Genomic DNA, 71,654 nt, shown 5'->3' on the forward strand with positions numbered 1-71,654 from the left:
CAGTAGTTTCCATGCAGTGTGAAAAGTAATATAATCTAATGTCATGTCAAATTACATACAACTTGTCCTTCAATATTTGTTTTACCAATAATAGACCATAGTCAACAAAGAAATAGCAGTCATTTATTAACTTTTTTTTTTGAAAAAACGTGATATAGTGAGGGAGCAATATTTCAACCGTGACATAGCAAGGGATTGCATTACTTATTTTTTTTTTTAATTATGTACTGGTTGGCGACTAGTACAGGGAGTACTCTGCCTCTCACCCGAAGTCAGCTGGGATAGGCTCCAGCACCCCCTGCAACCCAAATGAGGATAAGCGGCATAGAAAATGAATGGATGGAATTTTTTTTATTTTATATAATATATATCATATATTATATATATTAGTCTATATGTGCCCTGTGATTGCCTGGCGACCAGTCCAGGGTGTACCCCGCCTCTCGCCCAAAGACAGCTGGGATAGGCTCCAGCACCCCGCGACCCTCGTGAGGAAAAAGCGATACAAAATGAATGAATTAATGAATATTATATATATTAATTTCATTATTTTTTTTTTTACAATATTAGCTTTTAAATTATTAAATAAATATGGGTTTTGAGAGGGAATTTTACTTGTATTTATCAGGGATTTCAGCATCTTGATGAGCATGGTAGCAGTTTTAATTACTTTTTGGATTATCTAATTGTTATGTCCATTGAAGTGTCCATGTCATGAATGCATTAACATTTTACCTGCAGAAATCATCATAAGGGTATAATAAAGCAACCTAAACTTACCTGATTGAATTTGCATGACAACTAATGCGTCTGGTTCTACACTGCTGCAAACTAACACAATCAGTATGTAAAAATGTGGTCATTTACAGTAGATAAGTCCTGTGTGTGTAACAGATTAGCAGCGTGCCGTCGCCCATGAAGGCAGCATTGACATGAACGTCTCAGAGTTGTCAGAGGGCAATAAAGTAATTGAAGTGCCCTGCAGGCACATCTGCTTTTCATTGCCATGGCTCCCCTAATTTGTCTGGCCTCTCATGTCGCTGTATATCATGCCGCTCCCCTGCTGTGCACGCGCTCTCTTAACAACACGCTTTGGACGTATACCCCCCCGAAAAAACAAGAGCTCAAGTCGTAAAAACAGCAAATCTGACAGACATGTATGTGAAGCCTTAGTGCAACATTTTCCTTTTCGCTGGTTCGCTGTAGCGCGCTAACAGGCTAAATAGCAACAGATGTCGTATATATGGCAGATGATTGACCTTGAAATCCTGGCGCCATCTGTCATTGATCTCTGTGGGATAGAGTGGCATCACAGGAGAATATTAGGACACAGGAGCTGAGGGAGGGGCGGGGGGTCCTAACATCAGAGGGAACATTTCCATCAAACATTTCTCGTGGTAATATATGAATATTTGTACTCCCACAAAGCCCAGAGGTTGCTAATCCTGAGAACCCCCGAGGGAGTCTCCATTGGCTTGTACCTGGGGGGGTCATATGAACAAGTAGGGAGACAGATCATCTGTTTTTAGAGAATAATTATTATATATATATTATAATAATAATTGACACTGTACTGTATTGGGCACTGTATCGTGCCCTTGAGGAGGTTTTTCCTTTTTAACGTCATGAAAAACCAAGTGAAGGAGATGATCCTAGGAATACATTGCATAGTGACCATCCATCCATCCTCTACGCCACTTGTATGGCGTATGCTGGAGCCTATCCCAGTTGACTTCGGGCAAGAAACTGGGTACACACTGGCCTGGGTATTACATAATAGGGAACCTTTATATGAATATTATCATTATTTAAGTGTGCAGGTGTACTGCTGTGATTATTTAGCTTGTTAAAGTGCATCAGATGTAATCAGCTTTGTGGAAACAAGAACTCTTCCATTTAAAGATCCCACTGAGCATGCTGATATGATCTGGCAGGGCCTCAACTACTTGTGGGAGGAAGTGTGTGGACGTGGGAGACAAGTTGCGGTTTTGTTTCTCCATCATGGCGAAGGAAGCGCTGACTACTTCTCGCTTTAACAAGTGACTGGGTCCAAAAGGGAGCCTAAAAGAGGTGGGACTAAAGGCCTGCGAGCTCCTTACAAAGAGGCTTTTAGTCGGGAAAAGAATGAAGGCCGTTGGGACGACCCCCTCTGCTTGGTTTCTTATGCTCCCTTTTGGACGCCTTTCCATGCTCTAATGAGGACAATAGAACTTGTCAGGAGCGACAAAGACCACTTCTAACTTATATCCCATGTGCTCCACTAGCCAACAACACCTGCAATGGAAAAAGATCCAAATGCGTCTTACGAAGTGTTGTGAGATCATGCCGGTAGTGCTCATTTTTGTTCAGAGGCTGCGTGTTACCGAGGTGTCCGAGCAGCAGCTGCCCGCCGCTCCAAATGGGCCGATCCTCGTCTTGGGACAACATCCCGGCACCAGACGGCGTTCGCTGATGAAAGCCACCATTTGAATCACAACAAGTATTCAGGAATGGCCAACTGCTCAAGGTCATCGAGGAACAATGGAGGCCAATTCCAGCAGGCCGGACGCAGCTCAACTGGTCCTAGAATACAAAAATTTCTCATGTCAACTATTGCATGCAAACATCTTGCATTGCTACACCAGTTTTCAGTATACTGTACAAAAGCACGCATACAGAACATCACCTTTAGGAAATATACTCATCACTACAGCCTATAATAGGAATGTAATTCATCCGTTCCAGTGTCAAACTGCCACCATCAATAATGTGGGTACTTATGGGTACTTTAGATTATTGCTAATGAAGGCTCAGCAATCCTATTCTGGTCCAGCACAAAATTGAACACTTTAATCCCTGCAATTGCCTAAAGTCTGACATGAAAATTGGGTTATGTGATCAAGATCCCTCCAACCGCTTTCATTGAATTTGGCGGAAAACATCCATCTATTTTCCATGCCGCTTATCCTCACAGGTATGCTGGAGCCTATCCCAGCTGTCTTTGGGCGAGAGGCGGGGTACACCCTGGACTGGTCTCCGGCCAATCACAGGGCACATATAGACAAACAACCATTCACACTCACATTCATACCTATGGACAATTTGGAGTCGCTAATTAACCTAGCATGTTTTTGGAGGAAACTGGGGTACCTGGAGAAAACCCACACACGGGGAAAAACATGCAAACTCCATACGATGGTGCCTAAGCAGAAAATCGAACCCGTCTTCCTGATCTCCTGACTGTGTGGCCTACTGGTGGAAAACAAATTTTGCAAAATACGTATAATAATCACTAAAAACATAATGACACACACTAACTCTTAGAGTGCTATCTTGGTTTGTTTGCTAATGTTTCTTTCTATTTAATTGTTCCCCTTAGCCTAGTTTGGAACAGCCTCCCTTCAGGCCATCCCACAGGTTTTTTATTGGATTTAGGTCTGGGTTCTGGCTGGGTAAATCCAAAATTAATTAATTAATTTTGGGGAATCATTACGTGCATTAGCATTATAAAAGATAAATGAATCACCAAGACTAAGGAACAACGTAAAACACATTCCCAAAAAACTTTTGTGAATTTAGTAGAAAAAAAAACTTTTAAGTAACGTTTGAAGGTATTAATAATTAATTGTTTCTATCATTTTCATCCTATTATCTTGTTTGGTTCTCTGAGACGCTTAGGTGTTTGACTCCAATGTCAATAAAACATTTTATCTTATCTTTCAGTTGTAAAATGAAGCATTCTCCAGCTAGTGTTAATGGCATCCTGCATGCCGCCACCTCTGGTGGGGGCGTGGCCTTTAAGAAACCCAGCCTATAGGGCGTGGCCAGCGTCAAAGCTTATATATTCTCTTTTGTGACGTAGCAGCCATTCGCTGGTTGGCAATGTGCAGAAACAGTTGGGGTAGCTTATTCTGTTAGTCAAGAGCACAAAAAAGTTACCGTATGGACTTTAAGTTGCAAATACGTTAATATTTTTTTTGTTATAAATAACAGTTGAATCATGTTTAAAAACAACGGGAAGAAGACAGCCATCTGCGTGACCACCACTGCGGGGCTCTGTTTGCTGATGCTGCTGGTCGCCGTGCGGCATCACGGGACTTCTGTGGAAAGCACCGCGGAGAAAACGCGCTCCCTCTCTGGGACCGAAGAAGAGGGCGAAGGGAGCCCCACCCCCGGACGGGCTGAGCAGAAGGGATTCTCGGCGTACTTCAGCAAGCTGAACCGGGGTCGCAGGGAGGCGGAGAAGCCTGCAGCCGGTTCCCCCGGCTCAGCCGGCGGGGATGCGGCTTCACCTCCCCCGGCTGAGGACATCAGCCCAAGTGACCTGTTCATCGCGGTGAAGACCACCAAGAAGTTCCACCAGGCCAGACTGAACCTTCTTCTGGACACCTGGATCTCCAGAAGCATGCAACAGGTACGCTTGCGCAGTAACGTTAGTGTAGCATTTCTCAGACATCTTCGGATGAATGCTTGCTGTTGGGTGTTGATGCCCCCCCTTTGCGCGCTGTCACTTTGCATTCTCCTCTGAGTGATGTGACTGAGAAGCACTTTCACCCAAGGGGGGGCTCCCTCTCTGCAGTCCACTCTATTATGCCTCCTCTTTTTTGGGGGGGATGTCTTTTTTACAAGCCCCCCCAGTGCAATGGACGCTTCTGCAAGCCAGCAGCACAACTCCTGTCCCCCCTTTCTTTCTTCCTTTCCAACCCATGGAGGAGGAACAAAGGCAGTAGTTTTTGGGGTGGGGGGAGTGAAGAAAAGCTTTCCCAGCACCCCGGATCCCCTTTTTCTCCATGGGAACACTAGAGCCGAGTCTGGGTCAAGCATACGGAGGTGATGGGGGGCTTCTTTCGGGAAGGGGATGGGACAAAAAGGGGTGCAACTATAGGCCAAGTGGCTGGACAAAGACCCTCAGTCAATGTGCTTTTCATCCTGGAGACGGGGGCTGTCACTGCATGCAAAAGTGTTGAAATAGAAGAAAAAATATAAACTAGTGATGCAAAATTCCGAGGCACGATAAATGTGTAAAGATTGCAAGAGCATCTCTTGTGCACAGCGCCCCCGTCTGGCCACCCGGCAGGTTTTCTCTTGGATTCAGGTCTGGGCTCTGGTTCCAGAAGATAGTTTCTTGTCTTTCGGGACTGCATTTCAGCGTCTGTGCATATGTGCTGTAACGGGGCAGGCTAATTGCTGGTCATGACTGTAAGTCAACCTCTAACTACAGTAGTGACAAGGAAGGCAGCTGGTGAGTGGCTAGCGGCGACAATAAGGGAAAAGACAGCGCCATCGGGCAGGCCACAATGAAAGAGGGAGTTTCCTGTGGAGGGGGGGGGGGGGGGCGAGTAGTCCGGGGGCAGCGCCAGGTGGTCAGGAGACACAAAGGACGACGGCCATATGATGCTCCTGGTTCCCACCGTGTACATATGGCAGCCCATAGCTTGCTTCATTAATTCTCACGCTCAGCTGATGAACATCTGCTCCAATCATGTGTGGCAACGTTTTGCATCTGATTTTGCCATCCGAGTCTGATGTCTTGACCCTTTACATGGATGTAGATGATCTTTTGAGGCACTTTTTGGACAGGGCAACATTACAGGCAATAAGCCCAAATGGGCTTTTGTTTATACATATTGATTATATTACAGGTCTGCTCTCATCACCGAGAAACAAACCTACTTTTTAATGCTGAAATATATATATATATTTGTATTTTGATTTAACATACATGTAAAGAACCTTTTAAAATTTTCATTTACATTTTTATTCAAATATATCAAATTAATAATTATAATATTAATTTTTTTTCCTTACTTGTTGTGTAGTTACACATAATGTATTTATTTACATATATTTAGTCAATATGCCTCTCGCCCAAAGTCAGCTGGGATAGGCTCCAGCATACCCACGACCCTCGTGAGGAAAAGCGGTAGAAAATGAATGAATGAATATTAAAAATGTTTCCTTACTTGTGTAGTTACACATTTCTAAATGTATTTATTTACATATATTTAGTCAATATGCCTCTTGCCCAAAGTCAGCTGGGATAGGCTCCAGCATAGCCATGACCCTAGTGAGGACAAGTGGCATAGAAAATGAATGGATAGTCAATTATGATTTTTTTTTTGGGCAATGGGAAATCGTACTATGGTGTTCCCAAAAATGGCTCCCTATCTGATAAAGCATTATACTTAAAAAAACAACAATGGCTGACTAAATAGAAAAAAAAACACTTTTGTGAGTTACTACAATGCTTGAGGCTTAAAGGGTGGAGGTGGTGAATAGAGGGAAGGGTGCCCGCTGGTGGCCTTCCTTCCTGTGGCGCTGGAGGCAGCCAACCAGGCACCATGCACGTTCAGCTCAGACAAGCCCATGCCCGCCCCCCCACCCTTCCTTATCTCTGCTTCACAGATACTTTTATTTGCATGCAGTGAAAGTTGCAGTTTCGAAACAAAGGCAAGGGGCGGCGGTAGTTGTGTGGGGTTTCGGGGGGGTGGGGGGGGTTGCTCTATGGAGTTAACTCCTGCAGCTGTATGCAAATGCAGGCAAATATATTTAGAATTTACCCAGTGGAGGATTTTCCCCGGGATGAAAACTCACAGCATTGTTCTATTCAGCACAGAAAGGGGAAGGTGGGAGGGTGGATTGGGGGCAGGGTGGACACAGTTTTTGATTTACTAATCAAGTCAGATTCCGACCCCTGCTTCTGGGCCTCGCCACCTGGCATTAACTGGTGCACACAGCGCAGAAACAGCGGCCAGTAGAACGTCCGCCACTGCCCCTAAGCAAATAAAGTCTCATGGCGCGCCACTCGAGAAGTTTACCGCACAAAGCCGTTCAGGGAGAGTTCAGAGAACTGATGAATCCCAAAAGGCGTTAGGAGGCGGCGTGTAGAGACACGTGGCGTCACACAAAGGTAGCGTGCCGCCCGGCAGGTGCTGCCTCACCTGAAATGTAAACAGACTGTTGGGTCGAGCACCTGTCGTAAGTGTGGCGCCGCACGCACAAAAGTTGTTATTTTTTTTACAAGCTCGAAGCGCCTCAAGCCACATACTAACACGCATTATGAGCAGGGAGTGGGGGTGATGAGTGGGATGCATGAATGGGGTCTGCGTGAGGGTGGGTGGACAGTCTGCCTCACCCCCGCCCTTTTGTTCTGTGGTCCGGGATGCTTCGGGGGCAGCTGTGTGGTTGCCATGGAGAGAGTCGAGACGCGGCACAAAGGGCCTTTATGGGAGTGGGAGGCTGTTTAACTGGGCTGCATAAAAGACACGCTGAATGATGCTAATCGGGGGCAGTTGTCGTAAAGTGAAGGAAGCAGGATCCTTCATGTGTGGGGTTTATCTTTGGAGCATTAGCATCAACTAGACTAGCCAGAGCTAAAGACAAATTCTGAGCTTGCTGAAGAAAGTTAAGCTAGTATCTAGCTGCCTGTCTTGTTAACAATCTGTGTTAATTTATGTAACTTATTTAAAAATAAGCATGTATTTATCTACAGTATAGAATCAACAGCAGTAGCGCCCTTTGGCAACTAATAAGTCAGATTATTAGGTCAGAAATTCCTCTATCTAGATATTGTATCTACCTTGTCTGCAAATGAATAAACTATACCTATTTAACTATACCTATTTTCTTGAAAACTTACATATATCTATTGAATTATTAGCATTAACACAAGCTAGCAAGTTGGGTATAGAGCTTTGCATCTTGTTAGGGAAATTAATAATTATCAATAGTAGTTAAATAAGCACATTTTCTTTAAAAAAAAGCATCTATCAAGCCATCGATGTAATAGTTAGCATTAGCACCAGCTAGCATGCTAGTAAGACAGATGGCGGTAAAGTCTGCTATCCAGCTATGTAGTATATGTATCTTTTTAGCAAAATGTAAAATTAAGTTAGCTAACTAAATAAACTAAATAGTAATTTAGTTAGCTGGTTATATATATATATAAAAACCCTATCAACCTAAGAATGAGCATTAGCACCAGCTAGCGAGCTAGCAAATAAGTTAGCGATAGATTCAGCTACCCAGCTACATGTCTTGTAAGTGAAATTAAGTGAATAAATATCCCTAGCTAGTTAAATAGATACATTTTCTTAAAAAAATAGTATCCAACTAATAATTAGCATTAGCACCAGCTGTATCACTCGGTAGCTAATTTGTATATATTTCCCCACACAAATAAGTTGCTAATGCTAGCAGATTTATCTTCCTTGTTAACTTTATATATTGTTTAACTAAACCTAGCTTAGGTAGGATGTACTGCACATCTATTTCCCCGCAAACTATTACTAAAACAGAATAAATAATTATCATTATAAATTCAGATTTTTTTGTATTAGATGAGTGCAGATGAGTGCATGTGTACCTAATATTGTGTCCAGTGTGTGTATAAGGCCCCACATGATGAACACACCGCTTAATCGATCATTTCGCTATTTGTCTACAGACGTACATCTTCACAGACGGCGAGGATGAGGAGCTCAAACGGAAAATTGGTGAGTGTCACAACAAGGAGGGTATTTTTCACCCCCACAGAGGCACACTGTGTTGACTTTTAAGCGCATCACGCCTTAAAAGGCCGTTAAACAATTTGGTCTCTGTGAAGAAGCTGTTATAAATACACATGGGCCGCAATGATGTAAGCGTCCACGTGTCATAACTCCCGTTCTTCTATGTGTGTGGCCGCAGGGAGTCACGCCATCAACACCAATTGCTCCGCCGCTCACAGCAGACAGGCCCTGTCCTGCAAGATGGCCGTCGAGTATGACAAATTCATAGAGTCTGGCAAGAAGTAAGTGTCATGTACGGACAGTTACATCCAATATGTCCTTACGGTGAAGGTAATAGCAGAAAGACGAGATGAGGAGTAGCCCTTGCTAACCTTTTTTGGCAAAATATCCCTTCAAAGACAAAAATTGCAAAGCCGGGATGTCGCAAAAAACACCTGTTTGCATTTTCTTTGTGTGAATCAGACAAAATGTCCTTACAAAATGTCCAAAATTGTTTTTTTCAGGTGGTTCTGTCACGTGGACGACGACAACTACGTGAATGTGCGCGCTCTGCTGAAGCAGCTGTCCCAGTACCAGCACACCCAGGATGTGTACATCGGCAAACCCAGTCTGGACCGACCCATTGAGGCCACAGAGAGGCTGGGGGACAACAAGATGGTGCATAGACCATTATTTTTCCATTATTTTTTTATTTATTATTAATTTTTTTATTGGTTTTAGCACTTTCAAATGCTCACTGGAGTATGTGTTCTTTTTTTTCAATAGAAACCAGTCAACTTCTGGTTTGCTACGGGAGGAGCGGGCTTCTGTGTGAGCCGTGGTCTGGCACTGAAGATGAGCCCGTGGGCCAGGTAAGACACATCAGCACCAATACTCCCACCATGAGGAAGTATCTCATGACCGCTTACCTTCTATGGCTTTTGTGTCTCTCCAGCGGCGGCCACTTCATGAACACGGCAGAGAAGATCCGCCTTCCGGACGACTGCACCATCGGTTACATCATCGAGTCGGTCCTGGCCGTCCCACTGATCCGAAGCAGCCTCTTCCACTCCCACTTGGAAAACCTGCAACAGGTGTCCCGTTCTGACATCCACAAGCAGGTAAGGAGCAGCATCATCACATCCAGACCGTCACTCACCTTCTAGTACAAAGATCTTCAACGTTACTACTTCTTCTTCTTCTTCTTCACCATTGCCAGATCACTCTGAGCTACGGGATGTTTGAAAACAAGAGTAACATCATTAACCTGAAAGGAGCTTTTTCCATGGAGGAGGATCCATCGAGGTGAGATGCCACAACAGAAACAAAAACAAGAAGTTTAAAAAAAAATATCCAAATATGCCTGGATTTTAATATAAAAATTTAATATTTCGGATGTTCAATTTTATAATTCTCAAGTATTTAAAAATGTATTTATTATTATAAATAATAGTCTTGAACCAGTCATGATGTGCTATATATATCACTATATGGACAGTTACTATGGTACACATAATGTCATTGTATGGTCATACCACCTCGTACTTCGATATGGGACAAAAAAAAACAAAAAACATTTAAACTGTATCATGGAAAGCAGGAAGTGAACAAATGTAACAGTTACTGATTGTAAAAGTACCATATGGAGGGGTAGGATTTAATAAATTTGCTTCTTCCTACTCCTTTTGGACATGTGGAACTGTGAACTGTTTATAAATTATGTGATGCATTCAATTCTAATCTGATGCATGTTCAAATGAAATAAAACCATTACCATTATTAGTATTTATTTAAATATATTATGCAAATTCATGAAATGTGTATGTACTGTATGTAATGGTGAAGTCGTCGCTACACCTATCTAACCACGTTTCCTTTCCCTCCTTCTTACAGGTTCAAGTCTGTGCACTGCCTCCTGTACCCAGACACCCCATGGTGTCCCCCCCAGGTTGCCTTTTAGGGCGACCGCTCCTTTCCTCATCCTCGTCCTCACCGTGCCTCGGTATCTGAAAGGCACGCGAGGACCAGTGTCTTTTTCTCTGTGTCAAGACCGCGCGTCGCTGTCGTTGGGTTCTTACCAGCGAGCGGTACGAGGTCTTTATGTTAATTGGGCTGCTGTGCGGCCCCATACTTATGGGACTACCACCATTTCCTATCCAGAGCTTGGATAGGAAGTAGCTTTATGCGTTTTTTTTTTTTTTTAAAGCTTTGCAGGCAATCCGTGGTGCTTGTAAATGAATCTGCAATTCTCATAGAATGTATTTCATATTTTTCAAGCCCTTTTTTGCCAGCTTTACTTGACGTATTTTGCTTCTTTTTTTGTCTTTGGAAATTTTCGAGCATTTCGATGGCGACGCAGATGACTCCGGACAAACGCTCTCATGTGAAGATTTTGTTGTGCAGTGTTATTTGTCAACAAGGCGACCTCATCTGAAGTTAATCAGGACTAAGCACTTTTTTAAAAAAATACACAAATTACATAAAATATGTCCTGGAATGGCTTCAGATTAGTGTCAAAACTAACAAAAATTTTAGCTAACAACCCCACAAAGAAACTCTTTCTGTTCATTTGTATGCATTTCCATAGAATGACGCTCCTTTGTTGCATTTGCTGCAATCAGGAGGGACATGATGAGGAGGAAAGTTTTTGATTTGGGGTTACAATCAGCTTTCTTTTTGTTTCTTTGAACATATTTTTATTATTATTTTGAATGATTGTAAAATTGCACAGCTGAATTTCAAATGAGCTGATGTGCGCTCTTGGAAAGAGACTCACCTCCCAGGCAGGCAGACTCATTTGACTTGTGTGAGGTGACGTCTCTAAACCTGAACCGCATCAGCGTCTCTGCATGGAGTCGACCCACATTGGGTTAAAACTGTACATGAGCATGACGACAGTATTGTGTACTGTGACCTTGTTAGCTGCCATTGTGTACAGAATGTTCCTGAATGTAATATGTGCTTCTTTTGTTATACTGCCTTTTTTTTTGTTTGGTTTTTTTTTTTTTACGAATTATTCTCCAGCATCTGGAGCGTTCAAGCAGTTCATTCCCAATAATGACGTCTCAGGGATTATGAGCTGATCCTGATATTTAACTAACTCTGCAGGGACCCGCGCGAGGGGGCCCATAAACTCAGAATAAAAGTGTATAACCACTGAGAAACTACTTCTTGATTGTTGTGTTGTCTTTCGATTTCACAATTAATGGCATTTGACATGCTAAACAGTAGAAAAATATTTGTAATCTTATCTAAATGTATTATGAAATCACAGCAATATTTTTGGTGGATCGCCACAAATAAATTTGGACCGCCACAAATGAATTTGGCAGTACAATGAAATATATACATATGTATTATTCATTCATTTTCTACCGCTTATCCTCAAGAGGGTCACAGGGGTGCTGGAGCCTATCCCAGCTGACATGCTGGACTGGTGGCCAGCCAATCACAGGGCACATATAGACAAACAACCATTCACACTCACATTCATACCTATGGACAATTTGGAGTTGCCAATTAGTATATATATTATATAAACTGTACATTTCAGTTTAATTACATTAATTAGATTACTATAGTCACATAATTGTTTTGTACAGAATAAAAAATATTCATAAAAATACTTTCATTTACGGCACTTATTAAACACATTTTATCATTTCCGTGCATGTCTTCAATGTTCCCGCCGACTCTCCCTGCTCTCTCTCTGCAGAATGGGGCGGCAGAGCTTTCCGCCATTCATAGCTAAGGAAACAATGTAGTAAGCGTGATGGCCTATAAATTCTGCCGAGCAACAAGACCAGGAAATAATCTGTAGATGTAAGCTGATGCTTCGGCTTGACATCTGCCTGTGAAGTTTATTCCTAAGAAATATGGGACTCTAAGTCCTTTAAAGAAAGTTTTCCTGGATTGTGTTTGGTGCCTTAGCATTTCTTTGTTGCATAAAACCACCGCTGACTGTATGAACCCAAGGCGGAATGCCAATGCAAGGTCTCAAATGTGGGAGGTCTTCCTCGTGCGGCGAGCATGGGAACGTGCATAATTGCAACAGCAAACATTGGTCTAGCAGCAAAGACGAGTAATTACATTTAATAATTGCCTGCTGTGAAGTCAAAGTGGCACACAGATGTGACAGCGTGCTGTGTGGGAAGGATGCGGAGGAAGTATTATACAAATATCCTTCTAGTTCATGAACTGGAGAAGGAGGTACAAAGGGGGGATAGCTTAAAAATGATGTTACACTTCTATATATATTTGGTAGGGATGTCCCATATTGGCTAATTTTGGTAATGGTAATGGTTTTATTTAATTTGAACATGCATCAGATTACAATTGAATGCATCACATAATCAGTTCACAGTTCCACATGTCCAAAAGGAGTAGGAAGAAGCAAAGCTTATTACATCCTACCCCTCCATCTGGTACTTTTACAATCAGTAACTGTTACGTTTGTTCACTTCCTGCCTTCCATAAAACAGTTTAAGGTTTTTTTTTTAAATATATTTTTTTTGTCACGTACCGAAAGGTAATGCGGAGGTAGGATTCCTTATTCATAAATCAAATATTTCCATAGTTACTGCATAAAAAAGCTGTTCATGACCTTCTAAATAGGGATTTAAACATTATTAGAGCCCCCCAGACCTAAAATAATACCCCTATAGTCACCTTTACACTCATATTACCCAATATAGTACACAAAATAAGTGAAAATAAGGCATATAAAACATAATATAGACACACGATCTGCTTATTATAAGCAACGTTTTTGTAAAATAATGTACCTACATTACAAATTTCCCCACTGAGGGACGAATAAAGGCATATCTTACCTCATACCAAAGTACAGGGTGATATGACCATACAATGACATAATGGGTAGTGGCTTTTTTTTTGCCACTATTGAGAATAAAAACAAGAAGGGTTAGATGATTTGCACATTTAACGCTTTCCGATCTATGAGGGTACACATGTCTGGCGTTCCCACGAGTGATGGAGTCAAGCGAGGACGATTTAGTCCCTGAATAAAAAGGCCATCCACTCACCCATCGCCATGACACCAGAAGATGATGGATGTCTGACACAAAGCGCTTTATCTCCATTCCACATCCCTGCAAGGCAAAGAGCATCACAGTGATTTATGGTGAGAATCTTTGTCTCCCACGCTTTGACTTTGTTTTTATTGACCTTGCAACAATAATGTGAGCTGGAAACCACATAGTACAAATATACAACATAAGGTGGCCAGAAATATTTCAATATTGAACAAAGCAAAATTAGTTCTCAATTAGAAATCACTCCACACTCGATATCTACGATATCTTACTTATTGTGTGGAAATATGGGGTAATAATTATAAAAGCAATCTTCACTCGCTGAATGTACTGCAAAAAAGGGCAGTAAGGATCATTCATAATGCCACCTACAGAGAACATACTAACTCCTTATTTCTAAAAATACTTAAACTTGCTGATATAGTTCATCTTCAAACAGCTAAAATAATGCATAAGGCTAAAAATAACCAATTACCTAAAAATGTAATCCAATACTTCTCTACAAGAGAGGAGAAATATGATCTCAGGGAAGAAGTACATTTGAAACACTTATATGCTAGGACTATGTTAAAAAGCCATAGCATTTCAGTATGCGGAATCAAACTATGGAATGGATTGAGTAAGACCCTCAAACAATGTACAACGATGAGCCAATTCAAGAAACAATACAAGCAGTTGATGTTTGCTAAATACAAGGATGAAGAGTCTTGAACCAGTCATGATGTGCTATACATATCACTATATTGACACTTACTATGGTTATTGTATGGTCATATCACCTCGTACGAGGTGAAATAAAAAAAAAAAGCTTAAACTATATTAGGAAAGCAGGAAGTGAACAAATGTAACAGTTACTGATTGTAAAAGTACCAGATGTAGGGGTAGGATTTAATAAGCTTTGCTTCTTCCTACTCCTTTTGGACACGTGGAACTGTGAACTGATTATGTGATGCATTCAATTGTAATCTGATGCATGTTCAAATGAAATTAAACCATTACCATTACAATCACCAAATAAAAACCTCTCAAGCTCATGACTATCATGCCGGGAATGTTGTTGGCACTTCACACTGCAGAAGTCTCTCTAAGCCTGAATGTGCATACCATTCAAAACAATTATCACTTCCTAGATATCTGGCTTTTTCTACAAGGTATGATGTTTGTGTGCAGCGGTTCAAGAGGAGAATAAAGCGGCATGAGTGTGTTAAGTGATTGATTGCTAGACAAACACACAGGTGTGCATACTATCACCTCCCGCTACTGAACCCCCACAAGGAACCTGTGAAGTTTGACAACTCTGTAAAGTCTCGTTCACGAGTGAATCAAAGCTAAAGTTAACAGCAGGTATAATGGTCCGCGGGAGAGGGGGGGCGTGTGTATGTGTGTGATCTGGCGGGTGAAGTGTACATGGCAGCCAGTGAGGGACATTCCTCAGATTTCAGGGGATTACTCAGACGGCGTCCACTGGCGCATTGTCTTCATGACTTCCCTCCGCCACGTCCAATTAAGCGTCAGCATTGTGTGCAGGATCAGACGTGAGACAGCAACTGGCAGAGAGGTCTTGATCCTTCTCAAGTCCTCGCACAACAAGGGACTCCAGCCTAATCCCGCTATCACGTGTCACCACTGGGACTTGAACTTTGTAGTGGGCAACACGAGACCTGCAGAGTGTCTTCAATTTCCCCTTAACGTTACTATTAAAATTTTTATTTTGAAACTTTTGTTTCTAACTTGAGCAATAATAACATTTCATGATACTGGACTCCCAAAATGGACACTTTTCACACTGTTGTTTTTTTATAGAAGCTACAACCCCCCCCCCCCCCCCCCCCAAAAAAACCCTAAAAACACTCTACTTTATGTATCATTTTCATTACATAACTTTGTTATCATTATTTATTTTTTTATATTTTAGTAGACTAATTTTAATTCACTGAATGCTGTATAGTATTTTTTTCTTATTACTATTTATAAAATGCACAGTCTATACATTGTTAAATGCAAAGATAATAATTAGAGCCTTTTTTTGTTTTGGAATATATTTATTTGGAATTCTCCAAAACATAAAAAATGCCAAATTATTCATTATTATTCATCATTCATGACTCATTAGCATTATAGATGCTTCCAATTTTTAATTAGAAGTTATTATTTTTATTTATATGTTTAAAATGTAAAATGCTAATTTTCCCCCTTTTGCACAAAAGTGTTCTCAACATTTCTAAAGAAAATCATACAAAAATGCTGCTAATGATAATAATATTAAATGCATTACAGCTATTTTAAATCCCCAAATTAACAATTTTTGTACTATAAAGCTACAAAAATCCAAAAAACAGCCAATAAAAATTCCTCAATTCTACACTAAATTACATTTAATAACTTTGTTACCCCCAGCTCCCTAATTTTGCCAACTCTGAGGCTGTGGTGTATAGTGTGTGTTAGGAAATAAAAGGCAGTAAAGGGCAAATAGCTTTAGAAAGCCAAGAAGCATCCTAGTGGGCAGCGGTATGCTTTCCCCCTGTTTGTGTGCTTCCCCCACAAACTCATCAATCCATCACTTGGATGCATGCTCCCTCTGACTGGTATGGCTAAAGTGTATAAAGGACTAGATGAAGTGTTAATAACGTGACGCCACCACAACCACTGACAAACTACACCCCCCCCCTTTCTAAAAAGCCATCCAGGATGCAGCTGCCTCCCTTTGAGCAGACGACAATAGAATAGCATCACTATGACACACACAAGGCAGCCGGGGCTTCAATGCTGTTTGCTTGCTTGTTTGTCATCAATCACAACTCCTGTTTGCTTTCTCACACAAGACAGTTAGAGGTCAACAAGCTAATTTATTTGACTATTGTCTCCCACTTCACAGACAGCGACCATTGATACACATCATTTTTGGGGCACTCCAAAAAAAACAAAAAAAACAATGTAAACAATGTAGTAACTTTTTGCTGTTGCAATCCACTTGCATTGGGGCTGAGTGGGGCAACGACCCACCACAAACAGAAGATAGCACTGTGGGGAAATATTAATACTCACGTTAGAATGTCCATTACTGCCACCTGCAGGATTGGCAGTGGAACAGCAACACCTGGGGAGCCATGATCTTCTGTAAAGTTAGATTATAATCCCATCAAATTTTGATGAAAATAAAACAGCAGATTAGTCCTTTTTGTGTGCATTTATCACAAATTAGGGACATGACCAACCGGATGGAGGTGTTGTTAGCGCCACCTAAAGGACTGCAGTGGAACACCATTGTTCGTCTGTGGGATATCTGTAAAAAATACATAACATGTTCCTCCATAACATACATTTGTTGGTGAAACTACATTTGTTGGTGCGGTTGTACATGGAAAACAAGGCAGAACAAAGACAATTTTGGCGCAAATAAAGCAGATAAAGCTGCAATTTTTGCAGTACCACCACCTGCAGGACTGGAGTGGAACAGCATAGCCTTGTGCTGTTACATTTTTTTTTTTTAACATTTTTACATTTTTTAATGGTGATGCACCAAAGAAAATTGGAACTCATGACCAGAGAAGACGTTTTGGAAAGAGGGGGGATGCTACCAAGTAAAAAAGAAGGCTATGTTGAATAGTAATAGAAGCGTCCTTGTTAGTTTCTCAATGCTTTTCATGCTGCAGCTGCCCAGTGTGGCGTCACAAGCACAGCAGCTGGCGCTCAGCCCGGACAGACCCAGGAAGTGTCCGCCAACAGAGGAGAGGTCCTGGGGAGGTGCTGGTGTCTGCAACACCCCCACCTCCAAAACCATTGAGCTCTTGTGCAGCTAAGCTTTAGTGACGCATTCCTTCAGTCCCCAGCAACAAGGAAGCTAATTCAATTTCCTCGACAGCGAGCGACCGTGTGAAATTTCATTTGCATCTGCGCTTGCTCCCTGCAGACGACGGCTAAAAACCTCCCTCCCGCCATTGAACACCCCGTGAGGCCGCCATGCTTTGTTGGTTTACAGCCTCGTTGAGCAAGTCAGGACAATCACCAGCAGGGGAGATGATGTCATCGCGAGTTCCTCTTTGTTGTATGACGTCATATCCAACATGTGGCGCGTGTATTATAAATCAGTCGCAGCATGGAAAATCTGTTTGCTAGCTTCTAAATTAGGCTAGTAACGTTAGAACCCTCGCGAGAAAATCGGTTTACTTGCTTCTAAATTACTGTTTAAACATTAGAACCCTCTAGATATGAAATAAAAATCCCTTACTGTGTATTATTACCCAATATAGTAGATATAATAACAGAAAAAAGACATATAACACATAAATATGACGTAATATACTCACACGTTAGCATTTTGAGACTTCCTTGTTTTTACTTCCTGTTCTGTGGAGAACTTCCGGCAATGGCTAGCTTCTAAATTAGGCTAGTAGCGTTGGAACCCTCGTGAGAAAACCTGTTTACTAGCTTCTAAATTAGTATTTTAACATTAGAGCCCTCTACATATGAAATAAAACCCCTTGCTGTGTATTATTACCCAATATAGTAGACATAATGACAGAAAAAATACATATAACACATAAATATGACGTAAAATACTCACACGTTAGCACTTTGAGACCTCCTTGTCTTTACTTCCTGTTCTGTGAAGAACTTCCGGCAATGGCTATCGTCTTATCACTCTAACATTACTGCCCCCTAGTGACCAGTTTACAACACGACATGCAATGTCAATTGGCCTCCCGAATGCCTTGGCAATTGTATGCTTGAAAATTATTAAATTAAGGCAAAACTACGAACAAATTGCTCACATTTTTAGATTAATAAGTCGTATTCAACCACAAAACAGCATGATTTTTAATAGTTTTGAAAAACCATGAGTGAAGCTGCCAAAAATTCAAAGTGCCAAATATTTCTCTGTTTAATGAAAAACACCAGTGGTACTTGTAACAGTCAAAGCATCCTATTCGATGTAGACTTCTTGGAATAGCATTTGACCAGTTTCACTCAACTTTCGCCAAGATGCAAATATCCATTGCCAGAGGCAGCGTGAAGTCAAATTTGGTGCCATTTAATTAAAGAGAAAGCTGCAAATGTGAGAAGTTTCAAGTCAGTCAAATTTAACATTGGACGTTTTACAGTGAATAACACTCATATTTGGTGAAATTCTATGGACATTTTCTGTGATGTGTATTACGTGGACCTTATTACGTGAGCATAGTTTTTAATCAATTAGACAATAAATACAAATTGGACAATATTGGCCATATTTTCATGGTGTTTTGTAGCGTATATGTGAGGGATTTCAAGTTAATTTGACTTTGAGGCTTTATGCTGGATGTTATTTGAAACCAGTTAGATTCCCTCCCCCTCCAACACAAGTGGAACAGCAGCAGCAGCTGGTTGGCAGCATGCAGGAAAGCTGACAGAACCAGGCGGTGGTTCTGGCGCTGACTTTGACCTCGACGCCAGCCAGAGGTTAGACAAGCAACACCTGCCTTGTCCTTCACGCACACATTCAAAGCTGCAAAGAGACGAGTAGTGATCGATACTGGAATATCATCTCACTATTATCCAGGGTTTTAACAAAATAAATATTAACTTTGCACATCACTAGAGACTATTCAACAAATAGTGCCCTTACTAATCGGCTTGACCCAGGAGGACGTCATGAAGTGCTGCTCTGCTGCCACCTGGTGCCTGCTAGTGTAATTACACTCCGAGAACAGTTAAAAGTTGGTTTAATTTTGAAAACACACCATTCAAGCCCATAATCGCTGTTTTTTGTACAACTTTGAGATCATATAACTGTATAAAACCCGATTACAAATAAAAACTAATATTATTCACATTAATAAAGAAACAATTGGTGCTTGCTTAAAATCAAATAATTAAAAAGCAATAAAATCAATCAACTTTAAAGTTTGTCCTAACTCAATAATTCAACAATAATGCACAAAGAAAAGACAGCCACACACACACACACACACACACACACACAAAACAGTGTAATTTTTACAAAAGCATAAAACACCAGGAAAAAAAAAAATCAGGCTCATTTAAGACATTTTAAAACGTTTGATTGGCACCGTCTGCAACCTTGCGTAAACTTCTCATAGTCATCTATTTGTTAGAAATGCTAAAACACATTTGTGAGACGCTGCATTACCGACGCAAAAGCTTTGAAACTCTACCACAACAAAAATAAAATAAAATAAATTCGGATTTCACGTAACGGTCTTGTAAACTGCTGAGTTGTTAAAGCTGCCTTTGCTGTTGCCGGGCAGATTTGTGTGTATCGTGGTGAGCAGGTTCAAAGACAGCAAGGCAAATAATAATAATAAAATGAAAAGTCTGGAGTGATACTGCTCCGCTGTCCAGTAGTTTTGGATAAGTCTCAAGTTTTCGTGGTTGATTCCCATATTCCATCCTTCCTTCCTTTCATGTGCTGCTTGGTTTCCTTGCAATGCAGCCCGTCGGATCCTCCAAATTCACAGCTTTGTGGCTCATCAGCGCCACAGTAAATGTCCGAAAAAAACCTCTCGATGCAAAATCGTTCCATTTCAGACTTGTAAAACATGCAAGTTGTGCAGGATAACTGGTCCCAAACACCAGGAATAAGACAAAGTTTCAAAGGAATATGATACCATGTACAGTCCAGTAATAGGAGTGACTGGGTAAAGTTGTAAAGGAACATGGAAAACAGTTAAGCAAGAGTCATCCAAAGACGTTGGGAGAGTAACGACGACACAGAGAAGAAGGCAAAGTGACCTTTTTAAAAAGTGTGGCAGCCATTGGAGGTCCCAATTTCCGGCTAGTTTGAGGATGGGGGGGTGCTCTGGGGCTCCGGTCGGCTGTTAGCGAGGTACTTTGCCCGCATGCTGGAGGTGTACTGTGTGTGAGAATCAGAGGACAATCATGAAATCATGGACACAATTGAAATAAATAAACAGGTTACTCTCGGTGCGGGGTGTTCACAAAGCTTTCGACAGGAAGAGAGAAGGCCTTCGTGGATTTGGAAGGGACACAGGCACACAGAAGTCACACATGCATGGGGTCACTTTTCAAACTGAACACTAGGGGGTGCAAAAGTCTACTGATTCAAAACACAGAGGAGAGGGTAGTGCATACAGTAATAGTCAAAAGCTTGGACACTTTTTCTTTTTTATCTGTGTAGTTTTGGCCTTTTCTTGACATAAAGACAACCTTTTAGGGCCCGGAAACACAAACATTTGAGAACGAGAAAAATGCATTTTATAATAAGAACAGTTGTTGCTAAAAAACACGCTGTCTCTGCATCCATTTAGTACAATGAATCTTGACCAAGCAACATCGCCCTCTACCGGCCATACATGTTAGAACAGCTCCAGGCGTGCTTCTCCTCGAATACTTCAGCCATTGATATTCTTTAATGAGTAGGTGGACATTTGTTTACATGAGGACTCCATTTTTGAATGTGGCTCATCCATGAATATTAATAAAGTGAACAATAATCCAAAGAAAGATGACAAAAGGGGGTAGTTTCACATGTCCCCTCCCCTCCCCAGGATGTGAGAGGGGTTGCGGGAGGGTAACATGCAGCCCGGAGGAAGGGGGGCCGCAGGCAACAAACAAATCAGGAGGGTGCGTACAGCTGGATCTTGGGAGGTTGCACTTGAGAGGGGAGGGGTCTAAGAGGGGGGGTTTACAGGCCAACAGGTGGGGGGTATACGGGAGCGAGCGTGGTTAGTGTTGTTGTGTACCTGTTAGCATAGCAGACCAGAAGGTTACCAAAACGACCTCGAGCTCTCCGAAGGCTTTAACTGCCAGCTGTGGCCGCTGTTAGTGTGGGCGGGAGTCAAATACAACTGGATGGATTGGCCGAGGGGTCGAAGGGGAGAGAAAAAAAAGACGACAAGTAGAGTATAGAGAAGAAATGTGAAGCAGCAGTGTCCAGGTCAGACACAAGAGGCAACGAGGAAAGAGAGGAGAGGGGGGCGGCAGGAGTTTGGACCGGAGAGATGGGGGTGTTGTAGTGTTGGATGTGGGATGGCTGGCGCTAATAACACCAGCTGAAAACTGCTAGCTTCTCCAAACGATGTAGGGTTATATAAAAAATACCCGCTTAAAAATCCGCTTGGGAGATTTTTCCGGATCAGGGATCTCCGGCCACGTTTACACAAAGCCGAAAAGGCACCAAACTCATTTTAGGGGGTCCGCACTCAATAGAACGGCTCAGTGGAAACGTGGCTGAAGGTGCCAGGAGACGGTTTGTCGGTTTGAACTCACCGATGGGGGAGGAGACTCTCGTCCAATCAGAGGTGTGTTCTCACAGCGCGAGTTGGGGAAGTTGGCATTCTGGGCCCTACAGAAAAAAAAAAAAAAACGCACACAAGCATCAGTATAGATTTATAGGTTATCACATGGCCTGATACCAGACAAACCATGTGATGATCTTATTATCACATACTATTTAATCAAAAGACCATTTTGTTTCCAGAAAATTTTCAGTTAATTACATGTTATTATATCTAAACAGTGTAAACACAATAATTGCAAAAATATTTCAACAATAATATTTTATCAACAGTCTTATCTTATCAATGTCTGACAATTAAAGTTCCCTTAATCAAGTTTGGGTTTTTTGGTGACATTTCCTGTCACATGCGTGGAGAGCACAGACGGCAGCAAAACAAACGCTGTGTGTTCACGCTCGTGCGCTGTTCTCTGATTGGTTGTTTCACAGGCACGATACCAGAGCAGCGCGCTCTTGAGTGGACAGCTACGGGGGCTGATACTGGACATGGTTAAACATGGTTATATTTTATCATTATCACATACTACAGTATTAATTGGCCCTGTACCCTAGAAACCGCCCATGAATGATACGGGAAAAGGCCGAAATGATACTGTGTCAAAGCCCAGGGCAGTGATACTGATAAAATATAGAGTTTAACCATGTCCAGTATCAGCCCCCGTAGCTGTCCACTCAAGAGCGCGCTGCTCTGGTATCGTGCCTGTGAAACAACCAATCAGAGAACAGCACACGAGTGCTTAGTGCCTAGTGCTTCTCCAGTTACCAAAAAACCCAAACTGAAACTGATGAATGGAACTTTAATTGTCAGACATTGATAAGATAAGACTGTTGATAAAATATTATTGTTGAAATATTCTTGCAATTATTGTGTTTACACTGTTTAGATATAATAACATGTAATAAACTGAACATTTTCTGGAAACAAAATGGTCTTTTGATTAAATAGTACCTGATAATAAGCTCATGATTAAATAGTATGTGATAATAAGATCATCACATGGTTTGTCTGGTATCAGGCCCAGTATCATGCCCCCGCATGCCAGTATGAGCTGATACTGACACTTGGGGGCATGATACCTGGCCTGATACCAGACAAACCATGTGATGACCAATAAGTATCACTACCCTGGGCTTTGACACAGTATCATTTCGGCCTTTTCCCATATCATTCATGGGCAGTTTCTAGGGTACAGGGCCAATTAATACTGTAGTATGTGATAAAGTATGATATAGATAAACATGGCATAGATAGATATGAACAGTGTTACATTGAGAAAGTATTCTGATTACTGATTAAAAGTATTTAAAAGTAACATGGATGGCTCGGAATGACTCGTAAACCTGGTTTAGGGTTTAAAGTGCATCCCATCCGGAGAGGGAAGTTGCCGTCTTACATGTATTCCGTGACAGGGGCGTTGCTGACGGTGTGCGCGGCGGCCGGGATGGACGCCTCGCTGCCGTAGCTGCTGCCACAGCTGTACAGGCTGGGCATGTGCACGCGGTACAAGTTGTCGTGGTTATGCCTCCCGCCACGACCCAGCGAGCCGTCGTCGCTGTCCTCGTCTGCCCTGCAAAACACAGCGCAGACAACGTCAGCCACCAGAGGGAGCCCCAGGTCTCCTTTGGAGAACATGAAGAGAACATGGAGCCATGTGATCACGTTTGCTGGCATCATTGGCTTGCAGGGGAGAGAAGTTAGCAGATACAACACAACACTGGACATCCATTGCATCATTAAAACTGCTTTGTAGGGACCACTGAGCAAGGGAGCTCCAGCTGTGATGAAACAGATGACCTTCTCTCCCTCCTTCACGGGTTTGGAGGATCCCTTAATTACGTGACAGACTTTCCTGTGAAAAGTATTCAACGAGCTGCTAGACTAAATTCACCTTCCCACGGTGGGAGAAGATGACATCAACTCTGGCAGTAGCTGTGACAGATTTAGGCCGACGTTTTACAATTTAGCGTGGGGGGGAGGAGGAGGAAACGAGAACTACTTGAGGACACAGCTGGTGTATGACGGAAGTGAATGTAAAAAAAAAATAGTTTCTATGTCCAAACAAGCCGTTGGAATAAATGTTGTGAAGCCATGATTAATTAATAGGCTTGTCCTCATAAATCATTCCTTGCTGTACACACACACACACACACACAAATGTGCCACTAAAACCTTTAAAAAGCCTTTTGACGACCAGTTTAAGGGCTTATTTACCGCTTGCTGTGCCAGGTGTGAGGCACGCTGCAGACAATGGAGGTGAACATGAGGGCGGTGACAAAGGAGAAGAGCACCAGGTAGATGAGGCCCTCCAGCCCGTCGTAGCACAGCCCCGTCACGGCTTGGACGTAGTCCTGCAAAACGGATCCATGCATGAAGAACAGACTAATAACGATAAAACACAGGATGCAGGAGTTTCTAGTTAAGCATTAGATTCAAACTAGGTCAAAAGCATTGAGCTCACAGTTGGCGCATGCACGCACCACACACACACACACACACACACACACACACAGGAAGCAGCACATTTTCTCCAACATCCAAAAAGCACCACAACACCCCCCCCTTTTTCTCCATCCTCTATGCATGGCTTGGTAATGGGGGAAATGCTTGAAGGAGAAGTAAGGGCAGAAAGAAAGAAAGGCTGCACATGTGCACTTGGACTTTTGGATTCAACTAAAGCACGTCCTCACAGCGGACAGGAAGTCCCGTGCATGTTGAGTGTTAAAGACAAGTGGAATCAGCTGCGCGGAAGAAAGGTGCCTTTTATGTAACTTTAGCAATTTACTGCGCTGATGTCACAACGCATCAGCACCCGCCTGGCTCCACCGCTCACCATGTGCAGACTGCGGCAGTCCACCAGGGCTGTAAGCTGATGAAGGCTGATTTCTGTGGTGTTCAGTATCCCCTGGATCTCCTCCAAACTTGCCTGGAAATGAATGAGGCGGGGGGGAAAAAAACTGAGTAGCATGCCATACATACAACAAAGTACGTAGTAAACAATAGAAATGAGTGGTAATGCCGCAGCAGTACAGTCACTTTGTACTTTTTGTTTCATAGTTGAACCCAACCTATTATCACTCAAAAATATATGCATATTTAAGCAAATGTTTACATATTTTAACACATATTAAGTGTAAAATGGGTATATGAACTAAAATAAAGATACATTTAAAGAAGCTGTGATGACATGTATACTGTATATACATGTAAAAAAACACCTCTTTAAATCTGTTTATAATTAATAACTTTTTATACCTGACTGCTGTGCCCCGCTTTTACCCATGTTTTAGCTGTGTATAAACGAATTAATGTATCTTTTACTCTGTGTACTTGTTTTTATTCAACTCCATTTTTCTGTAAAGCGTCTTTGAGTATTTTGAAAAGCGCTATACAAATAAAATGTATTATTATCATTATTCATTCATTTTCTACCGCTTTTTCCTCACGAGGGTTGCGGGAGGTGCTGGAGCCTATCCCAGCTGTCTACGGGCGAGAGGCAGGGACTGGTCCGGGACTGGTCGCCAGCCAATCACAGGGCACATATAGACAAACAACCATTCACACTCACATTCATACCTATGGACAATTTGGAGTCGCTAATTAACCTAGCATGTTTTTGGAATGTGGGAGGAAACCGGAGTACCCGGAGAAAACCCACGCATGCACGGGGAGAACATGCAAACTCCATACAGAGATGGCCTAGGGTGGAATTGAACCCTGGTCTGAACCGCTGTGCCGCCCTTATTATTATTATTATTATTATAATACACTGGGGTCACTCGGTGTCAGTTACCATAATGTCGGTTGAGACACACAAGCTCCAGAGTTGAACGCCGGAACAACAGGCTTTTATTGCAGGTTTCATCTATCTCTCAATACATCACTTCCTGTCCCGCCCCTCACTCAGCTCCCCATAGAGCCAGAACACACTTCCAGCACAAACACAAATTTGTCTTAAATGCCTTATTTTCTCTTACTATGTCTCCTATATTGGGTAAACTGAGAGTAAAGGTGACTGTAGGGTTGTTATTTCACATCGAGAGGACTCTAATAATGTTAAACCTGTATTTATAAAGGTTGTAAACACATTTTCTATGTTCCAAATATTATATTCAAATTATACAGTAAGTAAGGAATCCTACTTCATGGAAATTCACTTATCACAGTCGGGTCTGGAACTTATTAACGATGATAAACAAGGATTTATTGTGTCTTAAATGCCTTATTTTCTCTTACTATGTCTACCATATTGGGTAAACTGAGAATAAAGGTGACTGTAGGGTTGTTATTTCACATCGAGAGGCCTCTAATAATGTTAAACCTGTATTTATAAAGGTTGTAAACAAATTTTCTATGTTCCAAATGCAATATTCAAATTATACAGTTAGTAAGGAATCCTACTTCATGGAAATTCACTTATCACAGTCGGGTCTGGAACTTATTAACGATGATAAACAAGGATTTATTGTGTCTTAAATGCCTTATTTTCTCTTACTATGTCTACCATATTGGGTAAACTGAGAATAAAGGTGACTGTAGGGTTGTTATTTCACATCGAGAGGCCTCTAATAATGTTAAACCTGTATTTATAAAGGTTGTAAACAAATTTTCTATGTTCCAAATGCAATATTCAAATTATACAGTTAGTAAGGAATCCTACTTCATGGAAATTCACTTATCACAGTCGGGTCTGGAACCAATTAACCATAATAAACAAGGAATTACTGTGCTATCAATATTACGTTGGCGCCTGTGTAAAAAATGTCTGCCCCCTCACAAATGATTCCACCGACTCAGCACATTTCTCTGTGAAATCAGCTCCAGTTTGTGCCCGTCAACACACAGGGAAGACAATAACGGAGCGCCGCATTGAGCGAAAGGCTAATGCAGCTAAATGGACATAATGCAAGGCCCCAGGTGTGCCGTGCTTCACTGCGTGTCATCAGAAATGAGGACAATGAGTCTGTTAGTCTCGGTACGCTGAGACGTACCTGAGCTTGTTTGTATTCCCCGGTGGCCGATCGCAGCAGCTCTAGGACGTCGTCCTGCATCTCAACGAGTGCTTTGTGGCTCCCGGAAAGCTTCTGCAAGAGAACGCGAGTACTTAGCAGCCGGCACTTGTCGTCAATTTTCGGTTTTTACGCTCATGTGAAACCATTCTGACAGTTTGTAGATGCATGATGGACACTGTGGGCACTATAGCATCTCTTTACGGCGGTGTTGCTAATGATAGATTCCTGCAAGCACTCAGAACCTTTGACTTATTCATGCAGTCAAACTATAGATTCTGTGCAAAAAAAGAATGTCCCATTTCTGTGTAACGCCGTTGGCTTGAAAAACATGCAGCGAGGCAATACACAGGAAACTGCTGCATGATGTGATTGTTGTTCTCGAGCGTCTTGTCTGAGGCGGTGGGTGTGACTCTCGCCTGTGCCCACAGTTTCACACAATATAATGTACTGTATCCACATGGATCAGCAAAGCGTGTTGAGCTAGTAAGCTACAAGCCTAAAAGTAAAGCTTAAAGGCAAACGCTTGTGATTGTAATTCTGTTTTTATAAGCCACACACCTGCTGGAAGGGGTTGGTTTGCTCCAAACTGCAACTCAAGTAGTACTTGAGGATGTCTGTGAATAAAACAGACAAGAGGGAACAGATTAATATACATTTGTGGGGGCTGACTAAGTCAAGCCAAAAAAAAAATGAACACAGTTGCCGGTCAGGACTGATGGAGGACAGGTTATTATAGTATACTTCTGTATTACATCATTGCTTTTCTGCCCATAATGCTTCCATCGATCCTGCAGAGAAAGTCAAATGGATGGAAAAAGATGAGAGCTACAACCGAGAAAAGTAATTCATCACACTTTGTTCTTTGATTGAATATTAATGAGTTGAAAGACTGGGCTTTCCATCAGGAATGATAAAATTGAGTGGAAGCAGGATTGTAACAAACCAAAATGGTTGACTTTACTTTTAGAGCAGACGTTCATGTCCGGTAAGGCATGTCTTTTTATGCTAATAAAGGTTGCTCATTAAGATTTATGAGCCGATGAGATTATCGGAGGATATCAGTGGAAAAAGCACACTCTCGATATCGTCTGATTCTAGTTTCATAACGCCGATCCCCTCCACCAATCATCAATTGGTGTGGTATTTGGGGGACGGGTGTGATCATCCTATAAAGCCCCAGTCCCATATATTTTAAGTGGTATGTTTTTGGCTTCTTACCTTTTCGCCACTCCATATCAAACCCTTTCTTAAGTTGAAAATAAACAAGTTGGGGGCTAATTACAGAATTTTCTGGACTATAATTATATATTATAATAATATATTATATTATATATATAATAACTATATTATATTATATTATATTATATTACATTATATTATATTATATTATATTATATTATATTATATTATATTATATTATATTATATTATATTATATTATATTATATTATATTATATTTTCTGGCCCAAAATGCATAATTAGGTAGAAAAAAAATTCATAAATCACATTTTTTTGCGGGTAATTTATTTTCCTACTTGACCAAAACAGACGTTACGTCCTCTTGGAAGGCAAGTTCTACCAATAAAAGAATAGAGAAGTGTGTAAGATATGCTAACACAATGGTTATTTGGCTACACATAAAATAAACATGAACAGAAAAGGTGTAAAGTGTTTATGTAACAAACAGTTTTTTCATTTATTAAGTCGCTGTGGAGTATAAGTCGCGGGAACAGCCAACCTATGAAAAAAAAGTGTGACTTATAGTCCGGAAAATACGGTAGTTAGCTGGGTAGCTTGCTATGTTTAAAGCCGCAGCTGTCTCTTGTGTCCTTGCAGTGATCCTGTGAGTGTAAACAAAGAATAAATGTGACTATAGGGGTGCTATTTCATGTCTGTGGGGCTCTAATAATTGTAAAAAAATTATTTAGAAAGCCATAAAAATAGTTTAGCAATTTTTCCACAAGCACACCCCAAACACTTTATAAATGAGAGCATGAAAAAGCATTGACATATAATTGTGCAAATAGAAAGACAGAGCAGAGTTCAGAAGCTGAGCAGCAAGAAGACCAACAAATAATGACACACACACACACACACACTTTTGCGAGATGAGATTTCCCAACCAGGCTGACTCATGAGAAATTCAAGAGGATATCGACCACATCTGTCAGTCCAGCTCTTAACCCAAACAGCCACAAGAGAATATCTCAAGAACAGCACATTTCCTCCAGTGGAACTTTTGTTTGTTTATATGCTGCTGAACAAAACACAATAAAAAAAAAACACAAGGCTAACTTTGTATGGTTCTTTACTGATTGTCCTGCCCCACATTTCAACATTTTTAGCCTCAAAGCCGAGGGAAAAAATAGAAATATATCTCCTGATAATCTAACTCTCTCCCTCCCTTCCATTCATCTTATTTGTCTCTACACAGGCCTCTCTATTAAAGTGGCCTTTTTACAACCATGCCTCATCATTTGACCAATTACTAAAAGGAGCTGTAGTCTACAGAAGCTTCTGTTCAGCCTAAAATGGCATCCTGTTGCCCTGTGACACTGCTGGCAGACACTTTTAGGGGCTTTTTATGAGCGGCGTACAAGGGCCACTCTGGAGAACAATGCCCTCTCACTGCTGCACAATAATCGCTGCATTGAGAGCAGCAAAAAAGGGGGGCGGAGATTCAGCTACTCACTCACGTGTAGTGGGGATCACAGCGAGAACACAACTCATCGCAACGTGTTAGTTGAGTGATTTGAATAATAGTACCTTGATTGATGACTTCGTATTGGTCTGCCACTTGGGTGACGTATGTGTCGGGAGCCACGCAGAAGTCACTGGAGCTCTGAAAAGAGTCGTTTGTGGAGGAGAAGGGGGGGATTGTCAAAACAATAAAACACGGTTTGACACTAAAATGCTTCGAAGCGCATACCACAGAGGCGGCCAACTCCAGACCCAGCGAGGCCCAACTGATCACCAGAGCCATCACACCAAACAAACACACCCTGTCGAGAGGAGAACCACAAGATTGAAACTGCTAATTTAATACAGCGCTACATGGTAATGGTAATATTTCATTTGAACATGCATCAGATTACAATTGAATGCATCACATAATCAGTTCACAGTTCCGCATGTCCAAAAGGAGTAGGAAGAAGCAAAGCTTATTAAATCCTACCCCTACTTTTACAATCAGTAACTGTTACATTTGTTCACTTCCTGCTTTCCTAATATGGTTTAAGTTTTTTTTTTTTAATATTTTTTTTGTCACGTACCGAAAGGTAATGTGGAAGTAGTATTCCTTATTCATAAATCAAATATTTTCATAGTTACTGCATAAAAAACCTGTTCATGACCTTCTAAATAGGGATTTAAACATTATTAGAGCCCCCTAGACCTACAATAACACCCTTATAGTCACCTTTACACTCATAATACCCAATATAGTACACAAAATAAGTGAAAATAAGACATATAAGCCATAATATAGACACACGATCTGCTTATTATGAACAACTTTTTTTGTAAAGTTGCTTGTAAATTATCGAGTTTCCTGTTTGAGCTTGTTTCTCATTTTGGATACACTTACTACACGCTCATATCGTGATAATACTTTTGTACTTTTTCATATTATGTTATGTTTTTAATGCTAATGTACATTTTAATAACAAACACACACAGAAAGTTCTTACACACCGCCGCTAATCTGTGAAAATACTGACATTTGCTATGTCAGATATGCATACCCATGTCTTCTGAATGCCATACACATTGTAGTTTAATTAATTCGGCCATTTTTTAAAATGCTTTTGCATTACTGTGATATTGAGCCAAAAGGAAATGCTGAAAATTACACCTTCCACATTTGGCTTTATGTGAAGATGTTTTTTTTTTTTTTTTGAAATATGTCTTCTGTAAAATGGTGGTTGTATGCATGGGTGGGGTCATCTTGCTCAGGAAATCATGAGAAGCCGCAACTTCGAAAGTGATTTTGCATTTGAGCACCTCTTCTCTCAAAAGTGGAGCAAACAAGTGAGGGTGATGACAGATTTTTCTCATGATTGATGGACCCATTCTAATGTTAGAACATGAATAATATGCATAATAATGAACCTTTTAATTGACAGCTGAACCTTTTTGATTCACACAAGCGCTTGCAAAGTCCAATAATTCAGTACTTGATAACGCTGCCACTGAGTATACGGGCGAGTTACACGTCACATGACGTGGCGGTGACTCACCCAATTAGGGTCCCCTTGGAGTTGCGAATGAGGCCAAACAGCACCAGCAGACAAATGAGGACATCAAACATCAGCAGACCGAGGTAGCCAAGCCACCTGCGAGCGCAAAAAAAAAAGAAAAAAGTTTTTGCACTGCACTATTGTGTACATGTTCGATTAATCATACAAAAAGACAGAGAGCGGGGAAGGAGCCCCAATAAAAGTGAATGATAGCATCTGTGCTAGTTATCTTAAGTGCAGTGAAACCTTTATGAGCAAAACTAAATAGCCACAAGACTCGATCTAATGAGACCAGTATAGCAGAAGTGCACTGCACCATCCTAGGAGGCGGGACCTTATCTAGCTGCATGGCAGGGGGCAAAATACTAGAAAGAATACTGCATCAGCATTGTTATGTTGGAAGAAGCAACTCTTAGAATGCAGCTCTTGTATTAAAGCTACATGAGTGAATAAGAGTGCTTTCTGTGCGGTACGGCTCACCTGTACCAGTCATACAGCTCAATCCTGACAGCCAGTTCCTCCAGGGAGATGTCGGCGTTGTCCCAGAAGGGAATCTCCACCATCTGTCTGACCAGCTCGTCCAGCTGGCCCTGGAGCTTCTGGATGATGGACAGGGAGTCTGCATGCTGCGCGTACTGACCCTCGAGCTGCTGCAGCTTGTTATCCACCGTCTGGTTCAGCAAGGACGTGCCGTTGGAAACCTGGGCCCAGTGAGGAGACAATCATGGAGAAGGAGGAATGTAAAACTTGGGATGGTTGAATTATGTAATGCTTGGTTGCAGTGTGCCCTCACCAGGTTCTGCACACCAGTAATTGTGCGGTTTGCGTGGCGCAGGGAATACGTCAGCCGGTTCACTCCATCACAAGTCTCACCGTTTCCATAGAAACCGACAGCAATGCCAGCGCTGAGGACGACAAAGGGAATAAGAAAAGGGAGGAGAGACTGACTGGGAGGGGGGGGATTTGCTTAAAAAGACAAACGGGGGAGGGAGATGGCGAGGCAGGGAGAGGGGGCGGCGTGTGAACCCTACATTAACCCTGTCAGTTCAGACGCCACTTGACTGGGCTCCTTTTCAGCAGCAGAACCATGGGAACACAGTGGAATGGACCCTACGTAGTCGATGTTCCCCAAAGGCCACCGTTATCAGATCTGATGTGAAAAGCATGGCTTCATGTTGCTGCAAAGCAGGACTGAAATCATTTTCACTATTTTGATGTGTCGAATTAGTGATGAATGCAAAGAAAGAGTGGATATGCAATATCTGGGCGGAAAAAGTCACACAAAAAGATGAAGTCAATATAGAGAATATTGCAGCTCCACCAGGATCAATAAAGTTGTGTGTTTTGTTTTTTCACATTTCACAGTGGTTAACTTCTTTTTACACTTGTGTGACAAAGTAAGACTGTGGAATAATGGGTGTGACTTACTGTTGTGCAACTTTCATTATTTTTATATTCCAACACTGTGGTTAATGGCTGCACGGTGCTGGAGTGTTTAGCGTGCAGACCTCACAGCAAGGAGACCTGAGTTCAATCCCATCCTCGGCCATCTCTGTGTGGACATCTCTATATGTGCCCTGTGATTGGCTGGCCATCAGCCCAGGGTGTACCCCACCTCACAGCTAGGAGACTAGGGTTCAATTCCACCCTCGGCCATCTCTGTGTGGGGTTTTCATGTTCTCCCCGTGTATGCGTGGGTTTTCTCCGGGTCCTCTGGTTTCCTCCCTCAGAATACCCGGAGAAAACCCACGCATGCACGAGGAGAACATGCAAACTCCACACAGAGATGCCCAAGCAGGGATTCGAACCCAGATCTTCCCGATGTCCTTACTGTGCAACCAACATGCGGCCAATATGCAAATTATGTTTCACTATCCTCAATCACGGCTGCACAGCGGACGAGTGGTTAGCGCGCAGCTAGGAGACCTGAGTTCGATTCCACCCTCGGCCATCTCTGTGTGGAGTTTGCATGTTCTCCCCCATGCATGCGTGGGTTTTCTCCGGGTATCCGGTTTCCTCCCACATTCCAAAAACATGCTAGGTTAATTAGCGACTCCAAATTGTTCATAGGTATGAATGTGAGTGTGAATGGTTGTTTGTCTATATGTGCCCTGTGATTGGCTGGCGACCAGTCCAGGGTGTACTCTGCTTCTTATAGGCTCCAGCACCCCCCGTGACCCTCGTGAGGATAAGCGGTTGAAAATGAATGAATGACTACTGTGGTTAACTTCTTTTTACACTTGTATGACAATAAAAAATGTTAAAATGTTACTTTTGAAAAAAATCCCTGTACAGTTCATAAACGGCGTAGTTTTGAAAAAACCAAGACGTACAAAAACTTTGAGACATTTAAGACATCCGATGAGTTTGTCTTTTACCAAGGAGGGTGATGACATGAGCACCACTTCCAGTCAGGGTTAGCCCAGTCTAGTAGTGTTCAGCCAACAGTGCATCATTGTGTTTCTCCCCTCTTCCTGGACCGCTAATCTCTTCCTCTCACGTTCCACAGTGTGACAAGGGGGGGGACAAGAGCAGTGTCGCAGCAAAACATGACAGGGGGAAAACAGTATGGAAACTGTGGACAGCATCTTCTAATTAGTCTGTTTTGACAAGCGATGCTAAGCATGACGTCTTTATTCCTATTAGTGACAACCAGAGTCATTGTGATGCACTTAGTGTCCTCATCAGGTCCCCAAAGAGCTGTTTTGTCAGGCTCTGAGTCAACTGTGATGGCTCTCTAGTGGCTCATAAACATATGGAAAGAAAACAGGAAACAAATCCAGATGGTACATTTGTCACACTACACATTTGTTGTCACTACAACATGCATGGCGTGGAATAAGTCTTGTGCTTCACTCTGTTCCACCATCATAGCTACCCACGTCCCGGCCGCTCACCTGCACACCAGTGTGGCGATGATGACACACCAGGCGGTGCAGCAGCAGTCGGCCGACGGCTGCTCCTCGTTTTTGGTGCGTCGGCAGCACAGCCAAATGGAGTAGAAGAGCAAGAAGAGGAGGTCCAGGGCCAGACAGGCCAGCGCCACACTTCCCAGTAGCAGGATGGACTGCATAAGAAGAGGGCGATGGAGACATAATGGATATATCATTATCGACAATGTGAGGATAATGGATGCCCTAGTTTGGAAGTGCCCTGGAGAGGAACACCACTCAGTATGTTGTGTTCCCATTAAAGTGGATTAAAACTTATTTAGCTTGTGTCATCATATGTTGTCGGTCATCATATATACTTATATATATATATAAGTACATATATAAGTACGTATATATACACTTATATATATATATATATATAAGTATATATACACTTATATATATATACACACACATATATAAGTATATTTATACTTATATACACACACACACACATATATATATATATAAGTACATATATACTTATATATGTATATATATATACACTTATATATATATATATATATAAGTACATATATAAGTATATGTACTTATATGTCTCAGCCTGGATTAGGACAACTTATATATGTATGTATGTATATATATATATACTTATATATATATATATATACTTATATATATAAGTACATATATAAGTATATATATAAGTACTTATATACGTATATATACTTGTATATGCATATATATAAGTACATATATATACTTATATATGTGTATATATATACACGTATATATATATATATAAGTACATATATATGTATATATACATATATAAGTATACATATTTAAGTACATAGATATACTTATGTATATAGATATACTAATGAATGAATGAATAAGACAACCCCTCTATTCCAAGACCAGGCTGTCTGATCAACATCGTCTTAAAAATTATTCTCCTCGCTTGCTAACTTGCTAGCAACCTTTTCGCCACTTCTTTGTCACGGTCACATCTCTACAGATTACCGGTGAGACGACATGTCGTTTCTAGGTAAGTCTTAATAATGTGACATCCACAGTGCCAACTCAAGAGTGGAAAATATCTTACTTCAAACGCTAGTTCTATCTGAATCAAAGACATATGTGATGCCAAACAAGGCATGTAGTGTCTGTGATATTATTTGCTGCACATACTCTGTTAGTGTCAGTGCAACATTTGGTAAAGAGACAATGCGCTGATGACGCATATCTGGGCCGTGTCTTCCTGTTTCACACTGACTACGACTGACAGTCAGGCAGGCTTTTGCAGACCACATATGTGGAAGTGCTAGATCGGGGTGTCAAAAAACAAAAACACTTATGAGAAACAAATAAAAAAAATTTGGACACCACAGGGACAACAAAAAAAAATTCTGTCTAAATACTTATTGCATATAAGCAAATGGTAAGTAGCCCCCCCACTAAGGTGTCTCGGCCTGGATTAGGACAATACCAGCTGGTCTAGAGCCTGGAATGGGCCAAGGCAGGCACATATATAGAAGCTAAACAGATGGTGACATAGATCCAAAAGTGAGGTGGAGGAAGAACAGGTGCTAATGAAGAAAAAAGCTTTAATCTTCACAGAACTTAAAACAATAAGCGTGGGGGAATCGATCATTTGGACCAAGATGATAAAAGACTCTTTGATCCTGGGGTTTTGCAAAAATATGACACCTGTAAAGATGCGGAAAAGGTTGATTTTATAGATTATATTTTGTTGACTTACCTGTTGATATGTCCAGTCCTCTGGCTGGAAATCGCTGCTGGTTTGCTCGAACCTGAAGTTGAAATGAGGAAGCCGGTGCAGTAGGTTGACCCACCAGGGTGGAGAGTAGCTAACCACCGCCGCCATGGCCGCCGAAAAGTCCAGTCGGTCAGTCAATTAGTAGACGGGGATGTCTGCTAAGTCTGTTCAGGAAACAAGCGTGTTCAACACTGAATAGTAACACTCTAATCTTCCACACAGTACTAATGTGGGATATAGTACTTTGGAGGTCATTGTGTGGAAGTGACAGGAAGAAAAGCTCAACCAAAAATGCAATTTTCAATAAAAGACTATCAATTCTTTGCCTTTTGCTCTTGTTTCTCCAATTTAGCAACGGTCACAATTACAGTATAGCAGTATTGCTATACAGTATTACTGTATACTGTAACAGTATTGCTAGCTTCATTTAGAAAGCTAGCAATCAAAGCAACAATAGTACCAGTTAACGTTTTGCTTCTCATTGTTATGTCAACAATTAGCATTCATTCATATATTAGATAATTGAGGATATATTCGATAATTGAGGATGTTTGCTTCGTTCATACCCGCGGTGAAGTCCAAGTTAAGTCGGCGGCTAACGTTAGCCGGTTTAGCTGCTAGTTAGTAGATGATAACAAGTCTCTTTTGTTCTTCTCGTCATTCTGTCGTACGGTTTGTTTACATCCTGCTGTTCAGAGCCGATCCGTCCCACGGTTTTTCACTTGGTCGTAGTTTTCATTCCGGCGACTTTGACAAATACAAGCATCCGACTGGGACCCTCCATACATCCGCAATGGATTCAACAAACGACTGTTGACGACACTGGTTCAGTTGACAAAACGCTTGAGTGAGCCACATCCGCCCTCCCTGTATCCGCCCCCCCCTTTTTCGAGAGAGCCGAAATGACGCCTTAGCACCACCCAGAGGCGAAGTCTATAATCGCAATGTGCTCATGATACATTCAAGCAGCGTCGGAGAAACGGCAACTACAATAAATTATAACGCACTAGTTTGATTTAAATACACAAGACAACTATATTAGATATATCTACATTTGACTGACCATTTATGGCACAAAACACTTGTGGAGGTATGCTAAAAAACAACAAATAAGGAACACAAAAAGCTAACTTAAGTGAAAACAGGAAGTAAACAAACATTTTACATCTTTCCGCGATATTAATATAAAAATACTACACAACTGTGCTAAAACGCACCATAAATTAATAACGAAACACTAGTTTAGTATATCAACTGTGTCCCTTTATATTACCCAGTGTCCTCCGCTCCCGGTAATCTGGACTTCAACCAGAGCAGCCTACAACTTTAAGAAATAAATGACTTGCTTTTTCTTCTTCTTTCCTGCAGGAAATCACATGGAGGTGCTGTTCTTGTACTCACATGACAGTCCGAGCCATGGCAGCAGAGATCAATGACGGTACAGAGCGTCCTTTTCTGATTGTACACCCTAATCTTCTGCACTTCATTGAAAGATAATACATCCTTGTTGACTTGTTGCATGTGTTGTTGGAGCGTAAATGCATCTCGAACTATTTTTGGTTGACGTGTTGTCACCTGCATGAAGCGGTGATCATTTCTTGTGTAGTTAGAATATTTAAATTATGTTTTCTTCTTCTTTCCAGGCTCAGTTCCTGCCTATTACAGAGAAGTGTACGAAGCCGTCTGCTGCAGGAATGATGAAAAGGTTCGAGTTGATGTTTTTTACAGGTTGCTAGAAAGGACCAATCTCCCCAAGGCAGTTCAAGCCCAGGTGAATTGCTACACAACTTGTTTTTCATAGTAGTGGATTAATTTCATCCAGCCTCAAAAGTGAGCCTTTATTAATGCTAAAAAAGAAAGTAAAACTACTCAAGCTACAGCTAGACAAGCATATCTAGTATAATAATATTTTATTATTCATAGTACTACATTCATATAATCCAATACTATTGGAATTCCGCTTATAGAGAACATAAAATCACAGCTATTTATAAAAATATAAATGTTAAAAGTTGAATTTTTTTTTTTAAATTAAAAATAAATAAATAAAAAATAAAACAAAATTTAAATGGGACCTATTATGCTTTTTACATTTTTCTGACCTACAAATCTTGTTAAAATGTTGTATTATCCTCTTAAACGATGCCAAAGTTTCAGATAATGATAATAACGCTCTGTTTCAGAGAGTTTTTTCTAACATCAGCTCCCTATGACTCACAGTGAACAGGATTTCCTTATATGGGCGTGCCAGTGTACAAACTGTATGCTTGCCAGCTCTCTGTTTCACTGCTCTGATTTCACTGTGTTAGCACAGAGCTAGCGCTAATGGCTTCCAGCTAATGTTTGTTCAGGTTTGAAGGACAACTAACTAACCTAAAGAGGCGATTAGAAGTTGTTGGAGTTGGAAATCAAACCAAAACCAACACATAGGCGACTTTAACAAAAAACAAATAGTGCTCCAGACACAATAACCTTATTTCCGCCGTGAAAAAAGGCATATTTCCAGTGTTAGATGTGTACTCAAATATTGAAATATTTACCATTTATAAAAAAAGTAGTAGTAGCCAGCCAAGTGCTCATGGCAGCTAATGCTAATGCAGTATGGATTCCCGAGTGACATATCATACACTTCACAACACAATATTAATGAATGTTATTATTGTGAATATGTCACTTCATGGCTGTGCTTGTTTGCACTTGGTTGCCGATGTTCTCGACCTGATTTGCTTGCAGTTGGTCTGTCACTTTCTGTAGTTAAATACATTCATGTGACTGCAGCATGACAGAAACGTTCAATTAAGTGTTTTTTTCTCGAGCTTTTTTGGTGTCGTGAGCACTTTAAATAAAAGTGTGTTGAAAATAAAGCTGTCAAATGTAAACACTGCATGACAGCACTAATGGTCATCAGAGATAACGATGATTCTGACATCACTGATGTTGTTTGTACACAACTTTTATAACATTTTTTGCCAATGTTTAATAACTATGTGACATAACAAAAACGTACATTTAGTAGAAAAATGGAAGAGTCAATCGAAATGCGCCCCACTGCTAAGGTATTGATGGAAATACTCATTGTTATTTAATAATCGAGCAATGTTTATACTTTAAGTTGTAGGTTCTAGTATCTGTATTACATATGCAGGTCACAATTCCGAGGAATTTCCTGCTTTTTATCCAGTGTCGACTTCCTAGGACACAGGAATGTCAACCACAGTTGTATTTTGAGTTTGTACTGAAAAGGGACATGCCGTCTTGTCTCTTTGTGTCCTCCTGCAGATAGTCGAGCACGTGGACTCCACCAATGGTTTCCTGAGCAAGCTGTCGCTCTATAAAATGCTGGCTTTAATTGCCATCGCTCAGCAGGGGAAGAAACTCAGTCCCAAAGTCCTGGAGAGCTACATACAAGGTGGATAACCACGGGAACGTGATTCCAGTAAATGTTTAAATGCTTTTCTGATAAGATGATAAATCATTAAAAAATAAGGCAAACAATATCAGTCAAGTATAAATACATAATACCCTATGCAGTTAAGTTAAACATATAATCTGTGTATGTATATAATAATAGACTTTTTCACCTATGTCACAAACCTAGATGTCAGAAATAGGTAGCCATAATTCTGCCTTACGGCGGATTATTTAAGGCGCTCTGTTATTTCAGGTGTGGTCAACTGAATGCCACTTCCTCTGTGTGCTAGAATGACTTTTGTGCATTTGTCGCAGGAGATTACATTCACAAATTCTTTGACCTTTTTTGGAATGCACGTGAAAAATTCCCAGCTCTGCCTACAGCACGTATTCCGACAAAGACCGCAATACTGCAATGAAGAGTAGTAGTAGTGCTCATGAGTAAATATTCGAAGTTGGGGGTTGTTGGCTGTGTGTGTTACAGAGCTACCGAAGCCTCAGCTGGGGGAGCTGAGTGAGTTGTGTGCTCTAAGGATGCAGCCCGTCGAGGAGGACGTGTTGACACTGACACGCACGCTGGACCAGTTGCTGGACACGGATTGCATCCAGGTGGAGATCATACCGGAGAAGAAGGGCCTGTTCCTCAAACACGTGGAGTACCAGGTCACCAGCCAGGTAAGGAAGACCATAGTACCCAGACGTCCAAGACAAATAGCTTTGGTAGGGACTGGATTTTGGACCTTTTGTAATACACTACCGCTCAAAAGTTTGGGATCACTTGGAATTTTTTTGGGTGTTTTTCTATGAGGCGTCTTTGTCTTAAAGTACACACTCTCAAATATTTGTCTTCTTGCGCAGTGGTGTATCGTTTTTCTGTCCTTGTTAGACCAAGTTTGTGCTGCTCTCTGAAGGGAGTAGTTAACAGCATGGTAAGAGATTTTAGTGTTAGTTTCGCTTTTTAGATGGGTTTTCTAATAATCTATTAGCCTTATAAAATGATGAACTTGGATTAGCAGCCATACCAGGAGATTGATGCAGAGGACTGACAGTTGTTGATATTAGGCCTTTATGCAAAAATGTACATCCTTCTTTGAAAATCATCTAATTTATTTTAATTGTTTGTGAAATGGATAAAAATGTTTGTGAAATGGAAAAAAATTGTTTGTGAAATGCATGAAAATGAGTTTTTCTTTGGAAAACAAAGACATTTGCAAGTGATCCCAAACTTTTGAGAGGTAGTGTATAACCATGAAGGTGTGTGGGGTACATTGTTGCAGTACAACATCTGCTGACAACCATGCATTTGTAGTTGGTGTGTTTGTTATTCTGACGCATGCATGAATTCAGTCAGACATTGTACTACAGCAGTGATTCCCAAAGTGTGGTCCGCGGTACTGCAGGTGGGCCATGAGTGGTCATAAAAAATATTATTCATTTTTGCAAATATTAATTTTTTTTAATTGTAAAATATTTATTGCATGATAAAAAAATACATTTATAGGCATAAGTAAGAACCTATTGAGTGTTATTGACCTGTCACAATATTTTAGGAACCTTATACAGTTTATAATTGGAATGTAGCTCTCTGGTCATCATGCCAGTCTTGAATGCAGTTATGAAAAGTATGAGAATTAATTAGATTAAAAGTTTGGGCTTCATTTATCTCCCTACTTTCATTTCAATCCCGAATCTTAATAATAATAATAATAATAATAATAATAATAATAATAATAATAATAATAATAATAATAATAATAATAATAATAATAATAATAATAATAACAATAACAATAATAATTCATTCATTCATTTTCTACCGCTTTTCCTCACAAGGGTCGTGGGGGGTGCTGGAGCCTATCCCAGCTGTCTTCAGGCCAGAGGGCGGGGTACACCCTGGACTGGTGGCCAGCCAATCACAGGGCATATATAGACAAACAACCATTCACACTCACATTCATACCTATGGACAATTTGGAGTCGCCAATTAACCTAGCATGTTTTTGGAATGTGGGAGGAAACCGGAGTACCCGGAGAAAACCCACGCATGCATGGGGAGAACATGCAAACTCCACACAGAGATGGCCAACGGTGGAATTGAACCCTGGTCTCCTCGCTGTGAGGTCTGCGCCACTAGACCGCCGTGCCGCCCCATATAATAATAATAATAATAATAATAATAATAATAATAATGATAATAATTGTGTGTGTGTGTGAATGGTTGTTTGTCTATATGTGCCCTGTGATTGGCTGGCGGCCAGTCTGGGGTGCCCACCTCTCGCCTGAAGACAGCTGGGATAGGCTCCAGCACCCCCCCCCCCACGACCCTCGTGAGGATAAGCAGTAGAAAATGAATTAATAATAATAATAATAAGTTAAGTGCTCTGAAAACGCAGCATTTCGTCTATGTACTGTTTTGAGGACAAAGGTGGGCCGTGGACATTTTTTACATATTTAAGTGGGCCGTGAGTTGGAAAAGTTTTGGAACCCCTGTACTCCAGTATTTCTTTTGCCTCCCATCCAGCGTCACAAAACATCGGTTTATCGCCGCTACAGCGATTTCGATGTCTTCCATGAGGTTTTGATGCAGCGGTTCCCCTACAGAGTGGTGCCAGCGCTTCCTCCGAAAAGAATGTTAAAAGGAGGTACAATAAATTTGCATCAATGTCCAAGTTAGGGTCGTGTCTACATCCTGATACGGTGCATTGTCAAGCTTTTTGTCTTTTGATGTGATTCACAGTCCTGACCTCCGTTTCCGAGCGCGAGTTCATCGAGGGGAGGCGGCGTGGTCTGCGTAGATTCGTCAATCTGGTGGCGAAGCACCCCTTCTTATCGGAGGATGAGCTGGTTAAGACCTTCCTCACCTTTGGCGGCTCTGTATGTGTTTTTCTTTTCTCGAAAAACCTGCTGTCTCAGCAGCCCAATAAGTGTTGGTCACCATGACGACTTCCAGTTACTTATTGTCCCTTTTTATGCACACACACCCACTTTTGCACCACTACTCTTCCACACACTTCCCAAACAGGATGTCCAGACAAGGCTGCGGGACATTTACAAGAAAACGGGTGATGAGTTCATGACCAACAGAATTGCGACCGAAGCAAAGGTCTGCCACACATAATAAGATGTAAATAAACTCATCAGCAAACAACAAACTACAAACTTTTCCCAGGATTACCTCCCCGCCGATATCCAGAATCAGTTCTCTCAGAGCAGAGAGCTGATCAAAAATATCTACAACAGCATCTACAAGCTGCGGGAGCAAGCCGAGAAAATGGCCGAACGCTCCAAGGGGAACGCCAGTGACCTCCTCCTGTTTGGCAGGGAGCTCAGGTATTTGTTTTTATAAGCGTCTGCTGGGGTGGCAATATAAAACACACCAGTGGGCTTAGAGGTTTGAGCACACTGGACACTGTAGTAGTAGGAAGAATGAAACACAACCCCCCCTCCTCCATTATAAATCTCTCCATATAGCACTTTGGGTTCCGAAACGTTGTTTCTTCCACCGTTGGCCTCGTCGCAGAGTACTTGGGGTCCAATGTGTCAGTCTCTAAAAAGTCTGTCAGCAGAATTCGCAAAGCTCTCACATCAAGCCGGGCAGCAGGTAACCGTCTACTTTTAGTCAAAAAATGGGTGGAGCCAGAATAATAAGTAAACATCTTGTTATGCTAAATATCCACAGGCCAGACGGGAGCAGGACGATGTTGTGGAAAAACTGAATCTTTTCCTGGATTTGCTCCAGTCGTACAGAGTGAGTCCATTTTTAAGTCCCTAGCTTTTGAGGTTTCATTAAAAAAAAGTCAACCGTCCTTCGTTGTACAGGACCTGTGCGAGCGCCACGAGAAGGGCGTGCCCCACGAGTATCAGCGAGCGCTGCAAAAGTACGGCATGATGAAGAAGCAGATGTTGAACACCATTGTGCAGCCAAGGGAACAGGCCTTGGTGAGCCAGCTCGAATCTGGGATTGTTCAGGTGCTGCACATGTTGACACAAAGATGAATTTGTTACTATAATTTTGTAGTAATTACTGAGTAACCACTACAAACTACTTGGAACACATGTACTGTAATCCCTTGTCACTTTGCGGCTTGACTCAGTCACGATCTGGCAACCCTAACGAGGATAAGCGGCGTAGAAAATGCATGGATAGATGGACTTATGAATAAATCATGAATATGGCCTATTACTAGTACAAAATATTAATGTTTAAGCAAATATTACCTACTTTTTGCATAAATTTAACACATTTTTTGTATAAATTAGAGCATTTTTAAGCAAAAAAATGGCTAACTAAAATAGAAGACGCTGTGTATATGTAGTGTATATGTAGTATTATATGGCAACCCTATTTTTTTCAAAAATATAAAAATAAATAATGAATATGATTACTAGTACAAAAATATTCATGTTTAAGCAAATATTACGTACTTTTTGCATAAATTTAACTCATTTTTTGCATAAATTGAGCATTTTCAAGCTAAAAAATGGCTAAAATAGAAGACGCTGTGTATATGTAGTATTTTTCACTGGACTCAGTCATGATCTGGCAACCCTAATGAGGATAATGTTTTTAAATGTTTGGATAGCTGGACTCTGTCACGTTTTTTTCAAAAAATATATGAGTAAATCATGAATATGGCCTATGTGTAGTACAAAAATATTCATGTTTAAGCAAATATTATGTACTTTTTGCATGAATTGAACTCATTTTTTTCATAAATTGAGCATTTTCAAGCAGAAAAATGGCTAACTAAAATAGAAGACGCTGTGTATATGTAGTGTATATGTAGTATTTATATGTAGTATTTTTCACTAGACTCAGTCACGATCTGGCGACCTTAACGAGGATAAGCGGCATAGAAAACACATGGATAGACAGACTCTGTTACGTTTTTTTCAAAAATATAAAAATAAATCATGAATACGATTACTAGTACAAAAATATTCATGTTTAAGCAAATATTACGTACTTTTTGCATAAATTTAACTCATTTTTTGCATAAATTGAGCATTTTCAAGCAAGAAAATGGCTAATTAACTAAAATAGAAGACACTGTGTATATGTAGTATTTTTCACTGGCCACTAGGTGGCAGTAGTTACTGTAATGTTCGGTGCGACACAACCACCAAACTAGATTGACGTCAAAAGGCGATCTGAACTATGACATCACTTCCTGTCTGCCCCCACATTAAGCTCCTCTAATACTGTAATACAATTCCAGCGAATAATGACTATAGGGGTGTTATGTCATGTCTAGAGGTCTCTAATAATGTTAAAACACAATTTTAGAATGTCATAAAGAGGTTTTTTATGAATGTGAGTGAGAACGGGTGTTTGTCTAGATGTGCCCTGTGATTGGCTGCCGACCAGTCAGCTCAAAGACAGCTGGGATAGGCTCCAGCATATCCCCGTGAACCTAATGAGCATAAGCAGCATAGAAAATAGATGATCTCCAAAATATTTAATTTCTAGTAAAAAAATCACTTATCACAGTCATGTGTTGATTCCAAAGTGATAAACGAGGGATTGCTGTCAAATTGCAATATTAAGTACCTGTTGTTGAAATAACTGCCCTTAAGCCTCAGAAGGGTCCTACGATTGTGTTAGGTAAGAAACATGTCCCACTCTGCTGTGTCCTTCTCTTCTATTTCTAGCAAGAGAGCGCCATTCAGACCATGACGTTGCGTAACTACTTCGCACTGTTCTGCCTCCACCAAGAAACGCAGCTCATTTTCACCTACCTGCCAATCACCTCCCACATCCTGGGAGCTTTTGTTAACTCCCAGGTGCAAGGACACAGAGAGGTTAGACTCTTTTTCTTGTCTTGTCTGGATGACTTTTTACATCTCCTGGAACGGTGCAACATAATCACTTGGTTGATAAAATGACACAAACATGTGCAGAAAAAAATATACATATAATACAGTGGAACCTTGGTTAGAGTCCACCTTGTGTTTTTTGGATAATGATGAAAATGTATGCCAAAATGTAGCCTCAGTTTACATACATTTTTCAGTTAGCTAATATGTGGGCATTATTTTTTTTTGCATTGATATCTTCTCAGATGGGCGCAGTGTGGAACGAACTACAGCCCAAGCTTGGCTGTCTCTTTGGGGAACCCCAGAACGGATTGAAACCCGCCCTCTAGTAAAGAAGACACGCACAAAGTAAACACAGCTGCTAATGAAGAAACTGGAAAAGAAACCTTATCACATTTTGGCTCTTAAATGAAATCAACCTTTATTAACAGCCAATAGGGAAATTAGCCAAACTGTATTATTTTTCTACAAGGGACCAGTTAACGCAGTAGAAATTGAAGTTTTTTTTTTTGTTTATGTTCATAAGTTATTCTGTAACAAGTAGTAAAAAAAATCTAACACAGTCGGACAAAATGGTTGACTTTATTAGGATGTTTTGAGTTGAAGGATTTTTGATACAGATTACAGTACAAAAAATGTATCATGTTTCTATATATACTATTTCTTTGACTATATGCATCATGCTATCCTGCTGAGGTTATATTGTGTCACACGACTGCCAGGTTTGTTTCATAAGCTAAATCCAAGTGCCTTAGCTCAGAGTTACTGAATAAAAGGCACTGTTGCCACGGCACTTCTATGACAACGCTAGCATTGATACCGTCACTGTATGTGGAATAAGTTCTAAACACTATTCTTCTTAATCGACAAACATAAGCACACTTTGCAGAGAAGACAAAGGAACACTTTGGTCACAATTGCACAAATATGTTTGTATCGCAAATGAATAAGCTTGAGTGATATTTTGCTGAAAAATAAATACAAAGTTGAAATGCCGCAGTTTGTGAATTTTTGTGTGAATACGAAACGACTAGCAGTGTCCAAAAAGGTCATTTTTCCTCCTCCGACGAGGATATTTGGTGTGCTCAGATGTTATCATATGCTGCTGGTATTTATAGAATGGCAAATACTATTTTATTGATGAAAAGTGGATACAATCATTATAATCATGTTTACAATGCACATCCCTGATTATGCTGTGCCTTTTTAATTTTAGTGCTCTATTTCTTGGTGTTTTAGCTCAATAACTGCATTGCATGACAGTCATTTTCTCAGCAAAGTGCAATTTTGAAAAAAATCCTGATTCAGAATTCAATTCCAACTGGTAATATTTCAAGGAATCATCCAGCCAGTTTTATAGTGCATATAATCACATCATGTGACACCTGCCTCACAGCTCGTCCACCTCCTCCAGCTTGTGGCTCAGGATCACATCGTTACCCTGGAAGACCATGTAGCCCATAAACTTTTTCTTCTGCAACAGCAGCGGGTACCACATGTAGTCGTCGGGCCACATTTGGTTGAAGGGGATTTTGTCAAAGTCGAACCACTGGGGTCTCATTTCTACAGCACAACAAAAATGGTATGTTGGTTGAGTGTATATTGTCTTGGAATCCAAATGACTTGGAACAATGTGGTGTGATGCTGTGGAAACCGCACCTTCTGTTTCAGTTGGCTCCCCGGTGTAGGAGTCGGCTCTGAAAATGTGAACGTCCAGCAGCTTCTTGTCTCCGACAAATTCGAACTTGATATTTCCAACCTTTTCGAGAGTATCTGCGGTGAGGCCACTTTCTTCAAGGAGTTCTCTGAAAAGAAAAATGCAAAAAAAAGCTTTTTTAAAAAAATCATCAGCCACATTTGTAATTTGCATGAAGGAACGCTGCAAGTTTCATTATTTACATTAAAGTAACAACCCCCTTTAGTCTCATTTTCTCACTCTAACTCTACTGTAGCATTTGCAAGAAACCATAATGTGTGCTGTGTGTCCAAACCACTGTTGTCTTAGCTTGCATGGACAAAAATTGTATAACCGTTAATGCAGCAATGTCATGTCTTAAAGTAACCTTTGAAGGTTTGTATAGGACAGAAAACATACATACAAATATGACATCAACATCAGAAACGTAAACAATACAATAAAACAATAACAAAAAAGATTAAATAAAAAATAATACCTCCTTGCTGCTTCCTCAATAGTTTCTCCAGCTTCCACTTTGCCCCCGAAACCATTCCACCACCCAGCCCCGAATCCTCGCTTCTTCATCCCCAGCAGGACCTTGCCAGGCTGGACCACTATCACCAGAGTCAACAGCTTGGAACTCAGCATCCTACCTGTGTCAACAAATATACAATACATTACTTTGCATTGGAACTACAGTTGCAAATATATTTTATACTTTAGCCAACTCTGGAATCATTACCCGTTGTGTAACTGTCTATCAAACTCACGAAAAACTAATATTTAAGTAATTTAATGTGACTAATGGACATTACAGTTCGCAGAAAATATAAACTTTTTAACCATTCAGGCTCGTAATGTGTCACTAGAAAATATGAGCCATTAGAAACGATGTTTAAAAAAAGATTCCTACATATACACATATATTTGATACTTTAGCCAACTCTGGAATCCTTACCTGTTGTGTAACCGTCTATCAAACTCACGAAAAACTAATATTAAAGTAATTTAATGTGACTAATGGACATTACAGTTCGCAGAAAATATCACAGTCTTCACCATTCAGGATCAAAATGTGTCACTAGAAAATATGAGCCACTAGAAACGATGTTTAAAAAAGATTCCTACATATACACATATATTTGATACTTTAGCCAATTCTGGAATCCTTACCTGTTGTGTAACCGTCTATCAAACTCACGAAAAACTAATATTAAAGTAATTTAATGTGACTAATGGACATTACAGTTCGCAGAAAATATCACAGTCTTCACCATTCAGGATCAAAATGTGTCACTAGAAAATATGAGCCACAAGAAACGATGTTTAAAAAAAGGTTCCTACATATACACAGAACAGACAGTTGATTAACATGTGATTGTAGAATATGTACGTAATATATAGAAATATAAAACGCATAACATGGACAAATGTATGATTGGTTAAGAAACAAGAATAAACCTCAGATGGGGAACATTTTTTCGCCTTTCCGTGTTGTGAGGGGATTTATAAAGGTGATGGACATGCCGCCTTATTCAAGCCAATGGGAAGTTCTGGTTCCGCGGCTGCGCAATGACATCTTCCGGTTCCTGTCCTCGAAAGCAATGTGTCGTTCCATACAAATACGATTAATCCATTCGTCATGGCGTCTCCTGAAGAAAAAAAGTCCAGCGGAGAAAAGATGGCTTGTCCGGCAGTCGAACGACCCGTACGTCAAAGCTTCCCACGCCCTCAACTTTCGCTGTAGGAGCGCCTTCAAGTTGCTGGAGGTCGACGACAAATTCCGTCTCCTTCAGCCGGGATACTGCGTGGTGGACTGTGGTGCAGCTCCGGGAGCCTGGAGCCAGGTGGCGGTGCACAGGGTCAACTCGGCAGGTACAGGTGGGTGATTTTAAACAATAAGGGCCTTACAAACCATATCAATAAATATCAATTTATCAATATATCAAGACATGCCAATAAAAATCATAAATAGTTAATAGTTAGTAAAACAATACGATGCTCCCAGCTGCACATAAATATACAAAATAATGTGCCTGCACAAAATAAATAACATCTCAATGCAAACATGTCTATTATTATAAATTCATCTTAATTTAAACAGAGAACCGCAAAAATACAGCATAATTAGATTATATAGCTAAAATTAACAGAAATCTGTTTCAAATCAAGATTCAAAGTTACCCAGTGGGACAGTCGTTGGCATTGACCTCCTAAACATGCACCCTCTGGATGGCGCCCACTTCCTGTCCAGCCACGACGTCGCTGACCCTGCCACGCACGCCAAGCTTTGTGACTTACTCCCTGGCGGCCAGGCTCACCTCCTCCTCAGTGACATGGCTCCCAACGCCAGCGGCTTCCGGGAACTGGACCACGAGAGACTCATCACGCTGTGCTTGTCTCTGTTGGACTTAGCCGAAAAGATCTTGCGGCCTGGAGGTTCTCTTCTGTGCAAGTACTGGGATGGATCGTTGGCCCGTAAACTCCAGGAGAGGCTTTTGCTTGTGTTTAGTAACGTACAAAGTTTAAAGCCAAATGCAAGTCGGAAAGACTCTGCTGAGAGGTATTTCCTCGCCAGGAACTACAGGAAAGCTGATGATAATAGATTATTTTGATACTTCAGATGTAATATACTTCACTGTATATTGTATTAAATAATGATAAAAAAACAACACACTAATTGATTACAAGACACACAAGCATAAAAGGTTAATTTAATCACAATGTCAACAGTTTGTGGCCATGTGTTGCTTTTATGGAACCTGAGGTGCACTTTCTAGCTGTCGTCAATAGGTGGCACTGTTGAGGCACCGTAAGGGCCTCTTGCACCTTCCTGAATTGTATCCCAGCTGCAGCACTGGCTCAGTGATATGTAGACCTTTTATGAGAAGCATATGCCTGGAGACTGAGCTCCACTGAACCTCGGAGTTGGCCCACGGTGTTTGTCCTACACTTTTTTTTTTTTTTGCTATTTGCTTTGTGGAAAGACATTTACCGGCTCTGCTCATGCTAGTAATTAGCACCGGCGGCCATGTAGAAATATCCCACTCTTGTCATTGAGAGGGGGTGATGATGAGGAAGCGCTCGCACACACTGCATGACTAATAGGAAGGAAGGAGCTGTGTGACGCTTGGCTCTCAGGCAGGGAAAACATTAGCGGCCTTTCGACGGCCCACTGCTGTGGAGTTTGCTATCATTTTGTTATTGTAAACCTGATGTGTTTTATTGTTTTTATAATAAAAACACTTTCCATGACCTAAAGCACATATGTCCTCTTTTGTTTATCACGGTTCATTTGTTCCTGACTGCAATGATACAACATTAATATATTGAGTATTTTTCTACCCAAAGCCCAAAAAAACTGGTATGACAAAACTAATAAGATAACATTAGAGCCCTGTAGACATGAAACAACACCCCTATAGTCACATTTATACTTCTATCACCTAATATTGTAGCATTATAAGCAATAATGAGACATAACTCAGATGTTAGCACAAGGACCGAATGTAATGTGGGTCGATTTGCATGACATTAAAAAAAGATTGACAACAGCCCATATCCTCGCTATGACATTTGTCACTTTTCAGTGTAGCTAACTATTTAGCCTCCAATGTATTCATTTGAAACTGAGTGGGGACAAAGTAAGAACCCAAACATTTTTTTACCACTTCCACACAGTCTGTGAGGAGACATTTTTTCAGGATATCATGTCTGATAGATTCAAGCTAAAGGGGACTTATTCTCATTTTTTGGGTCTTTGTATTGAATTATGGACTCCTATAGAGCAGCTACACACAATAGGCTGCACAGAAAGCTTTCTAGATCTTCCAGAATGTCTACCTATTCCAGCTGTATTTCCTTGCATTTGCAAAACGGTCTCTTGGCCTGCATCCAGGCACGCCCACTCCACTCTGCTGTGATTGGTCAAACTCAAAGTTTAAAAAAAAAATGTCAGGAGGTTGCCTACAGCCACAGTTATAAATGCTAATGTACCTAGTGATACTTCACAAGACTAAATAGAGGCTTGAATTGGAGTATTGGTATGTTTTTATGAACCAAATGACAGGTAGCGTATGCAGACTTAGTATTTGCCTGACAAATAATCCGGTAAACAATGTACTTTGCGTGTTTTTCCAAGCCTGTATTATGCTGTGTGTTGACAACATTCAATATATGTGAGCTTTGACACCTCAGCATTGTTTGGCCAAAAATATCCCGTGACATTGCAGAGGTTTTCCTTTTGTGTAGGGATGTTTGTTCCCAGCGTTGAGGTGATTACGGTGGCAATTGTAGCATCTACAGCATCAGACGTGGCCGTCCTATTAATGTTTTTCTCTCTCTTTCTCTCTCTCTCATACCACTTCTATCTGCAGGCCACAGACGAATGAATTAACCTGTGAATGAATCATCATTCATTGCGAGCCGCACGGGGCGCCAGCCAAATTAACATCAAGCCTACAGTAATTTTCGCCATAATTTTCAATCTGAATAGCAAAAAAAATGGTGGTGTGTGTGTGTATGGGGGGCGGGGGGGCAATAATCAACAAATAATGAAAAGTAAAATGGATCATCTGTTCACATCTAGCTTTTATCAGCTCCATCAACAGACATGGCGGCTCCCGTTCATTGCCAACAATCATCTTTAGAGGTCGGCTGCCCTTCCCATCCTGTTCATTTCAATTGGGGAGCGCGCACACACATTTCACTGGATTACCGTCACTCCCCTGACACACACACACACACACACACACAAACACACACACACACTAATGTATTCATATGTGCAGTCACTTCCTTTGCGGCCCCTGGAAATGCAAATGCAATCTTAATTAGGCTTGTTGGTGATTTAGTTGCGATGATCATATTTAAAAAAAAAAAAAAAATCAATTTAGGTATAATCTCATTTCCATATGATTGGCCATTTTACAGTAATTTGAAGGACTTGAGGAAAAATAAGACTTTCCAATTAAGCTGCAAGGAATGGCTCAGTGAGTCTAATGCATGCATGCATGCAGGAGAACACACGGGAGGGACGCCGAGATGGAAATTAAAGCCCATTAAGTTGCATTTAAATGAATTTATCCCAGTCAAATGAACTCTACATCCGACATCTGATGGACATACTCAATGGTGGAGAATATGCAGCTTACATAATACAATACAGCTGCGACGGAACCTATTTTTAGACCAGTTACATGCGTCCTGTTGCTGTTTGCAACCCCAAAAGTTCAGCTCTTTTCTAACATTTAGAAAGGCTGCACCTATTAAGAGTAACAGCCACATGTTGCGCCTCCTCGTGTGCGCTCTGACCTTTGTTTCTCTGGTGGGCGCAAAGGCCTGCTGCATGAAAATTTTAACAATGCGGTTGATGTGTAAAATAAATTTAAAAAAAAAGGTGCCAGTGTTTGTGTGTTGTGCACTTTGATGGGTGTTGCATTTGGATGAAAATGCTGTTTTGAATCAAGAGCAGTATTGAATCAAGTATTGAGTATTGTATCAAGTATTGAATCAAGAGCAGTGTTTATTTTGAAATGCAAGTTATTGTAATAACAACAAAATGGAGAATAACAGGCTAAATACTTGCAGATCAGCAGTGCCTTATCATGGCTGTCAGTGTGAATAAAAACCCATATACAAGTCTCTCTGGAGTATAAGTAGCAGGACCATCCGAACCATGAAAAAAATCAGCAAAATATGGTATAGTATTAAGCATTTTGAAGCATAAAAATGGCAAAATTCACTAAAATACAAATAAAACACATTCAGAAGACTCATTGAAAGATATTCTTGATGATATGTAGTATACTACACTGGTCACTGGGTGTCAGTAGTGTTAAATTGATGTTACAATCAATTTCCCCCCCGCAGGAAGTACTGTCCAGAAACCAGAAAACCACCACAACAAACTCTCCCAATGCTAACATGTGAGTCTATATTATGTTTTCATTTATGCCCTCTATGTCTTTTCTCACTTTTTGACTCCCATATTAGTCAATATGAATATGAATGTGACTATAGGGGTGTTATTTCATGTCTAGAGGGCTCTAATATTTACAAGGTTGTAAACAGGTTTCCTATTCTACTACAAAAATAGTGGATTTATAAATAAGGCATCCTACTTGCTGGAAATTCACTTAATATGATCACGTCTGGGACCGATTAACCACGTTTTAATTTATTAAATCATTTTAATACATTTTCTATATAATATTATTAAAATATTAATATTATATTATAATATTAATATAAGCTATTGGGCGGAATTTTCAAATCATTAAGGCGTGATGTCATCCAGCCGAAAAAGGGACGCACTTGGTCCCGTATTGGCACCAAAATCCAAATTAGTCCGTAAAACCACAATGCGGTGCAGTGCCAGCTTGTTAGATCACTTCCTTATCAAAACTATTATCTTTGTTTACACATTTTGCCTAGCTGTCACTGGCGGCAGCTAGCTAGCTCGCTAGCTAGAGTTACTATTTGCCTAACTTCTGGTCTTTAAAGTGACACAAAAAAAAAAGCTTGGATGTGACTGCACAAGTTGAATGAACTTAGGGCTATGAAGATGCATTCACTTGCATGTTGTAAAAATCTGTACACATTACAATTTGTCCAGACTGACACGGTCTATAATTACAAAAACAAAAAGGCTAACATGGAGTATAACCAAAAATGGCCATTCTTGGTGTCTCTGAGACACATCAAATCCACCTCCAGCATCTGGAGAGTTCATGAATAATAATAATAATAATAATAATAATAATAGTGCTCCTTTTATTGTCATCAAGTAGCTTTTGAAGGCCACAAATACGTCATGGGTTCTTTGTGCACATCTCAAGTGTTTATGCAATGATTCCGCTCATGAATAGTCAATAATAATCAACAAGGCTTTCGTTTTGTCTGCTTTATGGCGCTGTTAGACAAGGCATGATTAGCTCTTAAATATTTTACAATATTTTTGGAGTATTGTAGTTAGGGTCCACACTAATGGCATATATTATTAACACTGTAGAGGACTTTAAATTATGAAATTATCTCGCTTATGGTGTTAATCTTTTATTTAGTCATTCTCTACCATCCCGTAAAGTGACCCTGATTAGGGATGAGACCTCAACACATAAAAAACCCAAACAAATTGAGCTCATAATAATAAAAAAACATCACAATCTAAAAGGTGGAAAGTGTCACCAACTTAGTACACTCATGTCAGAGGACCTCAGCTGGTTTTCTTCCTGAAGACCCCGAACACAGCCACCCCGCCCCCTGTCAAACTTTTACCACTGCACAATAGAGAGCATCTTGACCTACGGCTGTACTGTCTGCTACTCTTGTTGCTCTGTGGCCGAATGGAAGGACCTGCAGCAGATAATCAAGACGGCTCAGTGCATTGTGTCATCTGAGAGACATCTACTCAAGCCGCCTTCACGGGCTTCAAACATTGTGAATGACCCCTCAGACCCCAGACACTTCATCTTCACCACTCTCCCATCAGGCTGACTCAGGACCACACACACACACACACACACACACACACACACACACACACACACACACACACACACACACACACACAGCAACAGGCTGGAGGCTATTATATGCGCGGGGGCTGGCTTCTACCCTTCCAAATCCTCCGACAAAGCGTGAGTTCTAAAAAAACAAAACAAAAACAAAAACGTGAAGTTGTGATTGGTCTGCTTATTTTTGGAGCGTGGAACATTTGTTCATTCATTCATTTGCTGGAGCCTATCCCAGCTGTCTTTGGTACACCCTGGACTGGTGGCCAGCCAATCACAGGGCACATATAGACAAACAACCATTCACACTCACATTCATACCTATGGACAATTTGGAGTCGCTAATTAGCCTAGCATGTTTTTCGAATGTGGGAGGAAACCGGAGTACCCGGATAAAAAAACTTGTGCATGCACGGGGAGAACATGCAAACTCCACACAGAGATGGCCGAGGGTGGAATTGAACCCTGGTCTCCCAGCTGTGAGGCCTGCGCACTAACCACTCGACCGCCATGCAGCCCGATGTTATTATGTTATGTTATTTTTTACACTCCCTTTTTTCTCCTCTTTCATCACTGCATTTATTAATCACAAGTTATTTATTAATAATAAAATCCAATATTAGATATGAAGTATTGAGTATTATGAAGTACACAAACCTCATCAATGTTTTTGTCAAATAGCCTCCCTATAAGTAGGATTAAATGCATATGAGTATCATAAGTGGCACCACAATGTATGCGACCATCGGTGGAACATTTTTGGATACAACAGGTGAAGCTGGGCCTCACCTGCTATGATGAAAAAATAAATAAATAAACTACAAAAATTATGCAATATTAATATTTGTCCATGCTGTATTATAGAAAACATTTCCTGTATAATTACAATCCTTTTTTAATGATTTTCCTAAGTAAAAAATGGCTGAATTTGTACATTTCCTGATCAAATACAGGAAGCTGCTGTGAGTATCTGTTCTTGGTCGGATCATGGTGCCTGCCAGTAATATAATATAATTTTTATTATATGCAATATATGCATTATTGGCACTTGTCGGACTCGCTTCATCTTGAAGGTTAGTGTGTGTTAGGGGGTGAGCTGGATGGTGCTTGTCACTGCTGTCCTTCTGTAGAAAATGGAAAGTGAGTGTTTTTGTTTTTCTCAACTGATGAGAAGTCCAATGCAAGTTATTGTTATGCTATGCTAACTACCAAGAAAGAGGATTATAAAATATATAGATATAGATATACGTATATATCCAAGATCATCAGAAGGTGATCAGACTTTTACAACAAAGTATCAGAACCTTTCCTAGAGAAGGATACGGATCTCTTCTGTTTCTTGTTATCCTTTTTAAAGAGCAACCTGAAATATTTTTTGTAAACATGTGATGTTCCTCTAGGGAACCTGCGTGAACAAAACAAAAACGTGACTTATGATGGTATTTCATATCATTCATTCCAGGCTTGGCTGAATGAGGACCACTTGGACCCGTTTGACTGATTTAGTGGGCCGGGCAAATTAACTGGTAAATCACCGACTTTGAACACGTCAATGTCCCAATGTGGACAATGTAAGCTCCTTTGTTAAGAGGAAGACAGCAATTAGCCCACTGCTTGTCTTCTTTCCAGTTTTGAATCCGCAATCCTACCACTCAAACAGGAACTGGACCCCTGAGCATATATTGGAGCTCACTATGACAACTTAATTAAATGGGCAAAAGAAAGAGTTCCAATTAAAATCGGGGCTTCATTTGGATATCTGCACGCTTCAACTAATGACTACCTTGCGTGTGTTTCCATAGCTGCTTTAAAACGATGACGACTGACTTACCTGTCACTCAACAAAATGACACAAACGGTATGGTATGGGGTATTTTTAATGGTAATGGTAAAGGGTTAATTTCATTTGAATGCATCAGATTACAATTGAATGCATCACATAATCAGTTCACAGTTCCACATGTCCAAAAGGAGTAGGAAGAAGCAAAGCTTATTAAATCCTACCCCTCCATCTGGTACTTTTACAATCAGTAACTGTTACATTTGTTCACTTCCTGCTTTCCATAATACAGTTTAAGTTTTTTTTTTTGTTTTGTTTTGTTTTTTAATAATGTACCTCGCTAATCACTAAATGCACACAGGCACAGAATAAACCACAAGAGAAAACAGCCAAGAGGACAAGGTGACGACGAGCAGCACTAGCATAGCTTTGTTAGCTACAGTGCTAATATTACACTCACATTTGAACAGCGGCATGCTAGGTAGGTTAGCCTCTTTTAGCCTCAACTCCCACATCCGGATGTATAGTTGAAGGGCTTTCTTTTAAGATGTGTAGCGAAGCCTTGTTCATTCATTCATTCATTTTCTACTGCTTATCCTCACTGGAGCCTATCCCAGCTGTCTTCGGGGCGAGAGGCGGGGTGCACCCTGGACTGGTGGCCAGCCAATCACAGGGCACATATAGACAAACAACCATTCACACTCACATTCATACCTATGGACAATTTGGAGTCGCCAATTAACCTAGCATGTTTTTGGAATGTGGGAGGAAACCGGAATACCCGGTGAAAACCCACGCATGCACGGGGAGAACATGCAAACTCCACACAGAGATGCTGACGGTGGAATTGAACTCGGGTCTCCTAGCTGTGAGGCCTGCGTGCTAACCACTCGTGAGCTGTGCATCCCTGAATATTTTCATATAGAAAACCATTTTACGACCTTCTAAATACAGTTAACATATTAGAGCCCTCTCTGCATGAACTAACATCCCTATAGTTACATTTACAAACAGTATAAGACACAAAATAGACTCACGCTGGGCGCTAACCACTCGTCTGCCGTGCAGCCCGGAATTAACACATATTTATTAAATTAATAATAATAAATATAATATATAATAATTAATAAAGTTGCTTCTTGTACTGTATACCTGCATTGATTGACAATCTTATTATTCATTAATTTTTTCTCAGGGGTGCTGGAGCCTATCCCAGCTGTCTTCGGGCGAGAGGCGGGGTACACCCTGGACTGGTGGCCAGCCAATCACAGGGCACTTATAGACAAACAACCATTCACACTCACATTCATACCTATGGACAATTTGGAGTCGCTAATTAACCTAGCATGTTTTTGGAATGTGGGAGGAAACCAGAGTACCTGGAGAAAAACCCCCAGCTGGGATAGGCTCCAGCACCCCTGCAAGAAAATGAATGAATAATAAGATTGTCAATGAATGCAGGTATACAGTATAAGAAGCAATAACTTAAAAACGGTCTTCCTAAAGCAACTGAAGGCAAGGTTTGACATGGTTATCCAGCAGGGGCCCCCGGGTGTCTGCACTGTGTGAAGGTCTCTTATTTGATGCCCACACTGTGCTCTTCCTTCCTCAGGCTCACTGGGGGTGGGGGGGTGGGGGGGTGGGGGGAGGGCTGCTTGTGGAAGACCACAGTGTGGGCATGCTCGACATGTCTCATTCCGGGAAGGTGCACAAGTCGGCCTAGTGGGGGAGTTGTCATGCTGGCGGCGTGTTTGGCAAGGCGTGGAACATTGTCTCAGAGCACAGCGCCGCAGGAGGCTGATGAACCAGGAGGAGAAGCTTCCCGTCCTTCCAACATTAGAATTACCGCTTTGGAGCGGGAGTAATGATGGTGGACTCAAGCTGTGATGTTAAATATTCACCTTTTTTTTAAAAATAATTTACATAATTTAGATTCGTCATTTCCAGTTGGCTTTGGCATATCGGTGTCATGCAATGAAAAAAACTCAAACAGATGACATGAAAACTACTTCGCTTGCTTTCTTTTTGAGATATTAAAAAAATCAATACATAATGTCTCGGAGGGAGGGGTGGATATGATCAAATGATTTGCTGTGTGTACACTGATTGCTTAGGGATGTTTCTTGTTTGGTGTAATTGCCACAGGAACTTGCAAACTGTCTTTGATGTGAGAAGTAAGAATCTCTGGCAGAGGTGGAATTAAAAAAAAAAAAAAAAACATCCACAGTGGAACCTCCGAAATCAGACATCTCATAAAATTTGCAGTTTATCCACAAATGCGAGTACATTGTATTCTCAGGACTGTCAATCGATTGCAGATGGACTTTTCAGGTTGTCTGAGAAGACGTTTGGCCTCTCATTCGACCATGCTTCATCAGTTCATGCTTCAATTTGCATGTTTTTGGAATGTGGGAGGAAACCGGAGTACCCGGAGAACATACAAACTCTTCCCGATCTCCCGATTGTGTGGCCAACATGATAACAAGTCAACAGACATTTCCAGTAATGCTTCCTTCATGTGTTTCTAACATAAGATGTCAAAGTCCAAGATGTTCTTGTTCTTTTCAGCCCTTTGGACAATGCATTTTTTGATTTTTCAAGGTTGATGGGACTTTAGATTATGCTAAGAGTCCACTGTGCCGGTGAAAGTTCGCACCAATGCAATTTGATGTGGTGCTAATAAGGTGCCTAGTGGCGTGCAATGGCTCAAACTGCCTCCCAACTGGCTCGTGGTGGCCCATAACGGCGGCATAAATTGAGTTTGGCGGCAGATAGCTTGATGCAAGTAGCGCAACGAGTGTCCATCAAGTGGAACCAAATGTCATAAACAAGTCACCTATTGGAATCCACTGGAATGTAATGGCGCGAGCCAAGTTGCGCCAATGTTGCTAGGAGTCCACTGCATTTTTTAAGGTTGATGGGACTTTAGATTATGCTAAGAGTCCACTATGCCGGTGCCAGTTCGCACCAATGCAATTTGATGTGTCGCCAATAAGGTGCCTAGTGGCGTGCAGTGGCTCAAACTGCCTCCCAACTGGCTCGTGGTGGCCCGTAACGGCGGCATAAATTGAGTTTGGCGGCAGATAGCTTGATGCAAGTAGCGCAACGAGTGTCCATCAAGTGGAACCAAATGTCATAAACAAGTCACCTATTGGAATCCACTGGAATGTAATGGCGCGAGCCAAGTTGCGCCAATGTTGCTCGGAGTCCACTGCATTTTTTAAGGTTGATGGGACTCTAGATTATGCTAAGAGTCCACTATGCCGGTGCCAGTTCGCACCAATGCAATTTGATGTGTCGCCAATAAGGTGCCTAGTGGCGTGCAGTGGCTCAAACTGCCTCCCAACTGGCTCGTGGTGGCCCATAACGGCGGCATAAATTGAGTTTGGCGGCAGATAGCTTGATGCAAGTAGCGCAACGAGTGTCCATCAAGTGGAACCAAATGTCATAAACAAGTCACCTATTGGAATCCACTGGAATGTAATGGCGCGAGCCAAGTTGCGCCAATGTTGCTCGGAGTCCACTGCATTTTTTAAGGTTGATGGGACTCTAGATTATGCTAAGAGTCCACTATGCCGGTGCCAGTTCGCACCAATGCAATTTGATGTGTCGCCAATAAGGTGCCTAGTGGCGTGCAGTGGCTCAAACTGCCTCCCAACTGGCTCGTGGTGGCCCGTAACGGCGGCAGATAGCTTGATGCAAGTGGCGCAACGAGTGTCCATCAAGTGGAACCAAATGTCATAAACAAGTCACCAATTGGAATCCACTGGAATGTAATGGCACGAGCCAAGTTGCGACAATGATGCTAGGAGTCCACTGGGCCGGCGCCAGTTGGTGCCAGTTCGTGACGAATATTAAGTGATTGGCGCGTAGTGGCTCGCTGTCCTTCGGCCAAAATTAGTTTCCCCAACAGGGTGGCAGTGTTAGAGAAGCTTTGTCATCTGCTAGAAACTGGCTCCTCCATATTGTGGGGTGCCAGATAACGTAGGTCAGGTCAGGATGCTACCCAGACACCTCCCTGGGGAGGTGGTCAGGGACTGTCCAACTAGTAGGAGGCCTCGGGGAAGACCTAGTGCACATTGGAAGAGACTATGGGCTCTAATTCTGTGGCGGTGGCGGAGCTTGGCGCACCCCATGAGGTGGTAATTTGGTCCAGCTTGGTGTGGCGGCGCACCAGTGGAGGTGTCCACATTTTAAGCTTGGCGCAGTGACAATTTTGTGACAAAAAAATCATGCTGAAGGTGTGCTTGCCAGCTCTGACCTGGTCTATTCTTGGCGCAGGTGAAGCGCACCCTGCACAGTGGTACATTGGGTAACTCTCTACATTGGTTGCATGACATGCATTGTAGTCTTTGATGCGCAATCCAGTCCTGCGTATTTAAAGGCTTCTCTCCTACCTCTTTGTCACTTGCGCCGGTTGCAGGGAGGGGGAGGCGTGGGTGTGCCGCGCTGCGCCTGACTGCACTGCTCATGAAAATTACATTGCGCTGCTAGACCCCATTTGTCTATGAAATTGAAGGAGAGAGAAGTTTGGGTTTCTCATCTTATGCTCCTTTATAGCTGTTTGATCTTAATTCAACACACCATGCACACTCACAACAAACAATTTCTGTGACATGAATCAAACATTGTATGAACATACTGATCATATCCATTGTCACGTCCATCAGCTCACTGGTTTCAACCCAGCAATTAATGAAACCAATGTATAGGATATAAAGTATGATAAACAATACAGTATCTTCAGATTTTTCTTAATGTTCTCCCTCATATTCTAGCAGAAGTTTATGTTGCTGCATCCTCCTGCCACCATTTAAAGGTCCCCAGCTATGTGACCATAAATTAGAACAGCCCCTTGATGATAATTTGAAAGAGTCCTTGGCTAACACTAGCGTCCTTTTCCTATCCCAGACACGGCAACACGTATTGATGCAATTTCTTCCCTTTTAATAGAGTCCTGCAATGCCGGGGCAGATGTTGGAACAAAAGGTTTGCTCAGATTTCTGGTTTAGCCGAGAGTACGTGCTGCTTAATAGGCCATATTGAGTTTATATCAACGCGAGTGGTCTCCTGTTGCACGGTGGGGGGTTTGCATGCCATGCATTAGATTACCTGCATTATGCATATAATTATTGCTGCTCTGCCATCGCAATGATCCAATGAAGGAGAATATTGAAGTGAACTTGTAGGAAGTGCTGATGGAGGAAGTTTGTTAGACCGGTAGAAGGTTTTGTATTGTTTACATAGCGGCAATATGCACTTGTAACAATGAGGGTGACTTAAGTTGCTTTTTAACTTTAACAATGATAAGTAGGGAATGAGAAAGTGGAAAGAACTGAACTTAAAAATTCATTAATTTTTTCATTCATTTTCGACCGCTTTTCCTCACGAGGTTCGCGGGGGGTGCTGGAGCCTATCCCAGCTGTCTTCGGGCGAAAGGCGGGGTACACCCTGGACTGGTCGCCAACCAATCACAGGGCACATATAGACAAACAACCATTCACACTCACATTCATACCTATGGAACTCATTGCGACATAGGGAAAGAGCGAGTAATTTTACTTTATTTTGGTTTAATTTGAGACATATTAGGATTTTAAAATGCAAATATTGTCAACCATTCACACTCACATTCATACCTATGGACAATTTGGAGTCGCTAATTAACCTAGCATGTTTTTGGAATGTGGGAGGAAACCGGAGTACCCGGAGAAAACCCACGCATGCACGGGGAGAACATGAAAACTCCACACAGAGATGGCCGACTGTGGAATTGAACCCTCGTCTCATAGCTGTGAGGTGGGGTACACCCTTGACTGGTCGCCAGCCAATCACAGGGCACATATAGACAAACAACCATTCACAACAAAATGTAGAGCATATAATCATATTTAAGAGTCAAATTGCATGATGAGTACTATAAATTTGTACATGTTGGTAGGTCTGCATCAGAAAGCCTCTTGCGTCCCCTTAACAGTTCCCTGCTGTCCCCCCCGGGGGTATTTGAGAAGCAGTGTTATAAACTTTTCAAAAATAAACATTTTTTGTGAAAGTCTTCTCCTGTCAAAAGAAACTTTAGCACATTTATATTGAAATTGAATAATTTCACATTTAATTAAATAGCCCTGTAAGAAATTCATATTCAAGTCATCCAAAAAGAACGCTGGTTCGCATCGGAATTGAGAATCGTTGCCAGAATCTGAAACATAATCGTTCAAATTAAAACAACTCTAGTTTTGACTCAGCGCTAATTATAATTAATGGAGTGGAAAAAAAAGGCCCAAAAAGCTCTTATCTTGTGTTTAGTGCATAATGGCCGTTTGATGATGATATGAATGATATCTACTTCAGAGGTTCCACTGTTATGTTTGTGTTTGTCAGGACTCCTTGCTCAACAGGAGACATAGTTATATATTTATGTTGTGAATTGATGAAAACATGAAAGAACAAATGAGGCAAAAATTTCAGCCTCTGCTGAGAGGAGCTGGTCGTAATCGATGCCGGTCCATCGTCAGCCCGGCCCAAACGAGCTCAGCTGGAGGCCAGGACGTCGATGTCTACTCAGGCCGTTGGCAAGTTTAATCCAATTCCAGGCACCCTGCGAATCCGTCTTTTGCTGACACGTGTGGTACAATTTGTCTCGATCTTTTTTTTTTTTTTTTTCTTGTATTCCCATTGCTCTAGAAGCCATCCAAGCTCACATTTTGGGACCGAGTTAAGACGTGTTTATTATCTAGGGGTCCAAATCACATGGCGGTAACTGTTAGAGAGCCGAGTGATTGCCGGGACCGCCTCCTCCATCTTTCAAGTTAACTGTAACTGACAATCTCTGTCAATACAGCAGGATCCTCAAGAGGGATGCTTGCTTCCGTCATGGTGGCGGCCGAGGGCCAGTCAAGATAAAGAACAACATCATTATAAAATGCCTTAGAGTCAAAGGAATAGCCCGTCTCAGTTTTTGGCTGCTGGAGGCGGAGGCAAGGTGGGGGTTGTCTTTTAATGAAGAGAGAAGTGTGTGTGTTTTGATTTAATAGTCTTGTTTTATGGCATCAAAAACAAAACACTGAAGCGTGGAGTCCAATGCATCCCAGTGGCGGTTATAGCTATGGGATGTATGGGCAATTACCCAGGAGCATATGGATGGAACCAAGTTTTGCAAGGGGTGGGCACCGTTGGAGCTCAGCTTTCAGGTTAATTATAAGTTTAAAAAATTCTACTTACGACAGTAATTGCTCTAAAATAAAACATTTTAGAGTCGCCAATTAACATAGCATGTTTTTGGAATGTGGGAGGAAACCGGAATACCCCGAGAAAATCCACGCATGCACGGGAAGAACATGCAAACTCCACACAGAGATGCCCAAGCGGGGATTCGAACCCAGATCTTCCTGATATCTCTACTGTGCAACCAACATGTGACCACCCTAAAAATATTCAAATTATCTTTCACTATCCTCAATCACGGCTGCACGGTGGTCTAGTGGTTAGCGCGCAGGCCTCACAGCTAGGAGACCCGAGTTCAATTCCACCCTCGGCCATCTCCGGCCATCCGGTTTCCTCCCACATTCCAAAAACATGCTAGGTTAATTAGCGATGCCAAATTTGCTTTCAGTTTATTTCGTGCTCACGTAAAGGAGCATCATGTGGTTACGTTTCCACAATTCAACATGTCTGAAAAGGAGCAGGAAGAAGCAAAGCTTATTTAATCTTACCCCTTCCCCGTGTCTCGTACTGATAATTCATTCACACCGTATCCTTTACAATATTTACTTGATATATTGTCTATTGGTGAGTGGTTAGCACACCGGCTACACAGCTTGTAGACCCGAGTTCGATTCCACCTTCTGTGTGGAGTTTGCATGTTCTCCGGGTTCTCCGGTTTCCCACATTCCAAAAACATGCTAGGTTAATTAGCGACTCCAAATTGTCCATAGGTATGAATGTGAGTGTGAATGGTTGTTTGTCTATATGTGCCCTGTGATTGGCTGGCCACCAGTCCAGGGTGTACCCCGCCTCTTGACCGAAGACAGCTGGGATAGGCTCCAGCATGCTCTGTGACCCTAGTGGGGATAATGAATGAATAATGTACTGAGCAGGGAGACTCTTAGTCTTCATAGTCGGTGTCATTTCCAGTTCTATGGTTATCATCACACTTTCCCTCTTTGCAATCACTGCTCAATTGATCCATCCACTTAATTTGTGATTGGCTGGTCACCAGTCCTGAAAACAGCTGGGATAGGCTCCAGCACCCCTGCGAGATAAGCGGTAGAAAATAAATGAATGAATATCCTCAATAAAAACTGTCTATAATCATGGTAGACTTAGCATGGCGATGCAACCTGTTCTGATGTTTCCGCCAGCAGGAAGTGGAGGTCATGTGACTGCTTAACAAACACAGAAGCCATCGATTTTGAGCCGGGACGGAAAACAAGCCCCCAAGAGCAGATTTGAATGAAGTGAGTTAATCAACAGAGCAAGTTGGAGACAGAACATCCATATTATTGACCTCACGTAAATATGAGGTGTGTATTTTACCCGCGCCACGGCTTCCTAGTTTACCATTAGCCTTCAGCGTGTAGTCAAAATATATATTGTATAATGCTGCTGGGGCTGTTTGGTGGAGGAAACTAACTATAAAACAGAGCCATCATTCATATACAATAACATGACATGAAATAGAATGTTCACCAGTCATACTAACTCATTCTATCACATCCATGTTGTTTAATTCAACCCCTTCACTGATTTTTCAAGGCACGCGTTCCATGGCTGTATAAACCCGGAACCTACCAAAATAAAGATTGTTAGTTTCTAAAAAAATGTTGGTTTCTATCTACCTTTTTCTGTTCTTGAGTCAAACAATCAACAGTAGAACAGAGGTACGTTTCAGGAAAATATCAGTTCCCAACTAAAAAAAAAGTTCTTGTGAAAAGATACATTTCAAGCATTACTTTCACTTTGATACAAATTTCTTGCTTTTGTAACAACTTCACCGCAACAACCCCCCAAAAAACGCTAACCACTCGTACGCCGTGCAGTGCGATGTAGGATTCCTTATTTATAAATGGAATATTTTACTAGTTAGAGCGTCAAAAATGTGTTTACCACCTCCTAAATATGGCTTTTAACACTATTAGAGCCCCCTAGACATGAAATAACACCCCTATAGTCATCTTTAGACTTTCATTCATTCATTTTCTACCGCTTATCCTCACGAGGGTTGCGAGGGGTGCTGGAGCCTATCCCAGCTGTCTTCGGGCGAGAGGTGGGGTACACCCTGGACTGGTCACCAGCCAATCACAGGGCACATATAGACAAACAACCATTCACACTCACATTCATACCTATGGACAATTTGGAGTCGCTAATTAACCTAGCATGTTTTTGGAATGTGGGAGGAAACCGGAGTACCCGGAGAAAACCCACGCATGCACGGGGAGAACATGCAAACTCCACACAGAGATGGTGGAATTGAACCCTGGTCTCCTAGCTGTGAGGCCTGTGCGCTAACCACTCTACCGCTGTGCAGTGGTAATTTGGGATAGTGAAAGATAATTTGAATATTTATAGGGTGGTCGCATGTTGGTTGCACAGTAGGGACATCGGGAAGATCTGGGTTCGAATCCCCGCTTGGGCATCTCTGTGTGGCGCATCTCTGTGTACTAGCCAACTACTACTACTACTATTAGTAGTAATAATCAGAAGAAGAATAATGATGATAGTAATAATAATAGTTGCATGTTCTCCCCGTGCATGCGTAGGTTTTCTTCGGGTATTCTGGTTTCCGGTGGAATTGAACCCTGGTCTCCGAGCTGTGAGGTCTGCGCGCTAACCACTCGACCGCCATGCCACCTAAAAATTATTGTTTTACATCAAATATATCGAATTTTCACAATTCGGAACTTAACTGTGTGCGTGTGTATGCAAATGTTACGCTCTTCCATGCGCTCTCACTTCCTCTTTGCTGTCTCCGCTTGGGCGTCTCTGCGTGGAGTTTGCATGTTCTTCATGTGTTCTCCACATTCCAAAAACATGCTAGGTTAATTAGCGACTCCAAATTGTCCATAGGTATGAATGTGAGGGTGAATGGTTGTTTGTCTATATGTGCCCTGTGATTGGCTGGCCACCAGTCCAGGGTGTACCCCTCTTCTTGCCCCCAAGTCAGCTGGGATAGGCTCTAGCTTACCCGTGACCCTTGTGAGGGTAAGCAGGATGGATCCCTGCTGAAATGGACCAACTTCTGGACATTTGTATGGATGGAAACTGACCTCCTTGTCACCTGTTTTTGCCTCCCGTGCAAAAAAAACATAAAAACGCATCTTTGGGAGCGGAAAAAAACGTATAAATACTGTACGTCTTTGGTATTGAATGAGTTAAACAGCAGCACCAAACCGCGCACATCAAACACTGATCTGCTTATGAGAAAATAAATTATAACCTTGGATGCCATTTATTTCCTTTTTCAGCCGTGATTTTGCATTTTTATGTCAACGGAACTGCAGCATCGCCACACTCGGAATACCAAATGACTGTTTTTATTGTATTTAAAGTCTCAAGTGGGTTACATTTTATAACAACTGCGATACTGCTCCCTCATTCTATCTAGCCTAATATTACCACATCAGAGCCATAACAGTAGAGCCAACATTTCATTTAGACAGAACCCCCGATTACGGCATTCCGCAATCACATAGTCGGATACGATTAGACATCAGCGATGGTGTCTGATGAGCCGCTTATATAAAACACTCACAGGAGTCTAACAGTTACTTCCAACACAACACGGTATGCAAAACAAGTGTTGGTGTTAGAATTTTCAAGCCGGCATTGTGTAATACAAATGCTTTTTTTTTTATTGGCTGGAGAGTCAGTTCTTTTGCAAGGCGGGACTTTGTGTGCTTGCCTGTATTATCCTATCATCGCGCCTCGCTCTGTGGGTGGGTGGGGTTAGCTGACTGAAAGTCCGAGACTGAGAGATTGACCGACACTGTCGGTGACCTCGTTCATTCCTTTCACAAAAAAAGAATTAGTTCATTTGACCCGTTCGTTCATGACCGACACACCACTAATCCTCATGTGTTGTTGTGCTGTTGAGTCGGAACGAATGTGAAAATGAGTGAACGGACTGACTCGATGCACAGGGGGAGATCACAGGCTAACGACCAATTGACTGAAATGAACGGATCTTTTTACTGAATGAACCGTAATAATCCGGTTCACTGAAATGAACGGTTTTGCCCACCACTACAAACCTGCAATAAAAGTCTATTGTGTTTGTGTGTTAGTAATTATTATTGACATCTAGTGACCAGCATAGCATACTCCGTATCTTTCACAGTGTCTTTGAATGCATCTTCTCAATGCCTTATATTTTATTCGTAATTTAGTTCATTGATGCTTAGTTTGTTTAGATATTTTCCGTCACATTAATGTTTTTTTTTGTTTTCAGACTGGAAGTCCTTCCTAACGCAACCCTCGAATTTGTCCGGGTTCGGGACCGGATCTGTGCAAGTCCATTGGAGTGCCATGAGAATTGGTAAGCGAGACAAATACCCCCATTTACATTTTCCATGGGAATAAATGTGCGCTATCAACGTAGTCAGACACAGGCCTCAACTAAGGTGTATTTTTTTTTTTGTGCTCGATGAAGTGTCATTCCAAAACTGCTCCAACTAGTGAAATAAAAAGTGCAACAAATGACTCCCCTGCAAGTATCCCTTATATGAAAAGTTTAATGACCAGATCCAGACACTGTGCTTCACATTGTTCCTCCTCCACTGAATGTGAGTCCCATTTCGACAAAAAAATAAATAAAAATAACTCTGGAGTTTGATAAGCTTCAAATTAACCAGGCTGTTGTTTTTGTGTTTGTTGTGCTGCAGAATTTGTTTCTAGCCCCCCAAAAAATGACTCCCCTACAAAGACAAAGGCACCATTTGGGAGCAGCTTTGAATGAGGGATTGAATGGCGCTTTGTCAGCCAACATAATGCAAGTCAGGCGGCGGGGACAGACGCCATTGTTGTTCATTCAGACTTCTAATAGGACGTACGTTTTCACTCTCTGCCCTTCCTGTCATAACATTCTGTTTCCAAACAACGGACATACTGATAGCGGTCATGGTTTAGTTTACTTTAACAACTTATATTGATGTACACTTAGTACAATGTAACATGTTCCGAAGGGAATAGGAAGAAGCAGAGTTTAGTTAATAAAGAATCTGTAATAGTGAAATTAATAGCTTGTACATGGTTCATTCCGGCATAACTAACAAATACAGAAAGGGAAAATATTGTTTATCTATGTATGTTTGATCATATAGGCCAACCATTAATACACTTGAATGAGCCAGATTGTTGCCAGAATTAAAATTTGTGCTTTTCATTCATTAATTCATTCATTTTGTACCGCTTATCCTCATGAAGGTCATGGGCATGCTGGAGCCTATCCCAGCTGTCTTCGGGCGAGAGGGTGGGGTACACCCTGGACTGGTGGCCAGCCAATCACAGGGCACATATCGCCAAACAACCATTCACACTCACATTCATACATATGGAAAATTTGGAGTCGCTAATTAACCTAGCATGTTTTTGGAATGTGGGAGGAAACCGGAATACCCGGAGAAAACCCCACGCATGCACGGGGAGAACATGCAAGAAAGCCAATACCAGGCATCTCTAATAAATATATAATAGATGATAATAATACCTTGTTTAATAAAATAATAAAATAATAAAATAATAAAATAATAAAATAATAAAATAATAAAATAATAAAATAATAAAATAATAAAATAATAAAATAATAAAATAATAAAATAATAAAATAACACAATAACACAATAATACAAATAATAAAACAATGCAAATAATAAAATAATAAAACAATACAAATAATAAAATAATAAAATAATAAAATAATAAAATAATAAAATAATAAAATAATAAAATAATAAAATAATAAAATAATAAAATAATAAAATAACACTAACACACTAACACAATAACACAATAACACAATAACACAATAATACATAATACATAATACAATAATACAAATAATAAAACAATGCAAATAATAAAATAATAAAAATCAAAATAAATGAATAAATTACTTAAATAATTCAGAATAAATGATATCAGACACTGTGGTTCTACTTCTTTCTACGCTTTTCCAGACATGTTGAATTGTGTAAGTACATGTTTGAAATCAACATCACCTTAACTACCATTAGATTCAGCCATTCCAAATAACAGGCATCCTGGCAATATTCTCCCTAGCAACAAGAAAGGCACACCGCCAATGTTTTTGTAGCATTACTTGGGTTATTTCAGACATAAACAGCGTTTCATTATTCCCAGTGTGTTTACAAAGCTATTCCTCATCGTGGACAGTTCAACCTGACTGTGTGTGTTTGTGTGTGTATGTGTGTGTATGTGTGTGTGTGCCTCCAAATGTGTGAGTCACAGCACTCTTTGTCGTCTCACATCACTGCATTTAAACAAACACACACCCACGACTGCACAGAAGTGAAGTTTATGTAAAATTGCAACGCAATGAAACAACGGAAAAGTGGAAGAGGCAAGCCAAATGATGCAGCCAAATGTGCGGCCGTGGGTGGCAAGCTTGACTCAGCAATTATGATCCTCATTAAAACAAAAAGGATAATAAAAAAAAATACACACACAACCCATCAGCCATGATTTAAGTGTCTCTTTTTTTTTAAAATGTTTTGTTGTGTTGGATGCACTTGCAGAGAAGTCGCCCGTGACAGCATTGAAGTGATGATTTTGATCATTATCAACATTAGCAGCAGGAGGTCGGTCCAAGTAGGCACAAACAAAAATCAGCGTCAAATTAATTGTGTTTTCGAACCTTGTGAGACCACTTTTCTGCCAATATCACATTGGCAAGGACTTAGATCTGTCTTTTGTGTTGTTTTTCTCAACTTAAACAGTAATGGTATAACAACATATTTATTCATAATCTGATTTTTTTGTGATGGTAAATGTTAAGTGAGGGGACAGGAAATGAAATGTCACGTCTGCAGTCGTTCCATGTTTCATGGTTTCACTTCATTACATTCTTTCAGAAATATATAAATGAATAAATCCTGCTGTTTTGTGTTTAATTATGTCCTTTTATTAGTAGAAATATGCATATTTCATCTTTGCTTATTATATTCATGCCCATTTACTTAAGCATTTCAAGCATAACAATGTCTAAATGAACGAAATACAAGTATATAACTAGACATGATGATGTGTAGTACTCTACACTGGTCACTAGGTGTCAGTAATGTTACTGTAATATTCATTTAATATTCAGTTATTTTTCTATCAACAGGCTTGCTAATAAAAATCCCTAATAAAAACACAGGGGCTACTTTTATGGCCATAATCCCCCCCCCCATCATTTCACTTCCTGTCCACCACTCACTCAGCTCCTCGACGGAACACATTTATGTTTTATTTATGTTTATTTCTATTACTGTATATTGGATAAAATTATTGCAAATGTGACTATAGGGGTGTTAGTTCATGTCCAGAGGGCTCTAATGTATTTCGAAGGTCATAAACAGGTTTTCTATGCTCCAAATACAAAAGTATTCCACGTAGAAATGACTCAATTCACTTAACAAATTAACCGTGATAAATGAGGGATTACTGTATTTACCATAGAGTAACTTTATATATATACAGTTATATTTATGTTTTAAATGGCTTATTTACACTTTTGTATGCTATGACTATGGAATCCATTTAAAAATAAATAGTCCTACTCATCCTATTCATGTATCCTGGTCCAATCTGGAACCAATCAACTGCAATAAATGAGGGATTATTGTACTTCAAAAACAAATACAGTGCTGTGGGAGTCATGGCTGCAATAATGCACGTTTCATATAAAAAGGTATTTTAATGCTGTTTACACAAGAGTGAAGCAGGTTTATGTTTTGCATTTTGTTCCCTTACTGCGGCCAAAATGAACCGATCCGCGACATTAAAACCGAGGTATGCTCTGAACCGTGACGACGGCGTGGCTATTAAACAGTGAATGAATGCTTCCTGCACTTCCACGCAAACCTTTCTATCAGTTCGGACTGCAAGCTGGTGTGAAAACGGTGGACTGGCAGTCCTTCTCCCAAGGCGCCACCACGGGCAAACAACGTTATCCAGGTCATCAGTCAGGCGCTGGGCCAGGAAGCTTTGGCAGCGAGAACAAACAAAAATGTCAGCTTTGTGGGTTTAAATGATAATACAACATTCAAACGGCAAAATCCAGTATTTTCAACATCAGTAGAAAATATGTGCTTAGCCTAAACATCAAAGAAAGAGACGAACCGACGACAATAATGCTGGTTGATGCATCACAGCGTACCATAGCAACCTCATAGTACCATGTGGGTATGCCCCCTAGTGGTCCTAAGCAACTTTTGGAGGCCATCAGCGCTATTTATCTATTTGGATGTTTGTAGAGTACATATTTACTATGACGCTTATTCTCACTAGGGTCATGGGTGTATGCTGGAGCCTATCCCAGCCATATATTAACTTCATTGGTGTGTAACTGCATGGAATTAGTGGATCATGAATATAATTATAATAATAATTTATATATAATATATAATTTATAATATAATGTCATTATTTAATAATAATAATAATAATAATTTAATAACAATAATGATAATTTAATAATAATAATGATAATGTATATATAATATATAATTTATAATACAATATCATTTA

The 71,654-nt window shown here is 41.0% G+C and overlaps 5 protein-coding genes across 8 annotated transcripts; 3 read left to right on the top strand and 2 right to left on the bottom strand.

The window, feature by feature from the left end:
* The first annotated feature begins 3,856 nt into the window (after nt 1-3,856).
* lfng (LFNG O-fucosylpeptide 3-beta-N-acetylglucosaminyltransferase) lies at nt 3,857-11,623 on the top strand. Its single transcript, XM_058048697.1, has 8 exons — nt 3,857-4,393; nt 8,426-8,474; nt 8,668-8,770; nt 8,993-9,146; nt 9,255-9,340; nt 9,424-9,589; nt 9,688-9,773; nt 10,362-11,623. The coding sequence occupies exons 1-8, from the start codon at nt 3,980-3,982 to the stop codon at nt 10,426-10,428; spliced, it is 1,125 nt and encodes a 374-aa protein (XP_057904680.1). The 5' UTR covers nt 3,857-3,979; the 3' UTR covers nt 10,429-11,623.
* Nucleotides 11,624-19,207: 7,584 nt separating this feature from the next.
* Nucleotides 19,208-36,627, bottom strand: ttyh3a (tweety family member 3a). 2 transcript variants are annotated; one of them, XM_058049867.1, is made up of 16 exons: nt 36,271-36,627; nt 35,687-35,868; nt 33,925-34,094; nt 31,821-31,932; nt 31,508-31,728; nt 31,028-31,123; nt 29,719-29,791; nt 29,556-29,631; nt 27,348-27,403; nt 26,769-26,861; nt 24,611-24,703; nt 23,992-24,128; nt 23,174-23,347; nt 21,752-21,827; nt 21,226-21,330; nt 19,208-20,375 (listed from the first exon to the last, which is right to left on the bottom strand). In XM_058049867.1, the coding sequence occupies exons 2-15, from the start codon at nt 35,810-35,812 to the stop codon at nt 21,250-21,252; spliced, it is 1,584 nt and encodes a 527-aa protein (XP_057905850.1). In that variant the 5' UTR covers nt 35,813-35,868; nt 36,271-36,627; the 3' UTR covers nt 19,208-20,375; nt 21,226-21,249. The 2 variants fall into 2 exon arrangements, with proteins under 2 accessions (XP_057905850.1, XP_057905851.1); XM_058049868.1 differs by lacking the exon at nt 21,226-21,330 and having other exon boundaries at nt 36,271-36,626.
* Nucleotides 36,628-37,001: 374 nt separating this feature from the next.
* Nucleotides 37,002-45,921, top strand: snx8a (sorting nexin 8a). Of its 2 annotated transcripts, none has more exons than XM_058050201.1 (13): nt 37,002-37,142; nt 37,348-37,475; nt 38,984-39,113; nt 39,600-39,790; nt 41,637-41,757; nt 41,853-41,989; nt 42,138-42,218; nt 42,285-42,445; nt 42,587-42,716; nt 42,795-42,863; nt 42,935-43,084; nt 44,768-44,917; nt 45,178-45,921. In XM_058050201.1, exons 1-13 carry the CDS (start codon nt 37,106-37,108, stop codon nt 45,259-45,261), a joined length of 1,569 nt encoding a protein of 522 aa, XP_057906184.1. In that variant the 5' UTR covers nt 37,002-37,105; the 3' UTR covers nt 45,262-45,921. The 2 variants fall into 2 exon arrangements, with proteins under 2 accessions (XP_057906184.1, XP_057906185.1); XM_058050202.1 differs by having other exon boundaries at nt 42,935-43,054.
* On the bottom strand, nt 45,522-47,698 carry nudt1 (nudix (nucleoside diphosphate linked moiety X)-type motif 1). 2 transcript variants are annotated; one of them, XM_058050203.1, is made up of 4 exons: nt 47,569-47,698; nt 47,107-47,263; nt 46,592-46,737; nt 45,522-46,495 (listed from the first exon to the last, which is right to left on the bottom strand). In XM_058050203.1, exons 2-4 carry the CDS (start codon nt 47,256-47,258, stop codon nt 46,323-46,325), a joined length of 471 nt encoding a protein of 156 aa, XP_057906186.1. In that variant the 5' UTR covers nt 47,259-47,263; nt 47,569-47,698; the 3' UTR covers nt 45,522-46,322. The 2 variants fall into 2 exon arrangements, with proteins under 2 accessions (XP_057906186.1, XP_057906187.1); XM_058050204.1 differs by lacking the exon at nt 47,569-47,698 and adding an exon at nt 47,353-47,484.
* A 411-nt stretch (nt 47,699-48,109) lies between these two features.
* Nucleotides 48,110-49,842, top strand: mrm2 (mitochondrial rRNA methyltransferase 2). The gene is made up of 2 exons (XM_058050222.1): nt 48,110-48,491; nt 48,783-49,842. Exons 1-2 carry the CDS (start codon nt 48,128-48,130, stop codon nt 49,223-49,225), a joined length of 807 nt encoding a protein of 268 aa, XP_057906205.1. The 5' UTR covers nt 48,110-48,127; the 3' UTR covers nt 49,226-49,842.
* Nucleotides 49,843-71,654: the final 21,812 nt, after the last annotated feature.

Source organism: Doryrhamphus excisus, chromosome 15 (assembly GCF_030265055.1).
Source record: "Doryrhamphus excisus isolate RoL2022-K1 chromosome 15, RoL_Dexc_1.0, whole genome shotgun sequence".
NCBI classification, from domain to species: Eukaryota; Metazoa; Chordata; class Actinopteri; order Syngnathiformes; family Syngnathidae; genus Doryrhamphus; species Doryrhamphus excisus.

Coding starts and splice junctions, on each gene's coding strand:
- lfng (XM_058048697.1), top strand. CDS start 3,980: ATGTTTAAAAACAACGGGAAGAAGACAGCCATCTGCGTGACCACCACT. Junction 9,341..9,423: donor AAGATGAGCCCGTGGGCCAG/GTAAGACACATC, acceptor GTGTCTCTCCAG/CGGCGGCCACTTCATGAACA. Junction 9,774..10,361: donor ATGGAGGAGGATCCATCGAG/GTGAGATGCCAC, acceptor TCCTTCTTACAG/GTTCAAGTCTGTGCACTGCC.
- mrm2 (XM_058050222.1), top strand. CDS start 48,128: ATGGACATGCCGCCTTATTCAAGCCAATGGGAAGTTCTGGTTCCGCGG. Junction 48,492..48,782: donor GGTCAACTCGGCAGGTACAG/GTGGGTGATTTT, acceptor TTTCAAATCAAG/ATTCAAAGTTACCCAGTGGG.
- snx8a (XM_058050201.1), top strand. CDS start 37,106: ATGACAGTCCGAGCCATGGCAGCAGAGATCAATGACG. Junction 42,717..42,794: donor CACATCAAGCCGGGCAGCAG/GTAACCGTCTAC, acceptor AAATATCCACAG/GCCAGACGGGAGCAGGACGA. Junction 42,864..42,934: donor ATTTGCTCCAGTCGTACAGA/GTGAGTCCATTT, acceptor TTCGTTGTACAG/GACCTGTGCGAGCGCCACGA.
- ttyh3a (XM_058049867.1), bottom strand. CDS start 35,812: ATGGCGGCGGTGGTTAGCTACTCTCCACCCTGGTGGGTCAACCTACTG. Junction 29,792..31,027: donor TCCAAGGGGACCCTAATTGG/GTGAGTCACCGC, acceptor TCCTCTCGACAG/GGTGTGTTTGTTTGGTGTGA. Junction 27,404..29,555: donor ATACGAAGTCATCAATCAAG/GTACTATTATTC, acceptor TTTTATTCACAG/ACATCCTCAAGTACTACTTG.
- nudt1 (XM_058050203.1), bottom strand. CDS start 47,258: ATGCTGAGTTCCAAGCTGTTGACTCTGGTGATAGTGGTCCAGCCTGGC. Junction 46,738..47,106: donor ATTGAGGAAGCAGCAAGGAG/GTATTATTTTTT, acceptor TTTTCTTTTCAG/AGAACTCCTTGAAGAAAGTG. Junction 46,496..46,591: donor GGAGCCAACTGAAACAGAAG/GTGCGGTTTCCA, acceptor GTTGTGCTGTAG/AAATGAGACCCCAGTGGTTC.